Genomic DNA, 72,089 nt, shown 5'->3' on the forward strand with positions numbered 1-72,089 from the left:
ACATCAAGAGTGGCTGACTTGGTAACAACTGGACAACCCCTTGTTTAGTGCTCCCCTTTTACTCACCTCCCACCCCCTTTCCCTCATCTCTCTTTCTCTGTTATTGTCCTTAATAAAGAGCGCATATCAGCCTTTGTCTCAGGCTCTGCTTTCTTAGAACCAAGGGTAAAACTCTCCATATTTCTAAATAACTTGTTTAAACTGCTGTATCTTGATTTTTCAATTTAAGACATTATCAATTGGCTTTTTTTTCATGAAAGATGAGGATTTAGTGTTCTTACATTTCCATTTCCCACCACCCAATGCATCTTTCACTTCCATCCCTCTATATGTTCTGCAGCAATTTTGGTTAAATAAATATTTCATGACTATATTATTATAATTGCCTTAATAAAATTCACAGATGAGTCATATAGTATACTAGAATTTATTTCTTTTCTTTTTAATTAGCTAATTTTTATGTACCTATCACTAATTAAACCCCACACTCTTTGACAGAACATTAAAACTTCTTGCATTAGAGTCAAATACACCGAGGAATCTATTAGTTCAATTTGCCCATGTGTACATGTGTGTGTTTAGGCTCATTCTTTCTGGAAACCTTCATCTTCTTGCCCCAGTCAGAACTCGCTCTATAGGTTTGCTGCTCAGCCATCAGACTGGAGAATCTTTTCACCACTGTTATTGGAATTCAGGTCCTCTCACTCTTGTTTTTTGCATCCTCCTGCTTTTTGTCTTCCTCTTTCTTGGATTCCTCCCTTGCTTTTGCAGAGCACATTTCCAGTAACTTCCTGGGAAAGGATTTGGGAGGTAAACCTTTGGAGACTCTACAAGTCTGCAAAGTGTATCTACCTTTACACACTGATGGTTTGGCTGCGTATGGAATCCTAGGTTGACTGTCATTTTCCCTAAGAATTATGTAGACTTTTCTCCGTTATCTTTCTGTATTCCTCTTGAGAAATTTAATGGCATTCTGACTATGGGTCCATTGTGAGTCAATTGTTTCTCTCTCTCGAGAAGCTTTTAGAATCTGTTCTTGATTTTGGTGATTTGAAATACAGTGATATGCCTTTGTGTGTGGCAGTTATGGCTAGCCATCCACTGAAATCCTCTCTTCTCTTCCACAGTACAGCGTTGAACCTGGAAAGAGGCTGAGAGATGAGAAACCTCACTTTCCAGTTCTTTTTGAAAGTGCGTGTGGCCACATAAGTAGTTCTTATGAATGGAATGTTAGCAGAAGTGATGTGTGCTGTGGGGCGGGGGGCAAGTCTTTTATGAAACAGATTTGCTTCCTCTATGATTTTTCTTTCTCTTTCCATAGACTGGATGCAGATGACAGTGATGGACTAGAGGATGGCAGGGCCACCAAAGGGAGTCATCATGGGCACTGCACTCATGACATGGAAGAGCTCCGAGGTAAGTGAGATACAAACTTCTATTGTGTTTGAGCCATTATATGTTTCTGGGTCTTTTTGTTTGTTTGTTTGTTTGTTTGTTTACCATGGTGTACTTTACTTTAGCTAACATAGTATGGGTCTATTTTCATATATTTTGTTGGCACTTTGTGGGTCCTACTTATCATTATGGAAATACGTCCTCTATGGGGAATTTTCTTTTACTATTTCTGTGAGAATATATTCCACTTCACTTTCTCAGTTCCTTCTTTCTAGATCACCAATTAGGCAGATGTGGGGGTCTGAATCAATACTCTAATTTTCTCTTTTTTTTCTTTTCTGTCGTTCAGACTTTTCTTTTGGGGGGAATAGGTGCAGATTTGCGATGTCCTCAAGTTTGTCTTTGACATGTCTATTAAATCTTTAGTTATATCACAGTTGTTCTCTGAATGTCCTTTTTCCAGCATGTGGTTCTTGACTCATGCTGCAATATCTCTACTTATCTTTCTGTAGGTATTAATTATAAGTGTTTTCAGGTTTTCTTCTGCTTCTTACATTTTCTCTGTTTCTTCTAAATTTCTTCTACCTGCTTGTTTGTTTAGGTCTCTTTTTTTAATATTAGAGGCTTCTGTTTCAACGACTACTAATGTTTGAGTATCTCTCCATAGAAATGAGGGAGGCATTACAAAGCTGACCAGGGGGCCAGCCCGGTGGCCTAGTAGTTAGGTTTGCATGCTCTGCTTTGCCAGCCTGGGGTTTGTGGGTTCGGATCCCAGGTACAGATCTGTCCACCGCTTGTCAAGCCATGCTGTGGTGACATCTCATATACAAAATGGAGGAAGACTGGCACAGATGTTAGCTCAGGGACCATCTTCCTCACACAAAAGAGGAAGATTGGCAACAGATGTTAGCTCAGGGCCAATTTTCCTCACCAAAAAAAAAAATTAAAAAAAAATCTGATTGGAAAATCTTTGTGCTTAGGTGAGTGCCTTGTGTGGGCTTCACTGTAGTGTGATGAGGTGACAAAGTGGCTTTTTCATTAGGATATCCTATAATGTCATTATCTGCAGGTCTGTTTCCTTGGATTAAGTAGTTCTCCTCGGAAAGGCATCCTCCAGTCAATAGCTTTGGAGAGTAGGCCTGGCTGCTGGCCTTCTAGGTGAGGGGTAGGAATAGGGAAAGGAAACTGTCAGGGTAGAGGGGCTGTCACCATTCTCCATGGACACTCTCACTTAATCTCCTGTTTTCACTCTGTATCTCACGCTCATCCTCAGGGCTGCAATCTTCTTTACAGAGAAACCGCCCCATCTCCTGTGGGCTTCAGGAAAGACTGGTACTAGCCTGGCTTCTTAGCTTGTATGTGGCAGGATTCATGGTTTTAGTCGTCCCTATACAAATGTTTAACCAATCTTCCTGTTCCCCAACTTCGAGGGTACCAGGTGCCTCCAAGTGTCTGAGCCTGAGGCTCTGGGGCAGGAATCACTTGTCTCTTGTTGTCATCTCACATTAAAGGCTCAGATCTCAGCTTTTTCTGTTCTACTAAGTCTGCTAATCATTGTTCACTGGGGTCAGCCTGTGGCCGAGTGGTTAAGTTCGCACGCTCCGCTTCAGCGGCCCAGGGGATTTGCTGGTTTGGATCCTGAGTGTGGACATGGCACCGCTCATCAGGCCATGCTGAGGTCGTGTCCCACACAGCACAACCAGAAGGACCCACAACTAGAATACACAACTATGTACTGGGGAAGAAGAAGAAAGGGGAAAAAAAAGAAGATTGGCAACAGATGTTAGCTCAGGGGCCAATCTTTAAAAAGTAAAAAAGGTGGTGCAGCAGTTAAGTGTGCACATTCTGCTTTAGCAGCCCAGGGTTTGTAGGTTCAGATCCTGGGTGTGGACCTGGCATGCTTGGCAAGCCATGCTGTGGTAGGCGTCCCGCATATAAAGTAGGGGAAGATGGGCATGGATGTTAGCTCAGGGCCAGTCTTCTTCAGCAGAAAAAGAGGAGGATTGGCAGCAGATGTTAGCTCAGGGCTAATCTTCCTTAAAAAAAAAAAAATCTGAAAAAAGAAAAAGGATTGTCCATCAATTTTTCAGCTTCTAAAATTTTGTCAAAGTCTTTTATTTGGTGTCATCACATCTCCTGTTCTCTTTGTCCCTGTGGGATTATATATTTCTATTTCTTCTCTGTCACATTAGTGGCATTCCTGCAGAGAAAGAAGATAGAGACACATATGTTCAATCTGCCACGTTTAACGTAAAATATATGTGTTTGGATTTTTAAGGAGTTTGGAAAATATTTTATCTCGTGATCCCAAGAGCATAAGGAAAGAAGAGACCAGACAGGTGGGGGAAAAGGTGTTATTAAAACTTCAACTCATGCTTTATTCCTTGTCATTTTACTGAAAAGTTTCCTGGGATATCCAGTTCAAAGCTCTTCCTGGGCTGGTCATTCAATGAGAAATACAGAACTCTCCTTTCATCTTCTTGGAAAGTAACGTTAGACTTTAAGACATTAAATTCCTCACTTCATCCATAGAATATATTGCTCATATAAGTTGTAAACAAACTGTGGTAATCAGATCCACCACTGAGTGGATTGTTTAAGCTCTCCTGCAGGGTGGGAAACCTCAGACCCTTGGACCTAGGTATTCACCCAGCTGACAATTCAAATTAAAGGAGAAAAATGTTGGCTCCATGGATTAGAACCCAAAACACACTTTGAAGCCTAAATTCTATCTTTATATTGTTTCACACAAACATCTTTTCTGCTAATTCGAATTAAGTTATTTGAGGCAGAAGCTAGGTACATACTTCTTCTGTGTATTTTTGTTCACCCGTCCAGGAGTAGTTTTTTTTTAAACAAGCAGTGTTTTTTAAAAAAAATTTCTTTCTTTCTTTCTTTCTTTCTTTTTTTTTGGTGAGGAAGATTGGCCCTGAGCTAACATCTCTTGCCAATCTTCCTCTTTTATTTATTTTTTTGGTGAGGAAGATTGGCCCTGAGCTAATATCTCTTGCCAGTCTTCCTCTTTTATTTATTTTCTTGGTGAGGAAGATTGGCCCTGAGCTAACATCTCTTGCCAATCTTCCTCTTTTTTTTCTCCCCTAAATCCCAGTACATAGTTGTATAGCCTAGTTGCAGGTCATTCTAGTTCTTCTACATGGGATGACACCACAGCATGGCTTGATGAGTGGTGCTAGGTCTGCGCCCAGGATCTGAACCAGGGAACCCTGGGCTGCTGAATTGGAGTGTGCAAACTTAACCACTTGGCCACAGGGCTGGCCCCCCAGGAGTAGTTTTTAAAGTCTTCTTTTCTATCCTGCCAGTGTCAGCATCTCCTGTCAAAAATGCACATCTACTAAATCCTGATCTCTGTGGAAGGGTCTTGGAATCAGACTCATGACAGCACCCAAGGTGATTCTTATGACTCTAAAATTTGAGGCTCACTGCCTCACAGGGTGCTAAGTTGTGCAGACACTTTTAAATCTTTGTTTAATTAAGTAAATCTTAATCCTGTAACATACACAATTGAAATTTATTTACTTAAAAAGAGAATTACGACAGTTAAGAATGATTAGGCTTTGGTAAGCAGGTCCCGATGAAGTCTAAGCTTCAGGAAAACATCCTTACAAAATGGAGCCATGACTATTTCCTAAGATGGGAATAATTGCCTCTTGAGGTTTTAGGGTTATCTGTTCTTTAGTTCAAAGAATCAATGTGAACAGGCCCAGTGCTCTGTCTCCTTTTGGACTATTCTCATGCTTTGGTTGGTATTGCTGCTCCGGTTATGTGTTGCTGTGTCATAAATCACCCCAAACTTAGTAGCAGAGACAACGGCCATCATATTATGCTCATTGATTCTATGAGCAGGAATTTGGATAAGGCACAGAGGAGTGGCTCCGCGATGTCTGGGGCCTCAGCTGGAAAGACTCAGAAACGGCTGCGCCTGGAATCGTGAGGGGACTTCTTCACTCACGCGTTTGAGTGGGGAAGCCTGGAAGCCTGGGCTCAGCTGAGACTAATGACCGGGGCACTGGTCTCTCCATGTGCCTGGGCTCCTACAGCCTGGGGCTGGGTTCTGAGGGGGGCCGTTTCCCGGGAGGCCACTTCAGGAGAAGCAGGCAGAGGCCGCATGGCCTTTTATGACCCAGCCTCAGAAGTCACAGAGTGTCACTTCCGCCCTAACATAGAGTTCAACGCAGTTACAAGTCCATCCCAATCAAGCTGGTAGTGTGGCACAGAGACCCCACCTCTTCATGGGAAGAGCGTCAGAGAATTTTGAGACTATGGGTTAAAAGTACCACAATTACTAAATTAAGAAGGACTCCTCATCATTCAATTCCTAAAATCTTTTCTTAGCCCTTTGTTGGATCTTTACAATTTATAAAGAAGAGTATTTGGCTGCTTTTCTGGTGAAGACAAATATAGCCAAATACTAATCCTCTACATTCTCATTTTCATATGTAATTTTCACAACCACTGTCAAATGTTGATATGATCACTCCCGTTGAACAAATGAAGACGCTGAGACACTGAGAGGTTGAGTGGCTTGGCCAAGGTCACACAGCTGTGGCAGTTCTGATGCCAGAGCACAGGCCCTTGACAACATCATCTTGGCAGCACTTCCAGATTCGTGTGAGACCCTCTCAGAGCGAATCCAAGGAAGGTTGCATAATCTAAATGTCATTGGTGAGAGCCGAAGTAAATTTATAATCCCACTCTATCAAATACCCGAAGCCTCTGAAAAAGTTGCTTTTGGCTAAATGATAGCTGGATCATAAACCTTATAACATCTTATGAAAGCACTCAGGGGCTACAAATTTGTAAGGTTTTTATTTCCTATGGAAAAAAGAAAATGCTCTCAGTTGCACTCTGCTGCTGAATTTTGACCAGGGAGTAAAAGATGCCTTTCTCCGTGAAAAAGGGCAGAACTCTCCCATTTGTTTTTCCCTGAGGGGTTGACAATTTGGTCTAATTTTTGTGATAAGCTAACTAAGGGTCAGGGAATGTCAGGAGAGAAAAAGGCAGCAAAACCGTGGACAGAAAGAGGAAAGTCTGGTGTCAGCTGGGGACCATAAATAGAACGCCAGCCCAGGAAGTTCAGACCCAGGGGACGCGGAGTTAACAGTCTCAAATCAGCTAAAGCTGGACTCAGAATCTGCGCCAGCTCCCATCAAAATTTGGCTAATGAAGCTGAAGTCCACATTGGAGATAAAAAGCTTTAGCTGGAGAAGCTGCAAAAGTCACCTTTTAGTGAATAAAAACAGTGAGGATATCCCAGCTTGCACGTCCCCTTCTCTAAGGCCTGCATAATAGTTGATGGACGAAGAGGCAAGACTGGAGGTGGGTGTTCACTCCACTAAAGGTTTGCTTACGATTCACAGAAACAAGAACCGCAAAGTCCTAAGAAGGAGTTTGGAAGCAAGAAAGAACAAGGCAAACTCAAACTCATTTTTTAATTTCTTAGATTTCTCTGTTTCTATGGAGAGAAGATGTTGTACTAATTCTCTGCTTGAAGACGTGGGAGCATCTCTTCTTGACATTAGGATTTCCCCAAACCCATGAGTTCTATGTTTACTTGCTCTCTATTTGCCATATGTTGCTTAAATTTGTAGACGCAAATCATAGATAATTGTCACTTAAACTTCTTCCCATTCTGAGCAGCCTAGATAAATCTTACGAAGCTCCAGGTCAATCAATAATGTTTATTTAGCACTGTTTTTTGGGCCCACTATTGTACTAAGTTAAACGATAACAGATATGTGGCAAAAGTACTGTATACCCTGTTCTTTGTTGATGGAAGATGTCCTTAATTGGTTACTGCACACCAAACCTGACCTTGGCCCTTTTTCAACACGTTTCAGGTAGCCATTCACCTTTAATACAAGTTGATACTTAAAGTGAAAACTAAGGTATTATTAACTGCTGGCAGTGAATGGGGAAAAAAATGATCAATTTGGACTCACTGTGGGATAGGTCAGATTGACTTACGGAAATGAAATGTCTGGGGGTTTGCCTAGTGGTGCAGTGGTTAAGTTTGCACGTTCTGCTTCTGCAGCCTGGTGTTCACCAGTTCACATCCTGGGCGCGGACCTATACACCGCTCATCCAGCCATGCTGTGGCCGCATCCCACATAGAAGAACTAGAAGGGCTTACAACTAGGATATACTACTATGTATTGGCGCTTTGGGGGGAGGAAAAAAAAAAAGGAAGATTGACAAAAGATGTTAGCTCAGGGCCAATCTTCCAAAAAAAAGAAAAAAAAGAAATGAAATGTCTGATAATAAGATATCTCATAACAAATAGAGGTCAACTCTGAACTAGGTATAGCAGATGCTGTTGGTGGTCCACCAAGGGCTGCCTGAGATTTCTTGCACCTGTGGATACGCCCGTCCCCACCCCCAACAACTTCCCTTAAGCACCTGCATCTTCTTTCTCTTCCTGAGGGTTTTCTCCAGTGTTACTAGAGCTGGCTCAGCTGCGCAGGCTAAACCAGAAAATGTGAGGGAGCTAATGGCCTGGGAGGTGATCTTCATTCAGTAGAGATGGGAATGTGGACAATGCCCCAGCCTCCCTATTCTCTGGTTGGGAGGGTCCTGATGTTTGTCTCCACGAAGATTGAGCCCCTCTCACTTTTTATTGACTCTTCTCCCTTCTTCGTCTCACTTTCCTAACTTCCTAACATGTCTTCCTGGTTTACCTTCCAAATAATCTATCTGCCTCTGACTCCTTATCTTGCTGTCTGCTTTTCGAGGAGCTCAAAGTAAGGTTTTAGACTAACAAACTATTATAAGAACCATTTTAAAAAGCAGATAATTTTTATAATCAGAATCACTTTTAATGTCTATATGGGAATCATTGATCTTATTATACAATTTTTAGAGTTGGATGGGCCAGTGGGAGATTATACTATTTTTCACTATTATTCATTTCCTCTTCCTGAAGGAAGATTGTACAACCCTACTCTACTGACCTCAGAAGTGGCTGTGTGTCATGCTTTGGCCAATGAAATGTCGGTGGAAGTGACATGCATCACTTCCTAACAAAGGCTTGATGAGCGAGCCCATGGCTTTTCATATCTTTTTTCCCTCTGCCATAAGGCAGGCAAAGTTCCAGATGAAGCTACACTGTCAGCCTGAGCCCTGGAGTGAAGATGATTGACACGGAGCGGAGCCTCAGCTGAACCACGATAGACGTGTACAATGAACCAGAGGTAGACTTTTCTTGTAGATCACGGAGACTTCGGAGTAATTTGCTGGCACAGCATGACTTAGGCTAAATATAGGATCTTTAAAAATAATTTAGTCCAGTGGCCCCCGATCTTGGTTAATCATAAGCTTTAGTAGGGTGCATTTTACACTTAGAGATTTAAAATTCTTACTCTAATTCAGTAGGTTTGAGGCAGAAAGCAAGAATCTGTATTTTAAAAATCTCCCTGGATGGTTGTAATGATCTCGCTTGTTGAAACCAACCATATTGCTTATTTCAAAGGTGAAAGGAGACTGACAACTTGAAAAGTTGCCTATTCTTTTAACTAATTTATAAAAAAATATCATTGTGATGTAGGTCAGAGTTTGACTTATTTATAAAATCTTTTCTCCTGAAGAGAAAAAAAGCAAGCTTAATTGTACACCTGAATAAGGGCAAATTCTGAATTAGTATTGTCCAAATTAATAAAGTGTAATTGTATGTCATATGTAGGCCATCTGGGTTCAAACCTAATCAAAAATTATAAATGCAGCTTGTTACTAAGGCCATGAGTGGGCCAGAAAGGCAAAGAGTAGAGTTTTAATAACAGAGAATAAATCTGTTACATAGATGAGCCCGGAAAAATAGTCTTCGTCTTTGCTAGTAAAAGATTGTAGGTACACAGGAAGAACTCATCGTGGAGACCAGGAGATCAAGTTGAAGGTGGTTCAAGGGCATCTGATGAAATTTTCTAGCCTCACATCTGACGGCTATATGCCATTCACTTGTCTGAGTCACCCTATATGTTTACACTGTAGAAATTATGTGTTCAATTCAGCTTTACTTTTTACATTGTATCTACTCTGGGGAAGAACCTTTAATAGATGCTGCTGGTGTCATAAGTCCTCTCAACGGGGAGAGGGTGGAGGTAAAATATTGGTCCACATGTAATGTTAATAGTCAAGGGTATTGCTAGGTGACCCACAGGACTCACGCTGCCTGGGCAGCTCTGAAAGGCGAGTGATTTTCCCAGCCTGCACTTCTGCACTACCACTCATCCTGGTCTCTTGCCACCTGGCATTGGACACTACCGTGTTTCTCAACCTGATCTCTCCAAGGCTCCCCAAGGAACCCCACAATTCATCGTGCCTCCAGATTCGACGCTATCGATAAATCTCTTTGCTTGAAACTTCTTTTTCTCTTAGATTTTGCAATACTATACTATTCATTACGTATCTGCCGCAGACTCACCCTGTGCTTTAGGGATGTAACAATAAGAGCTTTCATTTATTGAGTACTTGTTACATGCCAGGGACTTGATACATTGATATAATTTTATTTAAAACTTACAGCAATTCATTGAAGTAGCTAATATTATCTCCACTTTCCGTAAGAGGAAATTGATGTTTAGAGAGTTTCGTCTTACCCACAGTCACGCAAGTACGTTTCAGAGGTGAAACCCAAACCTGTGTTGAACTCTAAACCTGGGTTCTTCACCACTCACTCCAACAGCGTGTCAGGACCCCTTTACTTTTAAAATTATTAATAATCCAAGGGGCCGGTCTGGTGGCGTAGGGGTAAGTTTGCACGCTCTGCTTCAGCGGCCTGGGGTTCACCAGTTTGGAACCTGGGCACAGACCTATGTACCACTTATCAAGCCATGCTGTGGCAGGCATCCTACATATAAAATACACGAAGATGGGCACAGATGTTAGCTCAGGGCCAATCTTCCTCAGCAAAAAAGAGGAGGATTGGCGACAGATGGATGTTAGCTCTGGGCTAAGCTTCCTCAAAAAAAGAAAAAAATTATTAACAATCCCAAGGAGTTTTTGTTTATGTTAGCTGTAAATATCTATTGATATTTATCCTAATAAAGATTTAAAAAGAACATTTAATAATATTTATTAATTCATTTAAAAATAATAAACCCATTATACATTGACATACAGAGCATTGTGAGACATAACTCTTGCTAAACAAAAACTGTAGTGAGAAAAGTAGCATTGCTTCACGTTTTCACGGCTCTTTAGTATGTGGTTTAACTGAAGAGAGCTGGATTCTCACATCTGGGTCTGCCTTCAATCTGTTGCTGTGAGATGTTTTGGTTGAAGTATAGGAAGAAAACCCAGCCTCACACAGATACGTAGTTGGAAAAAGGAGGATTGTGATGGTATTTTCAGATAATTGTAGGTTTCCTCCTTTGATAGTGCACAATATGCAACAAGTGTAGTTTTCTTAAAGGTTAGCTGCAATGTGGAATCTGAAACTGTATCGGTGAACTTGTGCTCTTTCATATTAAAATGCATTGGTCTGCTTTGCATTTTGAATGGATCTTTTGCTTGTGTGTGAAGCTGGCCCAAGGCTTCACTTACGCCACTGCCCTTAATAATATTCCAGGGAAATGAAACAAATTATGAAACATGAAACTAAGCATCAATTTACTTGAAAACAGCCAGCAAGTTTCTAAAGCAACTTGATGAGAGCTGATGATAAAACTACAAACCCTTTAGGGAAATTTCTGTTTTTTATGCCTATTGACTCAGACTGTGCACTTGGAGCTGTCTTGATAATTCTACGAGGCTGATAGATCTATTTCCTAGATGCCAATGTATCCACTTGATTTGGCATTAAATGTACCTAGCTATTCATCTTTTGCCCTTAACCACCTAATTAACTTCATTAGCACTGGTAGTTTTCAAATGCTCCAGGTCAAGACTTTGGAGTTCTAATTTATTTTGGCAGCATCTTAAAAATGTTACTTTGCCCTTCTATGGCTTCTTTCCACCAAACCATTCAGCATAGGTGGTATTTCCCTGCTATGGATTCTCTCTCTTTCACAGAATGGCGACTCCTCTATACTCGTTATGTTGTGCAAGGCTATTGAGAATGAACGTCCACAATGGGCCAGATCATTTTGATTTTGTTTTTTTTTATTTGAATGATAGCTATGTCATGACTATGCATAAGTAGATCAGGGCTGAAGCCCACTCTAGTTGATTCCCATGCCAGGCAGGAACATGTGACAAATTTTCATATTAGAGTCTTTTTCTTTCTCCAATTGCCAAAGAAGTGAAGGATATATATAGTTTTCAATAAGATATTTTCTATGGATTAAAATAGAATTATTGCTCATGAAAAGGTGAAAGCATACTACCATTTCTATAATTTGGTTGGTTCTTATATGTCTTATTTTTGCTCCAGAGGCAAGAGTCTGTCATCTTTATATATTCCGGAGGCTTGACAATGACAAAAGGAGACTGGGTTTATAACTAACTTGCAAAAGTGCATAAAACACAAGACATTTTTACATGGAGTGTAGTTTACCTTTAAAAAAACTACAAGTGTTTCGGTGTCCTCTCAAACATGTCTACACACCTGTGAGGCAAGCTCCTTCCTTAACTGTGGGTCAAGCAAATATATCAAAACTGGCTACTTTTCCTTTTTTTAGTAAGGCAAAATTCTGAATACGTTTGTAAGGTCTCTCATACTGGCCTTTGTTGGACTGGTAAGTAATGTTGACAGCTGGAGCTTCCCATTTTCAGGACCCTTTATAAACCTCTCAGGAGCCTTGTTTTTTCTGCAAGTGGCAAACCCAGGTAGAACCGAGTAGAGAGATTTATTTGAACAGAGGATAGCAATCCTAGCTGGCCCAGGGCTTCTTGTACATCCCTGCCCTTTGTAATGTTTCCTTGAGCTCTTTGGCTAATGGGATGGCATGTGAGTCCTTGCCTTTGTGACTTTCCCTCATCTTTCATCTAAGGTTCTCAAGGAGCCTTTTAAGATGAGAAGGGATGCAGCACATGCATGAGTCCTTCGGCCCTTCTACGCACAGCCAACTTCAGCTCCTTTTTCAAGACACGGCCCACATCTCACCTCCTCCGGGAGAACTTCCATCATCATCTTTCCCCTCTTCTGCTCTGGATCTTCCTTCACGGCATCTTCCTAGCACAGTCCTTACACTGTGCAAAACAGTCCTTAATTATCTATCTTTCTACATCTTGAGATAGAAGTCTCCTTTGTTTCTTTATCTCTCACTCTTGGTGCTGTGTCTGCTACAGTCAGTGATGTGATCCAGTGGTCCTAAACTGGTCCCACAGTACCTGGCGAGGAGTCTGTCAAGAGTCATGGCTTAGCTTTCGTGACTTCAGAGAATTCAGCAAATCAAAAGGAGAGCCTAGGCCTGAGCTGCTGAGGGAAAAAAAGAAAGGAAGAAGTTCAATAGTTTTTCAGGGAACCAGGGGCAAGAGTCACAGAACCTAAGAGAGCACTATCTCCACCAATATTGTGTAGCTAGGTCTGTAAAAAAAAAAAAGTGTTGGTTGCTAGGATAGATGAACCAAATTTCATACTTTAAGCTAAGAATATCCTAGGGGAGAAATGGAGTTATATTATCTGTACAGTTTTCTCTGATCAAATGTTCTATTTCAACCCCATTATATAAATTCTAATTATCAACTATATTGATGGAGAATGAAAAAAAGTCTTTCAATTGCTATGAGTTTTGGAGGGATTAGGGGTGGGGGAGTAGATTTTTTCAGTAAGACATGAAGGGGAAGAAAAGTAACCCATATACTGAAATCCACAGGCTCATTGGCAGCCGCTGCCTGAGCTCTCGCAGCACCCAACTGAAGAGCACAGTGGCCACATTGATAACACTGTGATGAAATCTGGGCTCTCCTTTTTCTGCTTTTAAAATAAATTATCAGCTTTTTGAGGATTACTAAATAAATATAATTTATTTAATATTGGCTTTTTGGGCACCGGTACAATACTTAGCACATAGAAAGTGCCCAGTAAATATTCTTCTGAGAGATTCACCCTGAGCGGCCATGTGGTGGTCCCTTCTCTCCAGTGAGTAATGGTAACTTTTGCTTCTTATTTTCCCATCTCAGCCCATCGTCTAAGTCCATCTTAAATCACTGGATTTGGATTTGTGGGTTCTTTATTCTTAGAGTCTGAGGAAATCTGTGGATGTAGCTAGATGAAGACAGAAAAATCTTCAAAGAATAATCCTGTCTACACGCTGGCAATGAGGAGGAACTCATTAAAACCAAACTTCATGTGATAAGTTCCAAAGAGGAGACTTTCTATTTCTTTTCACTTTGAGCAGGCATAAACCTAGGCTGGGTATCTGCTTCATCTCACTGCCTCAGGCATCTTCCTTGATTCAATTTTATCTTTCATAAAAATGGCAAGTCTGAGGAGAAAGGTGAGGGTTGAGGTCTTAAGCAAACACACCAAGATATTGGAATGTTCAAAATATGTACCTCAGACGGCGGTTTGACAGTTGAAGAGACTATGATGAAAAGCTTGACAAAGCGGTTGAAATCAATTTAGCTCCCCTTCATTTGTTCTGCGGTGAAGAAAATACAGTTCACATTATTTTGGTAAAAATATTTTGAAACAAGCGGTTTGTTAGGAGTGTGAATGAAATTTACCACTGAGTCATAAAAAAAAAAAAATCGAAAAAACCACAAAACAAAAAATCCCACCCCAATTTAGCCCTAAGCCGCATAGGAACCGAGGTGCCGCCATTTTAAGAATAGATACGCATACTGAGTTTCTCCCCACAAATCCTCTGGTGAATTAAGCTCTGAGTTCTCATTTTTGGGTCTCGTTGAAGCTGGTTTAACACTAGTGGGTAGAAGTGCTGAATTAGCTTTGTTGTAGTTTTCTCACTGTGTTTAACCTAGGGCAGTGCTTTCCAGATTTTTATACCAACAGAACTGTTTCCACTTGGGTGCCCACAGAAAAAGACTTTGAGACAGATTCCTAGTGCAAAAGAATCTATTTGAGAAATGTAGGAGACACCAGGAAGGAAGTGGGGAAGTGAGACAGAGAAGGGAAGGCAGCCAACATAATGTACCTTATCAAGCCAGTTACTACCAATGGCCACTGACACTTAATCCCAGAGGGAGATCTGGAGAATAGTACAGAAGACACACGCCAGAGATCTCCCACCTCAGGGGTGAGGAATAGCTATATCTGTCTTAGTCTGCTCAGGCTGCCATAACAAAATGCCATAGATTGGGTGGCTTAAACAACAGGAGTTTATGTCTTACGGTCTGGAGGCTGGGAAGTCCAAGATGGAGGTTCCGGCTGGTTCAGGCCGGTGAAGTTCCCTGCCAGGGGCTCGCTTCCCGGCTCGCAGACGGCTGCCTTCTCATTGTGTCCTCAGATGGCAGAAAGAAGGTTGGGGTAGCAAGCTCTTTGGTGTCTCTTCTTATAAGGGTGCTAATCTCATCATGGCACTATCTAGACCTAATGACCTCCCAAAGACCCATCTCCAAATACTGTCACGTTGGAGGTTAAAGCTTCAACATATGGATTTGGGTGGGTGGATGGGGCACAATTCAGTTTGTAGTAATATCTCTAATTCTGTATTTCTATCTTTATCATCTCTCTCTATCTACACTCTCTCTCTGTCTCTTTCTCTGGGGAGCTGGCTGTTCCCCACTCCTACCAGTCATTGGTTGAGGGCTACACCAGAGGGTTTATTCTAGGAAGGCCAGCCTACTATTTGCTCAGGCAGAGTGGGTTTCAGAGAAAAGCCCTCAGGCCACAAGATTCATCGAGGTAGGTCAAAGTTGGCCCATAGGTGCTGAGGGCACCAGCAAAAGTTGTCACCCCAGAGGGACCTACTCTGCATCTACTACGGTAACCATTTGATTTCTGAGACAGCATTCCTATGTCACCCACAGAAAGTGTGAAAATTTTTAGAAGTTTTATCTTTTAAGATACAAATAAATGCAAAATGTACATTTTCTGTACTATATTTGGAATTAATTATAAATATAAAATTATGTTTAAAATTGCTTATCAGTTGAGGAACTTGACCTTTTCTTCCAACGTAAAAATTCTTTAAATGAAAGAGAATGTCTTAGCCTGGCTTCCTTTGAAAGTGGAGGCTAGGACAAGTCCTGCATGCTGTGGTTTCTTTGGGACTAATTGCAGAGGCCAGAAGAGAAGACTATGGGGGCAGGAAATCAGCAAGCAAGGAAAGTCAAATAAGGATGAGTTATCAAGTTGGCCACTGCTGGAGGTTGATTGGTGCTTGATCTTGCTGGAATCTTCTGGGGAGCCTATGAAATACCTTTCAGAACTGTCCAATACAGGACTGAGAGATGGAAGCATTTATCCATTGTCTTCTGTTCCTCCGTGGTTGATGCTGGCCCCACAGGCAGTAACTGTGCTGCTCTCAAGATGGTGCGTGCCTGAGCCACGATCGGCTGCACAAAAGCCCTGGCGCAGGACTGAGGGGTAAGACGTAACGGGCCAAGGAGGGCTGCTGTCAGATTGCATTTTGGAAACTGGTGGAAGCCTGCAGAGGACCGGTTTCTGCCATAGTGGCTGAAGTCAGGGGTGGGCTAAGAAGATGTACGACGGTGCGTATCAAGGACAAATAGAGGGATGCTTTCAGGAACATGGGACGAGGAGTTGGGGATGCTAAGGGGCATGCCCTAGGGTGATGTGTGACGTTATTGAATAGCTACCTCTTTGTCAAGATCCGGCACTCCTTTGCTGAATCCAGATGCTTTTTTGTTTTTTGGCGAGAAAGATTAGCCCTGAGCTAACATCCATGCCCATCTTCCTCTACTTTATATGTGGGACGCCTGCCTCTGCATGGCTTGATAAGCAGTGCATATGTCTGCGCCCGAGATCTGAGCCGGCAAACCCCGGGCCGCCAAAGTGGAGCATGCAAACTTAACCGCTCCGCCACCAGGCTGGCCCCATTCCTCTTTTTGCTTGAGAAAGACTGTCCCTGAGCTAACAATATAGATGCTTTTTCTATTCAAAGAAAAGGTGGGGATTTAAAAAGCATTCTTCCTTTCCCCTCACAATCACCTATTAATTTTACATTGTTATATAAATATAATATGTTAGCCCTTCAAAGTTATTTATTAGAGTTGTAAAAATTAAGACCACTGGGATCTGTTAATAAAGATTCAAGCTATAAAACTCATTTTTCTTTTAAAATATAAAAACATTAATATTATGTATATGTTTCGCATAACAAACCAGAACCTGTAATTATTTGTGAGTAGTCTTCAATAGGACTCTATCTGCAGCCTAGTCCACATCCTTCATGGTATTGTTGATAGTAGAGTCTTGCTTTTTGAGATACACATAGGGGCGCAGTGATGGAGAGGTAGTCTAACTCCCACTCTGCTGGCAGCTAGGGCTCCCTCCAACCCCAGACCCAGAGGGACCAGGGAGAATCACTTATTGGAGGAGTATTTGATATGTAGTGTCATAGAGTAATCAATACCACATTAGCTGCTGCTGTCTATCTCAGTAGTATTGTCTGTGAAATGGGCTGGCCTGACATTGGACCCAGAGGGAAAGAAAGGAAAGCCTCTGATCAAAGGATGCTCTCTTTTATTATACAGAGAGAGAAAATGCATGTAAACCAACATTTAAATATTTGATTTAAGCATTTGGTTTTGTTGGCTTAAATACATTATGTGCTTTATTATGCCAAAGACAGAAATCTTTTCAAATCAAGATTCTGGAAGGCCTTTTCAACTTGTGTGATCTGGAGAAGAGATCCTAGTACTGTTTTTTCAGTCATTCCTGATAATTATTACTACTGAGTCCTAATGAAAAGAATTAGAAAACATCCCTTTATTTGAAACTGCTTCAAATCAGAAGGCATGAAGGACTTCCTCATCCATAAAATAGGTACGATAATTGTGTCTTCGGTTTGGTGTTCATAATGAGGTTCGAGCAGTGCTTGTCACCTAGGAAGCTCTCTGCAAACGTTAGTTATTAGCATTATGTTTATGTACTGCAACCCCCTTGGATATCAGATAGTTATCTAAATCTAGGTAGTAAAAATATTCAAACATTCCAAGCAAATAACAGTCTCCATAAAGATGCTATTAACAACGTTACAACTATCTTTAAACCCAAAACTTTAAAATCAGGTGTAATGCATACTTTTGAAAATTAAGCATATGGAAAATCTAAGTCATATCCTCAATTATTCGTCAGATAGCCTCAATGTATAGATTCCGGATGAAATGTATCAGGCAAGAATTCGTTCATTTCTTCAGCAGATTGTTAGTGAGTTCCTACAATGTGCCAATGTATTAGGTGCAGAAGATTCACAGGGACCATGACAGAGTCCCTCCGGGAAGCTTAAGCTGTGATGAGGAAGACAAGACAATGAAAAAGCAAGTAAACACATAAACAAGGTAGTTACAGGCTGTAATAAGGGTTGAGGAAAAATGAACAGAGTAATGAGACAAACAGGAGCTGTGGGAGGCCATTCCAGACGGAGGTGGTGAAGACTTCTCTGAGGAGGTGATGTTTGTGCTAAACTTTAAGAATGAGAATAAGCCAGTCAAGTGCAAGGATGGAGGACAGAGGTAGTAGAGAGGAAGTATTTCAAGTAGAAAGACCAGCAAATGCAAAGGCTTAGCAGTAAGAAAAGGTTTGGTGTGTGGAAGCAATGGGAAGGACCATAGCGACTAAAGGGGTAAATTGTGTGGAGAGAGGTGGAAGAGGAGGATGGTTAGGAATGTGGCTTTATTCTGAGAGAAATGGGATGCTGTTGGAGGGTTTTAAGCAAGGGGTAACACAATCTAACTTACGTTAAAAAATATCTGGCTATTTTGTGGAGCGTGGGTAGTCGGTGTTGTGGAAGTGAGATGAAACAAAAAACCAACTCAGAGATGCTGGAACAGTCCTAGGGGGAGATGGTGGTGTCCTGGAATATGGTGGAAATGCAAATGGAGAGCAGGGAATTGACTTGCAATGTGTTTTGGAGCCAGAACCAACAGGACTTGCACATGGATTAGAAGTTATGGGGAAAGGAATCACTGACTTCAGCTTGAACAACTCAGTGGTTCTGTTTCCTGGAGTGGGAAAGACTTGGGGAAAGAGCTATGTTTTTATCTTATGAGATGCCTGTTACACATTCAAGAGAAGTTTTCAAGTAGGAAACAGCGAGATCTGGACTCAGATCTAGGTGTAAATTTCGGTTCTTATTGTAGATGGTATTTAAAAGTGTGGGACTGAATGTGACCATCACAGGATGCTGCTGAAGAAATAAGTGTGAGAAGAAGAAAAAAATGAGCAAGGATTTGCCAACAAAAGGTGTTTGGTGACCTAATAGATCGGAAAGTTTGAACAGTGAATTGAAAATAAGGAAGCAGATCTAGACAACTCATTCAAGGAGTTTTGCTGTTGCTGTGGAAAGAAGGAGAAAAAGAAAGTGTTTGCTGGGTTGGTGTTATGAGGTCAAGGGAGTTTTCTTTTTTTAAAGATAGGAGATAGAAAAAATATTTGCAGACTGATGGAAATGATCTAGCAGAGATAGTGGATGGGTAGCAGCGCATGACGAGACTACTGCAGCTGTGAAATCCTTGAGAAGGTGAGAGAGAGCAAAAGTATTTGTGGAAACAACTGTTTTTGACAGGTGTATAGACGTTTTCAAAACTGAAGGCAGAGGAAACATTTGTAGAGTTGATGGTGGCACTATGAAGGAATTCTAATCTAGTACTTTCTATTTTTTTCAATGACTTTGAGGCAAAATCCTCATCTGAGAGCATAGAGAGGAGGTTTGCAGAGAAAGGAAGTTGTCTTGGCAAGTGGGAAAATGGACTTACTTGGGAAGAGTTGTAAGGTTGTTGGGAATTGGTGACTGATCCTGTTAGATTTTTTATCATGAAATTAAGGTGAAATGAATAAGCCAATGTGTGATATTTGCTAGCAATATCCAGCTGCTGTGTGGCAGGCAGACAAAAGGAAGAGCGCAGAAAAAAGACTTTTGTTTTGTTTTTCAGTTACATACAATAGAGCAAGATGTGATGGGGACATTGAGGGTGTTCTAAGAGCATGATTGTAGTCATGGACCACGGATTCTAGCTTGACTGAGAAGGAAAGGGAAGACAGGAAGGGGGTGGAAAAGTAATGAGGCCATGGATGGAGATCACAGTAGATAAATTAACGAGGTGGATGTTCTACAGTGAGTGAGCTGGAAGAAGAGAAGGATCTGAGTGAGATGTTTCACACGGAGATTTTGGTGGTGATGCATTTACTGACAAATGCGAGGTCTCAGTTGTAATGACAGGAGTGGGTGGCTAAGGTGGAAGAGAAGTATTTGAAAGTGAAATCAAAGATCTGGTAAACCCAAGTTTTTGATAAATCATGCATATGGCTGCTCAAGTTCCAAGGAATGATGAATGGTGTAGGGCTGGAATGCATGTAGGTAGTCTGGTAACAACGTCTTCAATAAATAGGAGGTCCGTATAAATAGGACCGTAGAGAGAGCCAGAAGAGAATGAGTGGCACAGCCGGAAGGCAGAACTTCAAGGGAAACGTGGGTTTTAAAAGCTTTTGAAGAAATCAATAGTTTAGAAGCAGCAATGTGGATCAAAAAGAACACCAGGCTCTTTTCTGGTCCGAGGCAGGTGCAGAGAACAATTTCAGATTAGCATAGGGACAAAGGGACATTCAAAGGAGAACTGAGAGCATGAGTGAGTTTGTTGGTCATAGATCTGAAGTTTCAGAAAGCACCGTGAGTGGGTGAGACAGGGAGAGGAAGCGGGTTAGTTAGGAGATGTAATGTCGGGTGTCATCCTGTGGATGCTGAATGTCTTGGGAAATTTGGGGTTTTAGGTAGTGATTGTTCTCTTCTGAGAGCTGGTGTGGCGATGGATCACACAAACGTGTCATGGCCCAGCTGTTCGACATCGACATAACCACAGAGAAAATTTATTTAAAAACCATGCTGTGATACAGAAGACTTGCATCCATGTTTGAAATGTTTGGACTAGCCCTTGCGTATCATGGAATGTTCGAATGGGAAAAATCTTACTTGGCAGCACTTAAGGGGTCTCATAGGATTCCTGCTTCTCTCCTATGGGGGGTCAGTTTTCAGGTTGGGCTTGACTTGGAAATTTCTCTGCCTACAGAGACGTGTTGGGTAGAAACTTCGAGAATGACATTTTCAAGTTAGAATAGAAAACACATTTCTAGTAGCTGGTTGTTGGCACTTTTTTCAGATTGCATTGCAGAGGGCAAAACATCTCCTTAGGAAACATCTCAGGGAAAGAGCTCTGTTATTTTGAATCTGAATTCTGAGCGATCGTAGACAGAGAGTCTGTGTTAGTGCTCCCATACCAGAAATTGACCTTAACTTATACTTGCAGGGGAAACCAACAGCGTGGGATCAGGAAAAAATGGACAGTAAGAGAAAGAAGTAAAGAGAGGTAAGAGGCTTCATTAATTCTTAGTGAGAAGATTTAATACTAGAATCTCATTGTTTATTTATAGTTTTTTTGTGTAATTATTCTAATGAATGTACAGTAACCTTTTAAATTTCAATTTCGTGATGTTGGGTTCAGTTATTATCAACCATTTTCTTTCCTCTAACGTTCCAAGACAAAGAATATCTCTCGATACTCTTAAATATAGATATCTGGACTAAATTGAACTTAGATGACAATTACAGTCAAGATTCTGGAACTCAGAATGGGCAAAGCAGGTAAGCCGTGCCATTTTTAGAATGTTGTTTTAATAAGGCTTGTTCCCGTCTGGGTTGGCTGCATTTTACATGTGCAATCACTAGGCTGTGAGTATGAAGAGTTATTGCCATGACAACCAGGATGGACTGACTTGCCTTTCAGAAATGGTAACCATCAGCACATTTGTGGATGATACCTGTGGTTCTCAGTGACTTTCTAGAAGGTCATACACTTTTGGCAAATGGTTCCCAGTGGTGTGGAAAGACCACTGGGTAAGGAAAAATGTGAGTTCAATTCTAGTCATGCCTCTTCATGAGCCAAACGTGGAACCTTGGGCAGGTCTAGTGGGGCCTCAGTTTCTTCATCCATTTAATAGGAAGCTATAGGCTAGATTATATGGTCTTTGAGGTTGTTTCCAGTTTTAAATTTCTCTAATTCCATAGATTTGTATATTACGGGCATGTGGTGCAGGATAATCGTGTCATCACTTTCAAACATCTTGTGAATTCTTTTATGTATTTATATTATATATGTATTGTATTTATTTGTGTGAATTCTCTTTTTGCCATCCCTTCAGAACTGACAGCTTACTCTCTAGATTTTGATTAAAAAAGAACAATGCAAAACTCTTGGGGGTTAAAAATAATCCATGAAGAAAGGCAATTCTAGAAATTTTTTGAGCAACTGTAGCTTTATTGGGCTGCAAGTATAATTTCTTTTGTTGCGATAACATTGGTTTATAACGTTACATAAATTTCAGGTGTACGTATTTATATTTCAATTCCTGTGTAGATTATATCATGCTCACCACCCTGCAAGTATAATTTTTCAAGGTAATGGACTTGGATGGCTCAACTCATTTGATACACATATGTACACTGGAATTTTTTTTAAACATCAAAGCATGTACTTCAACCAGTAGTTAATTATTTCGATTATTGTTCGCAATACAAACATGAACGAACGCTGTTTTGTGAGTTGGCTCTTTGTTCTCTGGCTGTGTGTAGTGGCTGGCGATCCATTTTAGCTATCGTTTATATAACAGCTATCCACCGCCTGAGTTCTGTGTAATATAGAGCAATGTTTCATAATGAAGAGTTTTGTCTGTTCTTGTTCAAGTGCCCTATTTCTTCCGTCATTTGAAAAGCTAGCCATGGTAGTATGGTTTCAATGTCAGATGTCCTCTTTATTCTAAAAAAACAGATTGACCCGCAAAACAGATTTCCTGCTCAAAGGACTTTGAGAGAACTTTTCCATAACATTTAGTCATTGTGCTTTTCACAATCCCTCCTCCTCCAGCTTCTAAGTAGGCTCCTTGGGCAACCGGAGACATCATTTCCTTGGATGAGGGCACACAGTACCAACCTGTTGGTTGCTTGATGTGGTGACCCAAATATGGATTTGCTGCTTTTGGTCCATATTTCTATTGTGCCATTGGCAATTTGAGATGACTCAGGTTTGTCTTCTCACTTTAGTCTTTCTTTCTTTGTTTTTTTGAGGAAGGTTAACCCTGAGTTAACATCTGCCACCAATCCTCCTCTTTTTGCTGAGGAAAAGTGGCCCTGAACTAACATCCGTGCTCATCTTCCTCTACTTTATATGTGAGACGCCTGCCACAGCATGGCTTATAAGCGGTGTGTAGGTCCACACCCAGGATCCAAACCTGTGAACCATGGGCCAACAAAGCAGAGAGTGTGAACTTAACCCCTGTGCCACCGGGCCAGCCTCTCGCTTTAGTCTTTCTTATCTGTTCGCGCCTTCATCTTTTTTTCCTACTCCTCTCTCTTTTCCTGCCATTTCTGTAATCTCATACCTTTTATCAGGTCTTCCCATATCTCCTTTTCCATCCCCTTAAATATTCCTAGACTTTCATCTGAATTCATCTGCTTATCTTTATTTATTTTCATTTTTCTTATAAGCTCATGCCTTCATAACTATGGCAGGCTTCATGAGCGTGACACCTGTTCAGTTACATGCACCCCACACTTGGACGGCCTCATGCTTGGGTTAATGCTCTGCGGTTGCCATCTTGAAATTTTTAATAAGGTTTGAACAAGGACCTCTGCCTGTTCTTTTTGCACTGGGCCCCACGAGTTATATAGCTGTTCCTGACTGTCGCTATTTTTTTTTCCTTTAAGTTGGGTACGTGGTTTTTGTTTGAGTTCGTCTCTGATTCTTTTTCATTCCTCATCATATTTTTTCATTTATTGCCTTCCTGTGGTACCTCATTTTGACTGCTATTTTGGTATCTCCATATTTAGCTCAGTTATTTTCTCATATCCTTCAGGAACATTTAGCATTATATAAAAATTGTGTATGGCCAACTTTTGATTGGCTGTCCTGACAAGGGAGGGGGGAATGAGAGAATCAATGAAGATTATAATTCATATAGGGAGGACTCATTTTGGAGAGCATTGTATGGTTTTTCACCTTCAGGAGACTTACCTTTTTATTCATATTTTCTCAGGTTAATTGCTTGGCATTCCCTGAATACACAGTAATTGTGGTTGGAGGAGCCTGCTGAGTGGCAAGGGTAGCTAACCTGAGGTTAAGTATCTCTATTAAGGAGGTTCACTGGTCTCGTATTTTCTGTTCTTAGACGTGAAAGATGAATTATTTTTTGGTTTTCACAGGTTTATTTGAGGAGGTTAGTAGGATGTAAAGACTTTTCTAATGATATTTAGACACCATTTTGGTTTTGACAAACCCAATGGCTTATTATTATCTTTTGACCTGGGGGCAGCCTGAGTCACCTTATTCCTGACACTGTCTGTCCGGAAGCACTTAAATAGTAATGAAGTCTGATGTGCCCCTAGGTTGACCCAGGAAACTATGTTGTTTTTTTTTTTTTGGAGGAAGATGAGCCCTGAACTAACATCCGCCACCAATCCTCCTCTTTTTGCTGAGGCAGATTGGCCCTGAGCTGATATCTGTGCCCATCTTCCTCTACTTTATATGTGGGATGCCTGTCACAGCATGGCTTGATAAGTGGTGTGTAGGTCCTTGCCTAGGATCCAAACCTGTGAAATCCAGGTCACCAAAGTGGAGCGCTCGAGCTTAACTGCTACACCACAGTGCTGGCCCCTTGGTGTTTTTTGTTTTTGTTTTTTTTAAAAGGTTTTCATATCATTTGTTAGGGGCCAGTCACTATTCTAAGCACTTTAAAAATACAAACTCATTTAATCCTATGGAGTAGCTACTATTAATTATCCCCATCCCATAGTTGAGGAAACTGAAGCATAAATAAGCTATAACTTTCCCAAAGGCACAGCCATTAAGCTCTAATATGAGAATTTGAACCCAGGCCATGTAACTCAAGTCACGGTGACATGCTGCTGTTCTAATGTATGATCTGTCTAATTTTATCCATTCAGACCCTTTTAGAGTTGGAGTCTTACATGACTGGTGGAAGAAACCCTCATTATACTACAGGACTTCCTAAAAGTCTCTATTTCTTTAACTTTTCTTCAGTTGGCAATACATAGTAACAAATAAATGAATAGTGAAAAAGCAAAACCAGGCAAACCTCTGTATTAAAACTGCATGCGACTCTAGAGTGGAAATATCTGAGATGGTCTCCCGGCTCTTACCAAGGTGAATAGTTGACTGTATATTCCTGGGAACCAACGTTCAAGAGATGCTTCACTGTCATAATCCCTTTTGGAAACTTGTGGTCACAGCAGGTGACATTGGGGACATCTTTTATGTGTTCCTGTATAGGTGCTATGCTTCTTCTCCTGGCTAGACATTACAGAGCGTGGCATCAGATGCCCAATCAATGTGCTGCGTCAGGATCAATAATCTCAGTAAGCACTCCATTAGGCCCGGGAGCCTTCCATTGCTCAGTCCTGTCTGAACTTCACACATTCTTTCATGAAAAAAGAGGGTTTGGGGATTATTTTCTCTACCTGTAGTTTCTTGTGGACAAATGAATCCCGTATTATTGTAGAAATCTAGTCCATAAAGCTGTCAGAATTCTTAAAATATTGACAGTAGAGCCGAGTTCAGCGTCCTTAACCTCTGTAGTAAGTTCTGGGTATGAAATATGAGAGAAGGAAATGATATTTATAAGCAAGTGCCTGAAAGATTAAAAATAAGTTAAAAATGTTAGATGGTAGAAAGAAATGTTAGATGGTAGAAGAGAGGTTGGGAGAGCTCAATTCTTCCCTTGGTTCTGCCACTAAGAATCCTGGGAAGTTAATGAAATCTCTGCAGAATGAGAGAGTTTGACCAGATAATTGTTAGTGTCTGTAACAGCCCGAAATGCTAAATCTTTTTACTTGAGTGAATTTTAGTCCCACAAGTCCATTTCAATCCTAAGTGGGTAAGTACCTATGGAATTCACATGATCCAAAATGGCATGGGAAATGGCATATAGCTGTCGTTACCATGTCCTCTACCCTTTCTTTTTCTAGCACCTAAAAGTCTCTTCTCATTTGCTCTCTCTCATGACTCACCCCCTCACTGCCGAGAGCAAGTCAGAAGCCACGTGACAGCTTTGCTCCTATTCTAGAACTTAAGAATTTTTTCTCTGATCTCTTTCTTCAGGAAACAAGCGAATAGGGCTGGTGTGGGTTGCTTTACCTTCTGCATATCTTATTTCTCTCTTAGAATCCTAGAAACTATGCCTACGCAAAATAACACTTTCATATATGAGTTAGGGTAAAGCTAGCAGCTATAACAGATGACTGTCATGCTTCAAGTGGCTTTACACAAATCAACTATTTGTGGAAGATTAGCCCTGAGCTAACATTCGCCACCAATCCTTCTCTTTTTTTTTGCTGAGGAAGATTGGCCCTGAGCTAACTTCCATGCCCATCTTCCTCTACTTTACATGTGGGATGCCTACCACAGCATGGCTTGATAAGCAGTGTGTAGGTCTGTGCCTGGGATGTGAACAGGTGAGCCCCGGGCCACCAAAGTGGAACATGCAGACTTAACTTTTGTGTCACCGAGCTGGACCCCAAATTGAGTATTCTTGATCAATTGCTGGCTCTCCTTTAAGCAGTGCTTCAGATATCCAGCGTCCTTTGATCCTGTGGCTCCAGCATCTTCTATACAAACCTTTCAGGGTCACCACACCTGCCTATAACAAGACGATGAAAGGGGAAAAAGCATGGAGTGTCGTTAGTGGAAACTTTTTATGGTCCAAACCTGGAAATTGTGGACATGACTTTTGTTCATATTCCATTGTCTGCATCCAAGGTGTCTGGGAAATGTAGTCTTGTTCTCTGCCTAGGAAGGAGAGGAACCTGGTTTGAGGAAGAGCTGGTCCAGTAGTTCTCAAATTTTAGTGTGCATCAGAATCACCTGGAAAGACTATTAAAATCCAGATCGCTGGACCCCAGTCCCTGAGTTTCTGACGCAGTAGGTCTGGAGTGAGCCCAAGGATGTGCGTTTCTATGAAGTTCCCAGGAGATGCTGATGCTGCTGATTCAGGGACAACACTTTGGAAACCACTGAGCTAAAGTGCCTTTGCTACCCTTCTTGATCACATAACATGTGAATTACGTCTCTTGAAGACTTCTGATCTTTATTGAGGGAGAGGAGAAAAGGGCAATTGATTGAGGAGAAAGAAACTTGGCTTAAGGGGAAGTGGGGCCTCCAGAGCACAGTGACCCAAGCTCTGGTCTTGAAGCCACCAAACCTGTGACCTGTGCAAGTGACTTCATCCCTCTGAAGCTTGGTTTCCTGTATGCAAAATGGAAATGAGAACAATATCAATTCTGCTAAAAACAAGAGACTGTCAAGATCAAATGAGATAAATACAGAGTGAAACAATTACCTTCAAAGTGGACATCTGAATTCCCCTCTGGGCAAGAACTGTCTTCCGTAAGGAAAATATCTTGACTATTTACTTGAGGGTGGAAAGTGAGACTTGTAGTGCAAGGTCTAAAAGAAGGGAAAAGGCAGTAAAACCGCTCTGAAAGAGAAATGGCTGGGAATTGGGAAGGAGAGCACACCCACCGAGGAGGAGGGAGTGACTAAGTAGAAAGGCTGCCATTTGCAAAAGCACTTTTTAGAACAGGGATGGTTACTGTTCAGTTTTCAGCTGTTAGTGTTTCTAGAGATAAAGCTTTCCTTTCTCCCTGAACGTTCAGGAAAATTGTGGTTTGTTTTGTTGGTGGAAATCAGGGAAAGGAAAATGAGTTATATGTCTGGTTTGGTTCAGAGCAGAGACAAGAGGATGCCTGGGGTGTATGAGCAAGAAGTGAATGTGAAGAACGCACAGAAGCAGCAGCTCAGAGCCAGAATTCATCCTGGAAACCCGAGCCCTGAAAATAGGGTCAAGGCTCAACCTGTAAAATTTCATGAAATTTCAGTCTCAGAAATTTGTGTAGGAAGGGTGTGATGCAAATGCTGCAAATATGTGATTAATTATTCTTAGACATACCAAAGGACGCCTAAAATGATGACATTTATAGTGGTATTGCTTAAATTACATTTTTGGATATCTTACTTATTCATTCATATATTATTTACATTATTATAATCTTCATCATACTTTGATTCAGCTTTTAAATTTTATTCTTTTATTTTAAGTTTAAGTGTGGTTGCATTTTCTGAAAACTGAAATTAGCCAAACAGAACACATTTGTTGATGCACATAATTCATAACCAATCTATAAATGAAAACTGGAGTGAGTTGATTCTGAGCCAAATGTGAGGACCATATAGCCTGGGGCATTCCTTCCCCAAGGAAGGCAGGGAACCAAAGAAGTGGGGTGCACAGAGTGGTTATATACCCCCAAACAGGATGTTTCACATAGGATTGAAATGTCCCTTTTACAATGGTCACGAGACTGCTCTGTCGGCGCAGCGATTGATGGACACAGCAGGTAGGTCTGCTGTCTCGGTGGACACAGCAGGGTGGCAGCTCTGTTGTCTGGAGCTGGGTGGTCACAGGTGAGCACAGCAAACAGTTCCTAGCCTAGGGAGAGATGCTTATCCTTAAGGAAATGCCAATATTGGGGGGAAGTTGCACCTTTATCTTAAGGCCATTTGTTCTTGTCTTTGGGACATAGGAAATGCTTAAAGCAGATATACAATGCATGCTCAATGGCCGTGTCAGCCCCTTTTGGAAAAACAAAGTGAGGCCTAACTAGGTTTACACGAAATGGCCTCATATACTGCAATATATCCTATTGCGTGCCATTTTTATTTGTCACATTGAATTTCAAGGTTAGGAAGTTTTTCTAATAATAATTTGTGTTCCAAGTATAATGTAATGAAGTAAGGGATTGTGCACTTAGGTACCAACCTGGGACTATATTTGTCAAGAGATGGATCAAAAATGGGAAAAATTATTTCTAGCCTTAGTTAGAAATGCACTTAGAATGCATTAATTATTATTTCCAAAGAATGTTGTATTGTATATGCTCAGATATTTTCCAGCAGAATAGTTTAATTTGTAGAGATTCCATCTCACCTAAGATCTGTTTCCTACGCATTTTCTTCTGAAATTATAAGAAAAGCCTCTCCCTTAATTTCTAAGAGTATTATAACACCTTTATCATCATGGTATAATTTATGAAAGCGTGTAAATTTTGCATCTTCACCTTTGAGAGTTATTTTTCCCCAAGCCTCTGCCTTTTGGAGTGTTTGCAAAACTCTGCAAGTGACAGCCTCATCCACAATGCAAAGGATCTTTCTACTTGGCTCTTTCTGGGGTAGCGATTAGCACATCTTCACTGAATATTTACCTTCCTCCAAGTTGCTTGTCTGTGCTGTGGATCAGTGAGGGATCTGCGCGAGCTGTCACTCCTTTACATAATTAAGTTTTCCTTGCCAAAAAAGGAAAGTAACAAAATAGAAAGTGAAAGATGCCTGGGGTTGGGCTTTTAAAATGTTTTCCCTTCTTGTTATTTCCCTATTTAAAATAACCCAAAACAAAAGCAAAATAGTTGAGATTGAGGAGTGATTTTATGCGGATCAGCGAGGCTGACAGCTCACATTTTTTCGCAAAACTCTTAAGAATTTTCCTCCGCAGACCGCTCCCCACTCAGTGATAAATGGTAAACGCCATAAGGAAAACAGTTTCTCTTTGTTCAAAACCGACTGGTTTGGTGAGTGGGAGAGGGGAAGGGGAGGGGAGAGAGAAGCTTATTGTAGAGAAGCCAGAGTTAGACAGAGATAACTCAAATGTACTGAAATGACAGACAATTCCAGCTTCTCATATCACTTTAAATTAGTACAAAACCACTGCCTAGGATTTGTGCTTGATCTCGTTTTTACTATGTAGGAAATAGGCCCCAGAATTAGAATGAAATATACTTTTAGGCTGTCCGGTCACTTTCTAAGAATGTGTAGATGAAAACATTGCTTGCTTAGCTGCATTTTGTCCCTGCTTCCCTCTCTTTGAGTGGGCTCGTGGACCCAATGGAATCCCCTCTCCTGTATTGACTGAGCCCCCTAATGTACGGGGGTGTCCTTCTCCGGTTAGTGTAATAGGGAAAATCGCATTGGCCTATCTATCACAAATGAAAATCACCTCGGGAATATAAGGAGCATTTTCAATTCTGCTGCCATTATTTCAGAGGCAATCAAATGCAGAGGAATGAAAGTCAAACACAGCGAAAAATGCTGATAGATTGGGCAATCTGCATGGCTCTCTGGGACCATCATTATTTCAGTGTTCAAGAGGAAAATGCACATTTGAAAGATGGTAAATTCCGTCGCCTGCAATCAATCATTCATCTCCTATGGCGACGATAATTGTGGGGGAGGTGGTAGTTCAGAGTTTAACTAGGTAGTCATCCCTACTTGTTTGTTTGTTTCAAGGGATAGTAAATCTTATATAACATTATGTCGACCTCCCTGCCCCATTAGGATATGGCTCCTAGATCATTTGCAGATATTGGTATTCAGTACCAATTATCTGTGAATGATGAGGTCAGAGTAAATAGAGCAGCCACAAAGAGCAAGATGCTTGGCATTATCTTTCTTCTAGAACATTTTGTCCTTTCTAGATTTTAAAAATAGGTTATCTGTCTGCATTCTGTGCATTTTTTTTCTACCTTTATAATCTGAAGGTGATTTCATTAATACAGTAAATCTTGGTTGACTGATACGTTAGGAAGATGCTTTTTCTGGGTAAACTAAAAGCCTGATATGGCTCTTCCTAATGTTCTTAAATATTTTATTAGCAATGTCTCTCCTCTACCCCCTTCCTATTCATAGTCTCCTTCAGTTTAATGATATAAAGCAGGTGGAAGGGTTGTCAAAACTGGCTTCCTGTTAGAAACAATCTCTGAGAATGTGGTGTGTTTTCTTCCTTATTTTTCTCATTATTGGGTGTCTCAGGCTCTAAAGACTCATATGGCAGTTTCGAGAAATATGTATCCTGCATGAGACCAGTGTTCTGAGAGTTTTCAAGCCATGAAAATCAGATATCAAGGTTTCTATACATTTTTTTAAGCTTTCAGAATGTGAATTCCAGGTTTTTCTTCTTCTTCCTAATTCTGAAAAGCCCAGTCTCCAACCCCATCTCCCCTCTCTTCCCCTTCCTGTCAGGGGTGGGGCAGCACTAATCACGGTAGACTGAGTCTTGCAGGGAGGTTGAGGCAAGTTTACTCATCAGTCTCCATGTCTGGGACAAAGCTGTTTAGTCACTGACAACTCCCTCAGCTATTGATGGTTCAGAAATTTCATCATTCTTAACTTTCATCTGTAACCCTTCCTCCCAAATAAATTGCGCCTGGATATTCAAATTACTATTTAGTGGAGGAAACTAGAAACAGCTTTCCCTCCTTTTAGTTTTTTGACAAGAGAGCATTAAAGAGCAAAAAGAGAAAGAAAGGTAGGAAAAGATATGATGAGGATATGACACTTTGGGATCCCTGCCTTAGAATGGGACAGGAGAGCGTTAATAAGAATGAGGAGAGGGCTGTGTCCTGCTTTCTTTGAAGTGACCCCAAAGTTCCTATGCCCCCCTCTTTCAAATCTTTAATTGAAATATATGTACAAAAAGGGGCACGTATCATAAGTGCACAGCTGGATGCATTTTCTTAAATTATCACACCATGTAATCGACACCCAGGACAAAACCCAGACTGAACCACAGCTAGAAACCCTCCTCCAATTTCCTTCCAGTTACTACCCCTTGCTCCCGAGGGTGCCCACCATCCGAACTGCCAACAGCACAGATTTGCTTTGCTTGCTTTTTGTTGTTTAACATAAATGGAGTAATCCAGAATGCACTCTTCTGTCTGGCTGCTTGTACTCGATGTTGTGTCTGTGAGGTTCATCCACGTTGGTGCATGTAGTTTTGGATCGCTCATTCGTCCACTGCCTTTTTCCACTACTTAATTTGATATTGTATGTGTGAAGAGCCAGCTTCTTTTCTTAGAGAGATGGGAGTGGTCAAGAGCACAGAATCTGGAACTAGGATGTCTGTGTTGAAAACCCAGTTCCTCTATTTGTTAGATATGTCATCCTGAGTTGTCACTCAAGCTCTGTGGCCTTCATGTCCTTATCTGTAACGTGGGGATAATAATAATATTTTCTTTATGGAGTGAATCCTTAATAAGGTAGACATTAACGTGCGTTAATACATGTAAAGCATTTAGGAGAGTGCCTGGCATATGGACTCAATAAGTGTAAGCTATTACTAGTTCTCTAACTCACACTTCATTTTCCTCCTTCCACATTACTTCAACCTCTGAGCACAGAATGGGGGAATAATTTATGCCAACTGATCAAAAGTAGGGAAGAAGCGCCTTTGACAAAAAAAAAGATTATTCCTCATACACTGCTGGTGGGAATGCAAACTGGTGCAGCCACTTTGGAAAACAGTATGGAGATTCCTCAAAAAATTAAAAATAAGAGTACCATATGATCTAGCTATTCCTCTACTGGCTATTTATCCAAATAACATGAAATCACTAATTCAAAAAGATACACATCCCTATGTTCATTGCAGCATTATCCACAATAGCCAAGACTTGGAAGCAACCCAAGTGCCCATCAACGGATGACTGGGTAATTTATTTATTTCTTTACTTATTTTTCTTCAGATGTACATCGTAATATATTTTGAATTCTGTGTAGATTACATCATGTTCACCACCCAAAGACTAATTACAACCCATCACCACACACATGTGCCTAATCATCCCTTTCCCCCTCCCCTCTGGTAACCACCAATCCAACCTCTATTGCTATGTGTTTGTTTGTTGTTGTTTTTATCTTGTACTTATGAGTGAGATCATATGGTATTTGACTTTCTCCCTCTGACTTATTTCACTCGGCATAATACCCTCGAGGTCCATCCATGTTGTCACAACTGGCCGGATTTCATCATTTCTTATGGCTGAGTAGTATTCCATTGTGTATAAATACCACATCTTCTTTATCCATTTGTCCCTTGATGGGCATGTACGTTGCTTCCAAGTCTTGGTTATTGTGAATAAGGCTGCAATGAACATAGGGGTGCATGTATCTTTATGCCTTTGTGTTTTCAAGTTCTTTGGATAATTACCCAGCAGTGGGATAGCTGGATCGTATGGTAGATCTATTCTTAATTCTCTGAGGAAACTCCGTACTGTTTTCCATAGTGGCTGCACCAGTGGATAAATGGATAAAGAAGATGTGGTATATATATAAAATGAATATATATACAATGGAATACTACTCAGCCACAAAAAAGACAAAATTGTGCCATTTGTGACAACATGGATGGACCTAGAGAGTATCATGCTACGTGAAATAAGTCTGACAGAGAAAGACAAATGCTGGATGATTTCACTCATATGTGGAAGATAAACAAACACATAGATAAGAACAGATTAGTGGTTAACAGAGGGGGAGTAAGGAGAGGGCAAAAAGGGTAAAGGTGCACATGTAGCTGGTGATGGATTAAAAATGAGACTATTGGTGGTGACCATGAGGCAGACTATACAGAAGCTGAAAAATAATAATGTACGCTTGAAATCTACAAAGTGTGATAAGCCAATATGATCTCAATAGAATAATCAAAAAGAGGTTCTTGATATCATTTGCCCTTTGCTCCCATTCTGTCAACTTCAAATGGAAAGTACATACATTTAATTTTTGATGCTTTATTGTTTAATTAAAAACCCTAATTACTCACTGAAAATCTAATAAATAACATTTAGTACATAGTGATGAAAATTTAATTTGCTACAAAAACTATATTTTCTCAAAAAAAGATATAGAGAGGGGCCAGCCTGGTGGTGTAATGAAGTTTGCACACTCTGCTTCGGCAGCCTGAGGTTTGTGAGTTCAGATCCTGGGTGTGGACCTACACATCACTCGTCAGGAAATGCTGTGGCAGTGTCCTGCATATAAAACAGAGGAAGATGGGCACAGATGTTAGCTGAGGGCTAATCTTCCTCACCAAAAAAAAAAGATATAGAGAGAAATATTAGTGAAAAGAAATTCCATACTATTATGCTTTAACCCACTTCCCCAGCTCATTATTTACTCTTAGTGTTGATGGCCTAGTCCCACCTTGGCAGTGTTTATGATTTGAAGTATTTTATTGGGGGGGGTGGTGGTGAGGAAGAGATGGAAACATATGATCAAATGACTGAAATGATCAAAAGTGACTGAAAAATTTTGCACCTTCCCTTCACTTCCTCACCCCCACTCACCTTCCCCCCATCATCCTAACCCGCACTTCCTCACGTCCTGGTCCAGGATGAACTGGGAACAATGGTGCAATATCATTTAGCTGCAAAAAAGAATATGTTAATAAATACTAAATTATTTATTTCTCCCGCTCCGTCCTCTCTATATTTGCCTAACTAGCATCAGACAGGAAAAAGTCTCACAGACTTGAAAAAGTGTAGAAATTGCAAATCTTTTTGTAGGAAAGACATTAGAATATGTATAGATATTTTATTATTTAAGTTGGACATTAAATTTCCTCAGTACGTTGCTTTCTTTTGTTATGCCTGCAACTTAGGTCTGTAAAAAACCATGTTTTAAATGCCATTAAATGCTATGTTTTCCTCAGAAAGCAGTTCAAGAAAGTTCAGACAAAAATTGCACTGTTTTTGTCTTTGTCTTTGAAAATTCATTGTATTTTTTTGAAATTCGTTTTATTTCCCATTTTCATTGGTATATAACGTGTGAAAGCAATTTCTAGGAGACAGAGAACACAGATATTATAACGCCTTAAGGGTAGCTATCTTGTGGAGAAGCCCTGGACCAGTTTCTCACATCTGAAATTACAAACAATGCTTCAGTATCATAGTTTATCTTGAAATACGATTCACCAAATATTTAGGTCAAAGTAAATAAATAACCGCTGTGGTCTCATTAGCTCCTTATGTTATAAGAAAGCAAGGATGCCTATGGACACATGTGATACTGGTAATTCAGTTTTAAGTAAGTTTATATATATGAAACAAATTTTAAATATTTGAATAAGTCAAATTCCATAGAAATCAACCCAAGGGGGAAGAAAAAGAAACTGTAAATCACTGTGTAATGTAATTATACAGAATTCCCATGATTATAGCCAGGGTCCCCTTGAGTACTTCAAGAAGAAATTTAATTAGTGATATTCAAAGCATGTTTCTGAGTTATATACTTTCGTTTCTGCTTCACACACTTATACCGTCTTCCACTGTTCTCGAAGTTTCTCCTCAGCTAATGTTTAGGTATATCTGTTTGGGTTGATAAAACGATGTACAACTTTTCCGCACTAGTGGATTAATGCTAAGGGAATAGTGCTGGGTTATTTCAGAGGAGTGAGGATAAGGTGACCCTGCCTTGGCTGGGGCAGTCCAGTTTTAGCACCGAGAGTCCCGTGTCCTGGGAAACCCGTCATTCCAGGCAAGCTGGGATGATAGGTTACCCTAAGAAGATCTTCTGACCCCCAGATCTCTCTACCATTGGCCTGTCGCAGAGTCTGAAATGAATCCTTTTACACTGAGTATTGTGTTTTCAGGAGTTCACGTTAAAATGCAAACGTACCAAGATCACACATTAATATCGGTTTTCATCATTCAATTTTTACAGGGAATGTTTTATCAGCCATGCAGCTTCCACTTTAGACAGCAGAGATCTGCACCGTGATGGAAGAGTAATTATTGGTAGTGGGGAGGAAAGGAAAAGAAGAACCGTTTGTTAAGCACCTACTGTGTGCTAGGGAATTTGAAGGGTCCTTAACAGAAACAGTTCAGAAATAAGGCACTGGGCCTCTGGAGAAGGTATGATCTTGAGTTAGAGGGTGGGAAAGATGAGGAGCGAACCCCTTAAAAGACGAAGGACGTCATGACCTTCCTGAGTGGAGATGATAGAGATGAGGTCACCCCCAGATCTGCTCTTGGGCCCCGCCTCTTTCTAACAGTGTGATTGTGACCAGATGTCTTAACCTCCAACACTGAGTTTCCTCATCGCTAAACTGGGATGTAATTCTTCCTCACAGGGATTTTGTGTTTCATAAAATTACATGAACTAACGTGTGTAAAATACTTAGGATAGTACCTAGTACCTAAAACGCAGTATATGAATTGAAGCTACTACTCCTTCTGCTGCTATTGTTATATTTGCTCGGGGACATCTGATCAGAAAGCCATGGCGTCTGAGTGGGTGATATTCGTCCCTGCTTTCAAGAGCCCATCATTTCCTTTGTCTCTTTGACAAGTATTTGCTGCCTTTGCTGGAAATCACTGGATTTATTGTTGCATATGTGCACATGGGTACCCAAATAGGATAAAAACAACAACAAAAAGCCATTGACTTTGGTGGGGGCGGCCCAGTGGTGCAGCCATTAAGTTTGCGCGTTCTGCTTCAGCAGCCCGGGCTTCACTGGTTTGGATCCCGGGTGTGGACCTATGCACTGCTTGGCAAGCCATGCTGTGGCAGGCGTCCCACGTAGAAAGTAGAAGAAGATGGGCATGGACGTTAGCTCAGGGCCAGTCTTCCTCAGCAAAAAAGAGGAGGATTGGTGGCAGATGTTAGCTCAGGGCTAATCTTCCTCCAAAAAAATAAAAAGAAAAAGAGGGGAGGAAAAGGAAAAAAAGAGCCATTGACTTTGTTTATAAAATCGTAATCACAGGAGCATTATTTTTCGTCCATGCCCCATTCTGAGCCCTGTTCTACAGGCTTCTCTCAGGCATCCATTCAATGCCTCTCATTTTTATGGGACTTAAGTTACATTTAAGGTGCTACATAAATGCAAAATAATAAAAAAGGAGAACAATTTTGGGTGTTTCCAGATCTGTGCTCTCAAAAGGACTGCACAAAATTCTTCATTATCCTTCACACCGCTCTGCCTGAGCGTTATTTATGGGAGTGACCCAATGGTCGACACGGAATGAGATTTCATCCAGCTAAGACATCGCAGTTATTCATAGGTGAACCGATGGGCTAAACTATCAACAAATTTCACTAGCAACATTCCAATGATATAGTCACATAAAATTGAAATTGTAATGAAATGTAACTTTCCATGTATTCATAGATTGAAAAGGAAAAAAGAATACCATTTCCTCCTCTGAGTGTAGATTTAAAGTACAGTTTCCTGTATTTTTATATAGGTGCCTCCTAAAGGTAGGTACAATATTTGTGGCCATAGAAATTTTTAAATCCACTTTTATTTCCCAAATGAGTATTACATGTAAACACTTGAAACTGATCTTAAAAGCCTTAGCATAAATGTAAAGAGCAGAAGATCACAGATTGTCAAATTTGGAAGGTATAGCAAAGAGTAGTTGAATAATCCCTTCGTGTTACAAGTGAGAATTTTGCTTTGAGATTGCACACATATATTAGATGAGTCACATTTAGGTCTTTTAATTTCAGTTCTCTTTCCATTACATTACGTCTTTCTTTTTTTCTTTTTAAAGATTTTATTTTTCCTTTTTGTCCCCAAAGCCCCCTAGTACATAGTTGTATATTTTTTAGTTGTGGCATGTGGGACGCTGCCTCAGCATTGCTTCATGAGCGGTGCTAGGTCTGTGCCCAGGATCTGAACCTGTGAACCCCAGGCCACTGAAGCAGAGCACGTGAACTTCACCACTCAGCCACGGGGCTGGCCCCCATTACATGTCTTTCTTAAGAAAAATCTCAGCAAATGGTACTGAATAGAGTTCTAGAGAAAGAGGGGGAAAATAGAGGCATCCCTTCTGGAATGCCAAGTAAGATACAATAGTTTTGATTATTTTAAAATGCTGGTAAAATAAAGATATAATCAGGATAGTCAGGAAGAACATAAGGGAGGTTGAGCAAAGTAATCTTTTGGAATAGAATGGAAAGTGCCCATCAATGGCTTTCTGTCAAATCCTAGGAAGAATTCTAAGGAGATGATATATTGCTAATTATTTACCTGGTAACGTATGGGGCTACTGCATTTTTTTTTTTCTAGAAAATAAAGGAGTAAAGCAATGGTTAGCTAAGCCCCATTTATTTCTTATTCCTCATCCTAATTAGTTCAGAGTTTTTCAAAGTGACGTGTCTAGACCGTCAGCATCAAAATCAATGCAGTGCTTGCTAACAATGCAGGTTTCTGGGCCATTCTTCAAATTTACTAAATCACAATCTCTGAGGGAGGGGACCTGAGAATCGGCCCTTTGGTAACTTCCCCGGATGACTCTGAAGTACGGTAGTGCTCAAAAGCCGTGTTGTGTTACCCTTCCATGCTGGATCAATGGTTTGATGCTACAGATAAAGTGAACGATAGTCTCATGCATCACTTTGGTTCAGGGGTATTTGAAGACGTGGCCGTGCTAAGTGTTCTTTGCAGGAGACTTTTGGTTCATTACAGGAAATAAATATTTCACTGTATGTGGCAGAATCTGAAAGACCTACCAAAGAAATTTCCTAGATTATCAAAGTTTGCATCTATAAGATGTGGCTCTGTTAAGGCAGCTTTTCGCATAAACCTATGGGATTTGAGTAATGGACATTATGTCTGTGAGAATTCTATAGAATCAATGGGCTTACTTCAGAGATGGAAAGATGACGCCATCAAGCAGCAATTGGCAATTTTTTAATGTAAAAGGCCAGATAATAAATGTTTTAGGCTTTGTGGGCCATACAATCTCTGTTGGAACTACGCAACTCTACTGTTGTATTGTGAACTCAGCCATAGACATACATAAATGAATGAACATGGCTGAGTTCCAATAAAACTTCATTTACAAAAATTTTATTTACAGTCTGTAATTGGCCTTTAGGCCAGAGTATGCTGACCCCTACCAGAAAACATTTAGTATGTGATTCAATCAATATTTAAAGTGAAAAACAATATCACAAATATTGAATAAGTATTCAAAATCTGTATTTATATAACGTCAATAAAATAGGTAAAAAATATGGATATGGTGTTTCTTTTGCCTTCTACCTCTATTTGTGATACATTGGCATTTTCACGAATAATGAAACAGATTGTAAATAGAGCCACAAACTGTCCTCTCATCAAGAAGTGAAGTCTATTTCCACAGCCCTTTAAGCTGGACCTGTGATTTGCTCTGTCCAATAGAAGGCCCCAGAAGTGATGTTGTAAAAGTTCCAACCCGAGGCCTCTCATGCTGGGAATCCTGATGGAGAAAGAAAATCCAGGTGGAGAGAGGCCCCAGCTGTCTCTGCCTTCCCAAACATCTCAATAGAGGCCCAGACCTGTGGGTGAACCCAGACGAGAGCAGGTAGGCCCAGCCCGAATTACCAAGTCATAGCATAGTGAGTTAAATAATGGTTTTTGTTTTAAGCGTCTACCTTTTAGTGGGTTTTATTTTCCAGCCATAGATAACAGACACAAATAGGAACAAGGTCACGAGCTGAGTGTGGAAAGGGGAGGATGTCTGGAGTTTGAAGAAAAGCATGAAATGGAGATGGTTTGAGATGGTATATGTGTGAGCGTCTTAGGGAAATACAGCAGGGCTGATGGAGACCGCTAGGAATTCATCTCAGCTGAATGAACTTAAAGTAGTTTAAAGTAAGGCCAGTCAGAATGGTTGTATTGTCTCCAGTAACCTTCCACCTGTGCAGGCAATGAGTAAGCGCAGTTGGATTTACCCAGGTTGGAGTGGCGTTTTGGCAGGTGAGCATGAGGAAAGGAGGGAGAGGAAAGTGAAGTATGGGTTTGTGCAAGGGAATTATTCAATAATACAATGGGTACAGAGGATCCTGAGGCTATGGCGACTGCGAGAGACCTTGTAGGGTCAATGATTTGTTGGACTCTTTTGGTCAATGAACTGTTGGAAAAGTAGTAGAGGGAATGAGCTGGAAAGACAAGAGCTGGTGGCCAGAGAGTGCTATACTTGAAATTAAAACTATGGAGGGGATGATAGTTCTGCCGTGAGCCAATCTGGCCCAGCTGAACCACCTCTCCCAGATTGCCTTCTGGTATGCTTCTATTTAGGGAAGGTGGAAGCGAAGCAGCCATTTTGTTTTTACACTCAAAAGGTTGGGGCGGGCGCTTTCATAACTCACACCCGTTGTTGCCTATTTTTTGACCTGTCTCATTGCTGTGAGGCAGCAGCCAGACCTGCCACTTCACCACCCCTGGATACTCCTTCAGCTTCTCCAATCCCTGGGCCAAGTATGTTTTTAGCTCCCTGAGGAAGGGCAGCAGCATCTCCTGTGGGATGCCCACTTCATCAAGGTTGGAGGCTGTGTGAGACTGACGTGGCTTCTAACTAGTCTTTGCTTTTCTCCACTTTATATCCAGCTTCCTTTTTCAACTGCCATGTGGACCTCAAGTTCTGGCATCGGACATGAAGATAACAGCCTTACAGACAGTGAGTCACGGGGTCCCGATTCTGTTCTGTCTGTCCATCTTTTCGTGGTTCTGCCCCTCTGGTTGATGTAGAGGGGGTACAGTTTGCTTTTGGTACTGGTAACCTCTAGGGTAGGAACATATGATGAGTGGATGGGGAAGAGTAAACAACAGGATCCTCGGAAGAGAGGAGGGTCAAGGAACTGAAATGATGGGGTATTGCAAGGATCATCTTTGTGGATGTTGAACTTGCCAAGAATTAGGACCAAAATAGTGTTGGAGAGAATAGTGTGGAGCCCAGAAGCTTAAATCCTCCGGGACTGGGGGGACCTCAATGAGACACTCCATATATAACCACTACAAGGAGGTGGAATAGGTGGCACCATCAGATGGCCCAAGCTCTCATGGGGAGGGCTGGGGCCGGGGGAGCAGTGCGTCAATGGTCTAGACTACACACAAAAGAGAATCAGAGGAAAACTAGGTGCAGTGGTGTGGGGCATATGGAAGAGTAATCGTGTGGCTAAGTCCTGCAGCCCTTATGGAGTAAAGACCCTTTCCTTTCTTTGGCTGGTCCAGCACTTTGCCGGCCAGGTTATGTTGCGACTTGACTATAATTATCGGGTTGATGACCAGGAGGAGAATTAGAGATCAATCCCATGGGTAAGGTGAATCTAGTTATTGAGGGGGTGAATGGGGATGAGAATCAGGTGCAGCCTCGAGACCAGCTGCATCTGATGACAGGTGGATGCAGGCCTTTTGCGTCCAGGCGGGTGGGGGAAATATCTGTATAGCTATCCCAGCCTCTGGGCCCCCTGGAAGGTGGTCAAGCCCTCTGCACTATCTTGTTCCCCAATTCCTTACAGGAGCTAATCCTGAGAGCACTCCCCAGTGAGCCTTCTGCATGCACACATCAGTCTTAATGTGGGAAACCGACCAATTATCCCTTCCTTTTTGAAATACTCCTTTCTCCTGCTTCTGGGATACCACATTCTTTTTAGCTCTTGCCCTGTCTCACTAGCTCATCCTTTTCAGAGTTGTTTTCTGTTTTTTTCCTATCTCCCTGGCTTGTAAATATTAGATTTGCATCTTTTCTTTTCCCTACACTCATTTTGAAGCGATGTCATCCTGACTCACGGTTTTAAATACTACATATATATAAAATGGACAGAAGGAACTTAGATTGCTGTGTCAAGGTGAGGAGCCCACTTTGGGTGTTAACCATCATGAATTGAAAATAAGACCAGTTGACAAGTTTGTGTATTTTTTTCCCTAGCCATATTCAGTTGTCTCATAAACAGGCATTCATTCACTTCTTTATTCAGTAAATACTTGTTTAGTTTCTTCTTTGTTTCAAGCATTTATCTAAGAGGAGACAGCAGAGACCAAAATAGACCAGAACCCTTGGCCTCATGGGGTTTACGTTCTTGTAGACATGATCCATTCCTCCAAGGTCCTCATTGGCCAGTAGATAATACACTGAAACTCTTTGAGTCTTAGTTTCTTAAACTGGATTGGAGAGAATAATACCCATCTTGCAGATGTGCTGTGAGGAGTAAATGAAATAACATATAAAGGGCTTACGATCTTGTCCTATACATAGTAGGAATTTAACAAGTCTTTTTACTGGGATATTTTAACTCAGATCTTTTTTTGATTACAGCTTCAGAAAGATTCAGTTGTTGCTTACAACTCTTGGGTTGGAATTTCGAATGTCCTTTAACCCATGATATTTATCTCACAACATTCATAAAAGGGATGAGTTCATTCTATCAGTAAATATTTAATGAGCCCCTACCTTGTGCTGGACACACGGGAACATAGACAATGCCATTTTTCATTCTCCCTCTCTTGCTGCAGGTGGAAGGGCTAGTAGATATGCTTTCAACTCTAGAGCATGTTAAAAGAACACTATGTTCAACATCTGGGATTCTTTTTCCTGTTATTGTCCTTGAATAGTGAGTTATGTCGAAAGAAGTCTCTTTTCCTGAACTCTCCAGAATTTTCATAACCTACACCTCAAATCTCAGCCATGCCTGGATCCTCTCCTTCCATCTACCACCTAGATCCTGAAAATTAGTATCTCTTCCCTCTTTTGAATTGAATAATTTTTTAAGCAGCATACCACTAGACAGTTTCACTGTGGTTTCAAATTTCTGGTGGGATCTTAACAACAGACCAGCATTTTGTAGCTCTCTGCTTTGAGGTTAATCCCTCTTTTCTTTCATCTTTGCTTCTACCGCCTCCTCCTGGCTTCCTTCTGGGGATTCATCCTCCACAGGATCTTCTCAGTTCCTCTGTTCTCATTTTCATTCGTTATGATCCTCGCTTTGTTTTCTGGTTCTCGTGCTTTCCCTGTCTCCCCTTACCTGTCTCATCAGCCTTGTCTCTCCCTCCCTCTACACTTTCGTTCTTTTCTACTAGGTTTCTGTTTCCCAAACCCATCTGTGTTTTCCAGCCAGCTTTCTGTCCTCTACTCAGAGTATCCACCTCCTTCTTGCGTCTATGCCTTCCCCCCACCCTATCTTCTTCCTCTTTCCCCCTGCCATCCTCCCTTTCTGACTCTCTTTTAATTAGGGCTCCTGTATTGCAGAGGGAGAGGAAAGTATAATCAGACGTGGACCCGAAGAAGCCTCGGGTTTTTATGCTTCAAAGTTTTCTTTTATTTATCTTTGTCCTTTGGATCTGAAGAGTCTGTTTCTACTTATATTTCTCTCGGGTGTGAATATCCAGCTTCTATTCCCTTTGCTCTGTGGAAAGGATCTTATCTAAGGTCCCCAAAGACATCTTTATTGCCAGACGTAAAGGTCATTTCTCCCAAAGATCATGCTACATTTTCAATAGTTCTTCTAGAATCCTCTTAATCTGCCAGCTGTACTCCCTTTTGCCTTGTTTCTTCCTGCCTTGACCCAAACTGTTATCTGAATACTGACAACACCCTTGAGCTATAGGTCAGGATTTCCATATTTATTAACATTCCTGTTTGAAAACAGTATGATTTCCTTTTGGTTTGGCCCTAATTGCTTCTACGCGTTAGTCTTTAGGCTCTGTATTAATTAGTGACACTACATAATGCATGTGGCTGAAGTCTCTAGGACATTTTGCTGCTTTTTGTGATATTTCATGTTGACTCTGTAATTTATCTCACAGCAAATATATGGCAGCGTCAGCCAGTAGGACAGGGCAGAGGCTGGGGTATGAGCAGAGAAGGAACTAGAGTAATTCTTTTTTTCTCTCTTTCTGCTGCTTGTCTGATATCTGGTTCTGCTCTTTTCTTCCGGGAGACAAGGAAAGAGAAAATAAGGAAAAGGGAAAGAGAGGAGAAGTAGGAAGATGGATGGGCAGGCAGCTGTAGGCGTTGATGAAGCGGTTAAATGCAAAGATTCTAACATCTATTCCACATTTTCCTTCCCAATGTGCTCCCTCAGTCTTTTAAGGTTTCTTTATCGCTCTCTCTCTCTTTTTGTAAGCACTGTTCACTTTGGCCATAAGGGCTTGTCTTCTAAGGGCTCGTTGGTCCAGAAACTTCCTCCTTTCATGGAACAAACATGGATTGGTTGCTACTCTTCGAGTGAGATTAGCGACTAAAATTTAGAGCTTTATTTACTAGCTCCATAGATGAAAAATAGACTTTAAAATTTCTGATTGCCTAATCATTTGCTCAGTTAGGTAATTGGAAACAGCTGGGATGGCTCCAAGGCAGTTGTATAGCTTCCTTATAAAAGTCAGTGAGACCTACATCATGGAAGTACCTGGAAGGTAGGTTTACAATGCAGACAAGGAGGGGCTGGGTATAAACATTTTTTCTCAGCAACGTTTGAATTGATGAGAGCTGACAGGAGAGTGTTAATTCTTAGTAGAAGTAGATGTGAGCTGCAGAATTTTAAATGCTGAGACGTTGACTATCCAGTGACAGAATAAGCCGACATTTAACCAAAGCAATGAAGCAGGCAAGATCTTAAAGAGTCTTTAGGTTTAGCTGGGGCCAGGGGTTGGCAAACTTTTTCCCCACCAGAGAAGGACAGATAGTAAATATACATGGTCTCCCTTGCAACTACTTACATAAGATGCACATTAGTAGAGTTCTTGGAACATAGTAAGTAAATTTCAGATATTTTTGTTTGATAAGGAAGATTGGGCCTGAGCTAACATCTCTGCCAATCTTCCTCTACTTTGTATGGGGATGCCACTATAGCATGGCTTAATGAGTGGTGTGTAGGTCTGTGCCTGGGATCCGAACCTGCAAACCCTGGGCTGCCGAAGTGGAGCAAACAAACTTAACCACTACGCCGCTGGGCCAGCCCCAAATTTCAGATTTTATCGTTAGTATACTGGTGGCTGCAAATAAAGGTAAAGGGAAAGTACTGGGTTTAAAAACTTTAAAAGCCTCCTTAGGGCATTTCTTTATACATCAACCTCTTAAATGTGTTAGAAGCCACCTAAATGAATGGGCTGCTCTTTTGAAATTTAGGAAGTCCTTGGCAAAGCCATATGGAATAGAAGAATGTGTTCAAATAACTTTTTGAATAAATCACTGGATTCCTTTTTCTCCTACCCATCAGAATGCTCCTCTGTAATATGCTATGTGACTTTAATGTTAATGGCCAAATCAGGAGAAGATTGTATTCTTAATTCACTTTTACATAGAACAATATTGGATAGTGGGGTTGATTATGGCTTTTCAGGGTGTCCAGCTGTTCACGAGGGGCATTTGCTGGTGATGTTTCAAAAGCACACTTCCATGTTTAACTCTCATTTCACACAGAGTTTTGGAAATAAGAATGTGATTCACAGGTATGACCCTTAGAATTCTAATCAAATGTGTTTAAATATCGTATGTAGAGTCATTGCTTGGAGACTGTAATATAATCAAGGGAAAAATAAGATTTTTAATCCAATTGCATTTGTCATCTGCTCAACTTACGGGCACAGAAGAATGCACAGGACTATAATTAGTGGCTCTATTTGGGAAGGGGAAGAAGAAAAACTCAAAAAGTTTCTTAGGACTTATGTAAAAGGTGTTGTTTTTGAAGACTATATCTATGTCTATCATATATATACATTCTTATTATTCTGTGTAATATATTACTGGAAAGGAAGTTAAAATGTGTGGTAAAGTTTAATATGATGGTACTTTCATTTTTCATGTGCTCTTTTAGTGATTTTTTTCCGCAGGAAATAACCACCACTTTATTGCAAATCTGCAAAAACATCCAAACATAAGTACAGTAACACCACCTCCTATCTCCCACCGCAAGCTGTCTGCAGCATTCCCTTCCACCCTGGGCTAAGATCTGGGGATTGGGGCTGGTCAGAGCTGGAGTGATGTTTCATTTTACTGACTCCTCATGACTCTCGTGCCTCAGCCCTTTGTGCTTGCTTTTCACGGATATAAACGAAGAAGCAGTCAGGGTGGACCTAAGGGAAGATGTGAAGAACTTGTGTGGCCTCAACTCCTCTGTTAGTTCCTTCTTTCTTCAGCTGGTCCCAGAGCATTCTCTTTTTTTCCCTCTTTACCCGAGGCCTTGAATTGAGGGACTAGGTCTCCAATGGTCTTGTTTCAAGCTGGTGTAGGAGCAAATTCTAGAAGGGTACTCTGTTTCAGGCTCTAAATCAAAGTGGTCCCTTGCGTCCACGTTCATATTGCTTATCAACACCCCAGGCAGGAGCGTGGTCTTATATCACACCAGTCCAACTGCTGTGAAAAGTCCAAGCTGTATTAAATTATAGATTCACAGCCTTTCTGATTTCTCTGTAATATGATTTTCTGATTATTGACAAAAAAGAATGTGTGATATATTTTATCTTTCAACATAGCCTCAACAACCCCAAGTGAATTGGAATAATTACACGCAGCCTCATTGATCTAAATTTAGTTGCCTGAATAGAGAGAGTTATGTCTCAATGGATAGATTCAAGTGAGAAAATGGTGACAATGAGTTTTAGAAAAATATAGTGAAGCATCTGCAAAACACTTAGGAGTACAAATAATTTGCTAAATAATAACACTGTGTCTTACGGTGCTAGGTTATATTGTAAAAAGTTCTGACCCAAAAATGAAGAAGAAGATGTTTTATAGTTGTTCTCCTCATGGAAACCACTTATAGCGAATAACTACAATTTGCATTTTGATCCTTATGTTCTCAAGTGACTTATCGACAAGAATGCGTAATTGCTCTTAAAAATTCAATTTTTGTGTTGTAAGCAGCCCCTAAACTTTCAAGTGACAAATGCGCAAGTTGAAGAGAAATCATTTTATTTTTCTGGAGAAAATCTAAATAATAAATTCTTAAAAAGGCAGATCTGCCTACACGTACCAACCTTGCTCCCTTCCCCGTGTAGTTTCTCTTATTTGTGGGGCCTAATGAAGAGAACCTGAAAAAGAGAACCCAATCTTTTTCTTAGAATATTAGATAGCAAAGCGGATCAAGAAATATTTGTGAAGTAATAAATGCCTAAAAGATATTGTACTGAGCAGCAGTCCATGAGGGGAAAATGACAAGTCAAGCCTAGTGCTCATCCTAAGATAGGAACAAAAATAAATAACAGGTCAAATAATAACTTATAGCTACAGGCACCAGAGAAGAAATGTCTTTTGGAAATTGCAATTTATAATTAGTAGATAATTGAATTCTATAGATAATTTTGTGGATGGGCCATTCATATTTGCATTTCTCGGTGTGAGGAACTTCCGAAATCCTTAGCAGAAGGTAAGGTCTGTGTTTTCCTGTGAAACAGGCTTCTCCATGCTGTGTTGCTGAATGAAGCTTCTGTTCTTATCTCTATAGATGTAGGATACTGGTTTCAATCCATTAGGACTTTTTATGTTATTTTTTGATATCCAGGAATTGTAAGAATTCCTGGAGTTTTTTTCCTACTCTGGACGACACTCTATTGACACCTTTGACCCCTTGGGGAGGATCAGCACAGATTCTCTGGGCACTGGCACCTCCTGTTGGGGCGGGCCTGTGCCAATCTGCCATCCCGGAGCGGGTTAGGAGGGAGCCCCATGGTAGCAGAGATGCCTCCAGGGGTTGGAGAGGAGGGCAATGAGCAGCAAGGGCCCCACCCCAGTGCACAGGTTGGGTGTGGGCTCGCACCTTGGACAGTGACAAGGGCAGGGCCCAGGGAGCAGCTCAGGGCCTTGTAGTTGAGCAGCATGTGGACAGACGTGAGCACGGACACTGGCTTCCCAATGATGAGCATTGGCCACATGGCCATGTTGCTGTAGCTCCCACTCCAGGCGGGGTCACGCCCTTGAAGGTTCCCAGAAAGAACATGCACAGGGGGATGCTCTCCAGGTACTCACGGAAGAAGGCTGAGGCCAGGAACATCCCTGTCCTGTCTACTGGCTCGCTGCTGCCTTGCCGGCAGCATTTCCCGAAAAACGTTTTCTCCCCAGCAAAATTTTATTATATTACTTAAATATCCTGTTGAAGGAAATCTGAAGTAGCTGTAGGCTTGTAAAAGGCACTGATGCACCATTTGTTCTCAAGGACATACCCCTTCTGCCAGGAGTAAGTGACTGAGACTCAGAGTCCAGGCTGGAGTGGAAGAGTAGAAGATGAGCAGATGAGGTGGTTGGGGAGAAGCATCTTCAGGAGGTGTGCAGTGACGCAAGAGTATACCATATCCTCGACGGGCTTCGTGTAGGGCAATCAGCTGTTTTCGCCTGTCTGGTAGTAGCAGGCCCTGATTTCTCTTTGGAAGATGATGCTTTGCTTGCTCTTGGTCCATGTGGCCTGGATGGGACGGTTCCACCTCCTGGCCTGGCTAAATCAGAGTTGTCTCTGCATCTTTGCTGGCAGTCAGAAAAAGTGCCCTCTTTTCGCTGGGCTTGCTGAACTGGTAATTCGTGAGCTTGAAGGTGTCATTAACATCTTTACATCTTTCTGGCCTTGCTGGGAAAGCCCACTTGACAGCAGAATCAACACAGAGGAAGGGAGAGAGACTGTCTCCCGCTTATGGACCCCTAGATCCATCTACTGCTGGGTTTGCTAAGCACAGAGTCAACAAATTCCTTTTTAAGTAATCTGGTCTTTAGGGATAGAGTTTCTGTCACTAGCAATTCATTTCTCCATTCTAGAGCTCTTTCTTTAAAAGTTTAAGGTGGAAATTAAGCTCTGTTATTCTATGAATGTTTATTTTGGTGCCTTGTAGGAGATAGACATGATCTTACATCCTACATATCGTGTCTGAGTTCAGTCTGAAATTTTAGGTAACATTTCTAATACAGTGTTCAGTTTTTCAAAAGCTTATAGAGTAGTTGTGAAGCTGTGTGTTTTGTACTTCTTGCTCAGAAGTGGCAATTTTGTCCAAAACTCAACACGTAATTCAAAGAGTGAGTTCTATTGGTGAAAGGTATATAAAGCTTATTCTAATAAGCTTGTGATTTCTAGTTACACATTTTAAAGCATTTCTCTCACCCACCTCACTATATACAAACTATTGTGAGAAAAAATATTACTTTTTCAATCTCTTAGTGTAGATGCCCTAGTATTCCTATATAGTAGTTTCCTCTAGTAACACAGGCATATTTAAGTAAGCTAATACAATTTTACTTGAAAGAAAACATTTTAAGAAAATGTTTTAACGAAAAATATGTCAAGTATCTTATTTAAACAATAGTTATCAGGAATTTAACATTTTCTTCAGTAGCACAAAGGAAAATAGAATGACTTTACAATATCTTCACCTTTTGAACATTTAGTGTAAATTTGATGACTACATGTTTTATGTCTGATTGTACTATGGATTTATTTTCGAATTTCCTGAAAATGAAAAACTCTCATTTCAGAAATGTGAGTCAAGGGATCCTGGTTAAGTAGTAAGATGGTTACAGTAGGTCATCCTGGTAAGGGGGAGGGGGCAGAGGTTTTTAGGGTCAGATGTTTGATTTATCTCTAAGTGTAATTACCTTGATCCAATCTATGGTGATAAATAGGGCCGGGGTGGGGGTTGGGGGGGTGGGCATGGGAGTGACAGAGGGTCAACATGAAGATGGAAGCAGCAATGCTTACAGGCAGTTGAGTACACCCTCCGAAGTGCTTATGAAGCCATTTTGGCTTGGAATCTTTCTTCAAGCACACAAGTTTACATGGAGGCCCCTGTTTGTAGAAGAGGTGGAAGCATCTGGAGCCTCTAGCTCCCTCTTCTCACAAGGTGACCTCTAAGAGATGCAGGGACCTGCAGCTGCTTTCTCCTACTCAGTCTTCTGATGGGTTACCTTCTAGGAAGAGATCCTGTCCGCGCACTCTCTTCATTTGCCATGGAAATGGATGCAGTGTGGTCTAAAGCCTTGTGCCCTATTTAGGTCATTAAATTACAGATAAGTTAAGAATGAACCAAATAGGTCAGAAAACATAATTGTAACCTTGAAGACATCCTCAGAGTGTACTGAGTAGCTATTACTTTTTCTAAGGCATGGCTATATTCACTTTACCAGAACTGAGAACTTTGTCTTCTTTTTTTGAGGAAGATTGGCCGTGAGCTAACATCTGGGCCAATCCTCCTCTTTTTGCTGAGGAAGATTGGCCCTGAGCTAACATCTGTGCCCATCTTGCTCTATTTTATATGTGGGACACCTGCCACAGCATGGCTTGATGAGTGTTGTGTAGGTCTGTGCCTGGGATCCAAACCAGTGAACCCTGGGCCGCCGAAGTGGAGCACGTGAACTTAACTTCTTGAACTGAACTGCTACGCTACGGGGCTGGCCCCAGAACTGACAACGTTTGATAATAAGTTATCCCATTGTTTATTTGTAGTGTTAATAGAACTGTAGAGACCATTAAGTTAATCTTCCTTCATCTATACTGCATATTTACCTGACACCAGTAAAATAACTTTCTAAATATTATAAACATAAGACTTTTAGCTCTCATTTTTTTTTTTTTTCAGCAACATCTATTAATGAAATAGTCTTTTCTTCTTGACTGGCGTAAACTGTTATTTTCAGGAAAAAAATGGCAATTTTCAGGGATGTTATGGGAATGTGGATCAATGTTTGTGAAAATCACTTAAACCTAATGATATTTGTAATGGCTCCCTTTATATGGACATTTGAATTATCTGCACACCCTCATGTCTACGCTGGGTTATGTCATGCGGCAAGCAAGAATCTTGATCAGATAAGAGCTGTATCTTGGATAGCTTATGATAGAGGGGCAATGCATTGCATGGCTTAAAAATCACATGGACGGCCGGCCCATGACCAAGTGATTAAGTTCACATGCTCTGCTTCGGTGCCCCAGGGTTTCGCCAATTTGGATCCTGAGCATGGACCTGGTACCGCTCATCAAGCCATGCTGAGGCGGCGTCCCACGTAGGAGAACTAGAAGGATCTACAACTAGAATATACAACTATGTACTGGGGGGTATTTGGGAGAAGAATAAGAAAAAAAAAAGATTGACAACAGATGTTAGTTCAGGTGCCAATCTTTAAAAAAAAATCACATGGAGACAACCCATATATTCAAAAATTTCCCTGGAATTTCAGTTTAGGACCTGCTTGTGCACATGTAAAGGATCTTTATCACCAACTCAAATTCTGACAGGCGTAGTAGAATCTGCATTTTTTTTCTACTTAGAGCCTAAGAAACGGTAGTTCATAGCAAAATTGCAAAACTAACATTCTCTACTAAATTGGCAACACTAATTCGTTAGAGAGCTGTGGGATGCAGTGCTCAATATTTATGCTGTGTGGTACAATTAAGGTGATATTGCCAATTTGTTTATTTTAATGTCTGCCTTATTTATGGTGACACGTATATAACTTACTGTTTGGGAAGTGAAATATCACGCGCCCGATGCATAACACATTTTAAGTACTTGGCTCCAGTTGATAGCTCCATAATGAGATTGGAATGTGCTTATCTGTAGGTATTGTAAAATGTCTAGGCATAGCTATCAGGGGACTGGCACGCGCCTTGGAAAACAGACTTCTAGGCCATTTTAGTCCATGCTGAATCATTTCTGCCTCCTCCCTGACTGATCGGGGGAGCTCGGTAGGGCAGCCAAGTGACCTGCTTTCCAAGGGACGGAGCTGTATCTGCACTGCAGGAAAACATTTTTAGTGTTGCATTAATGAAACTATGCCATGAGGCCCATACATGTCCTTACAGGCAAGATTTCCTGATGTGATTATGCGAATTCAAACACCCCCAAGCATGTCCTGAGTTAGGAACCATATACGGAGAAGAAGTATGGGTCCGGAGCATCTCAGAAGAATGGTTTGGAAACTGGGAAGACCATTTCTGTAGTATCTCAAGGGGTCTCTTTCTGAGAAGACACGACAAGCTTTTCTGTATTTCAAGAAGCAGTGGACAAGCTGTAATTCTCATAAAGTTTTCCCAGAACTTGGACATGTTTTCATTTTAAAAAAAGTAAACACCCTGTGTGTGCATGTGTGCGTGCATGTCAGTGAGTTGGGGAAGATTTCTTTCTTTCTGTGTAAATATAGCCTGAGAGTCCTGAGGGCCTGGGTCTTTTTTGGGTATTAGAGATGTGTTCTAAGGCACAGCCAGTGGTCAGGGGAAATTTGCTTCTGATACAACCTTAAGAGCTCAGGAAATTGTGGCTTCTACCTGATGTATTGGGTCTTAGGTGGTGTCCTTTGGGAGCTCTTAATTATTGCTCACAAATCCTGCTGAATTCAGAGCTGGGATCTAAGTTGAGTCATCTCTTTTGACCTCCAAATTTGTCATAACTTCTGATTCTACATTGTTTCATAGCGTAGACTGGTGGATAGTAAATTCAGAATTCTTAGGGTTGAAAAGAAAAGGAAATTGGGGACATAAAATGATAGGGTCAAGAACTTTAGGTGTAGGTTAGAGTGGTTTTGGGGGAGGGGAGGTCTTGAAATTAACATGGAGAGAATGGGGCTCCAGAGAAAGGTGACAGGCAGTCAGGTGGCGCCTAAGCAAGGAGGGTGGCTCTAGGAGATGGAGCAGTGGGGATAGTAAGTGTCAGAGCAAGAAGGGACCTGAGCACAGGCTGCGGGTCGAGATTCAGGCAGACATTCGGCATCACAGAGGCTGGTTGTGGCCCAGCAGGTTTATGACCGTGGTTGACAGCTCCAAAAATCAGACTGCAATTGTTGGAATGACAAGATCAAGGTAGGGGTTGGGAAAGCCCGTTTTTACCCATTTGCTGTCTAGGCTGAGACATGACTTGATCTGAAGCGTTTCTGAAGCTTATCTTTAAGTGAAGTTTGGAATTCTGTGTTTTTTTTTTCTTCCGTGTGGAAGATGGTCCCTGAGCTAACATCTGTTGGCAATTTTTCTCTTTTTCCTTGAGGAAGATGGCCCCTGAGCTAACACCCCTGCCGGTCGTCCTGTATTTTATGTCAGATGCCACCACAGCATGGCTTGATGACCAGTGCTAAGTCTGCACCTGGGATCCGAACCTGCAAACCCTGGGCTGCCAAAGCGGAGTGTGCAAATTTAATCACTCTACCACTGGGTGGCCCTAAGTTTGCAGTTTTGACTATTACATGAGACTGAAAAATGTGAATACTGACCTGAGAATGTCCTTGAGACTACATGTAACTTTTTGTTATTCAAGAGTAACCCCGATAGTTTTGAGATTTCATTCAGCGTCACGGAGAAAGGAGCAGTTGTGGAAAGGATATAGTTGCTGTATCATGGCACCCTTCCATGTTCCACCTGTTCACCATCATGGGTACGTGCCCCTAGTTTTAAAGAAGGAATCAGGTGTCACTGCTATTTTTATTGTTATTGCTGATACTTGCAGTGAATCTTAAACACGAATTTATATGAGTTGCTTAAGTGGCATATAATTAAAAGATCTAACTGTCCTAATCATCATCAATTGATACCACTAGTTTGGTTGGTTACAAGAGGCAATAAGAGGAAGAAACCTTTCTGGGCCTGTGATGTTTTTCTGAGTGGCTGACCTAATTCTTCTGGGCTCTCTTTAAGCATTTCTGTACCATTTTCGCTCCTTTCCGAGCCAGCCCCTGTATTATAGGGAAACTCAATTTCCCAGCTTCCCTTGGCATCAGGTTGTTGCTCTGGTTCTGCCAATGAGAAGCATTCACAAGAGATCTGGAAGACAGAAGAGAGGAAGAATCCATCATGCTGGCAGTGGTAGCTGGCATAGGCTTCAGCAGATGTTGAAATGTGGGCTTTATCATGGTAGCTGGGCTTGCTGGGGTCACATCCAGGTTTTTGGGAAGCTTACATGATTTTGGGCATCTTCTTTCAGAAGAACACAAAGGTATTTATTCAAAATTACCTATAAAATGGAATATTTATTTAGAATAGGCAAAGAAGTCACAATAAATTTATATGGCTAGGTATAAAATTCTTGATTAACGCTTCAGGACTTTGTATGAATTGTCCCACCATCTTTTAACGTTGAGTGTATCTCTGGAAGCCAGCCTGATTTTACTAACCTCATAGGTAACTTGATCTTTTTTTTGTTTTGAGAGGAAGATTGGCTTTGAGCTAATATCTGTTGTTAATCTTCCCCTTTTCGCTTGAGGAAGATTGTCGCTGAGCTATCATCTGTGCCAAACTTTCTCTATTTTGTATGTGGGATGCCGCCAGTGTGGCTTGATGAGCAGAGCCAGGTCTGCACCTGGGATCCCAACCTAGGAACCCCCAGCCGCCAAAGCAGAGCACACAAACTTAACCACTACACCACTGGGCTGGCCCCACTTGATCATTTTTTTTTTTTTGCTTGGCTGCTCAAATGATTCTTAATGTCATTATCTTTGAAGTGCACACACTTTGCTGGACTATTCCTCATGTTTGCTATTCTGGCTTAGTTTTCCTGGACCCCTGATATACCTTTCAATATACCTTCAAGTAGTTTCCGTTTCGGGAATTTTTTTCTCAAGTTAGGTCTCTAAATAAGTGTTCTGCTCTATCATTTATTTTCCTCCCTTTGGGTAGCAAGTTATGTATATGCCATCCATTAATAACTGTCATTTTATTTCTAATTCTTCTAAATCATTTACTTGTATTTTATTTTACTCTCATTCTTATTTTTGACTCTTTGTATCCCTTTTTGTGTTTTCAGCTGTGTCCGTTCTCCTTGTGATTCCTTTCGTTCTGCTTTGACTTCTCTATGGTTGTGTTACCACCCCCACACCCCTCCCCCCATTCTCTGACTCTGCTAGTCACATATCACCTCTGCCTAATTTTTTCTGTCTCCACCCTGAGCTCTTTCATCTCAGCCCTGTGTTCTTGTTTCATAGTGGCAATTGCTTTTCTAAATTTAAAAAATTTATGGTAAAAGTCTTCTTTTTATTGAAGTATAGTTGACAAATGATATTAAATTAGTTTCAGGTGCACAACGTGATTTGAAATTTATATATATTATGAAGTGATCACATAAATCTAGTTACCACCTGTCATCATACAGAGCTATAACAATATTATCGACTGTATTCCCTATGTTATATGTTACATCTCTGTGACTTATTTATTTTACATTTGGATGTTTGTACCTCTTAATCCCCTCATCATGGTAAAAGGTTTGGTGACAATTTTTATCTGCTTCATGGCCAAAGGTTTCTGGTGAGGGTTATTTCTTGTTGCTTTTTTCTTATGATACCTGCCAATAGATCCTGTTTTGCTTTCTTTTTGATTTCTCATCTTTGAAAGAGGTGAGTATTTCCGGGACAAGATGTTGCAGCGTGATGAAATTGAGAAGGAGTCAAGACCCTGTTCTGGATTAGATGGAATTTTTCTCATCCAGCGTTTTTTGTGTGAATTTGTTTAAACTTTACTGTTCTCAAGGCAGAGGACGTAGGCAGGTAGTGAACTTTGCCCCATTTTTGAAAGGTTCTCTTTTCCCCCCTGGCAGCCACCACTGCTTGCAGGTCTAGCTCATCTAAGGGGCTCCATCCTCCTCCTTTTCAGAGCCATATGTAGTGCTATAAAGCTCCTGGTGCTTAGCCATACACTCTGCCCTTCTTTTCTAAAAGAAAAAGGACTTAAATTCTGCACCTCAATGCGTGTCCCTTGGCTTTAAGAAGTAGACAGTGATGGCTAGCTCTGAGCTCTGCCTCTGCTGCCCGTTTCACTTCCTCAAACTTACGGCTTTACTTGATCTCCACTGCTTGTGGCAGCCCTTCCACAGATGTTTGAAATTTTGGGTTTTATCTGTTTTCTGGTTTCACTGAGAGTCAAGTTTGCGTGTGTGTTTTTTCTGCTTTATTGAAGTTTCTTGAAATACGGCTCAGAGATCACGTGCATTGTAGTTACTTGGAATGGTTGTTAAAAAATCAGATTCCCAGAGTCCTTTCCGAGGCCTGCGAAATCAGAGCCTCTGAGGCTGGTTTCCTAGATTCAAAATCTTTAATAATCACCCATTGTGATTTTTACATACTTAGAAGTTGACAAGCACTATTTCAGTGTTGAATGAATGAATGACTGTAGTTTTAAAGAGTTCCCTTTCTCCATCTCATATGGTTTGCAAAAATTTAACCCCTACTGGGGCTGGCCCTGTGGCCAAGTGTTCGCACGCTCCACTTCGGCAGCCCCGGGTTTTGCCAGTTCGAATCCTGGGCACAGACCTAGCACCGTTCATCAAGCCATGCTGAGGTGGCATCCCACATAGCTCAACTAGAAGGACCTACAACTACAATATACAACTGTGTACTCAGGGGGCTTTGGGGAGAAGAAAAAAAAGAGAAAGATTAGCAACAGGTGTTAGCTCAGGGCCAATCTTTAAAAAGAAATTTACCCCCTACTACATTTCATAATGTGATTTCTATACCATTGTCTTGTCTTTACATTGCACTCTACTGTATATAACTAAGGTCCATGTGGTTATTTCCTTATTTATTTTCCAAGTCTGTAAAAATCCACAGCACCTTCAATTCACTTTGTGGGTATCAGTCTATATCACATGCAAGCTTTTTATCCGACCATTGTCTGCAGTTCAGAAGGTTTTCCTGTCTTGTTGATTTGTCTCAACCCCGGTGAGTGGTGACTTCAAATATAAATATTGGCAGCTGTTAGAGCTACATATCATATCCAGGCCTCTTGAGCATCCCCATAAAGAACTAGTAAGATTTTCTCGGTGAAGATAGCAGGTCTTGATTCTCCTGAGCGAAACCTCTGGTGACCAGCTTACTGGAGCTGAGAAAATGGAGAAGCCTTTATTGAGAGAGGAAGGGGAGCTGGTGATTATCTTTCATCTCCTTCTCCCCACCATTCTGAATTTGACAGCAAGAACTGGGAATTTCAAAAGTAAACAAGGGGGCATTTTATGTTCTGATGTCTTGATTTTTGTCACACTCAGTTTCCTGTGAGCTGATCCCTTTCATGCTGTCTAGAGGTTGACATCAAAATGGCAACTAATTAAAAGTAGAAAACTTGGTATCTTTTGAACCTGAGCACTTCTTCAGAGATGAGAGAGGTAGATGCCCTAGATTTACTTTAAAGTAATTTACTTTTAACTCTTTGGCCAAATTGAGCATCATAGTGGGTTACTAGTAAATAAACCTCACAGATATTTTTTCTATAAAGATGTATTTTAATTTTCTTTCTGGATCTGACAGAGTGTGTCTTTATCCTTCGGGTGTTTTTCCCATGGATTAATATTGGTCTGAATTTTAACTCACAAACAATCTAGAGGTCTTTGGGAAGGGAATGTATAGGTTAAAATCTTAGATACTAGAACTCAATGCTATGTCGGTTATGGAATAATAAAAAATGCTTAATTAAAAAAAAAAGTCTTCCTCCAAATGGTTGTCAGGTTTTTATTATTTTTCCTGTGGAGGCTCGCTGTCTTGACTCTCGGTGAATATAGCTGTGTGCCGCAGAGTTTTTGTGACTTAGCCCAAGTCTTTGCTAACAGGACGGGTACAAGGCAGGATCTGAACATGCAGAGGGATCAATTTCCCCTAAAGCAGCTTTATAAGCAACACTGTGTTGAAGGCAAATGCTTCTGCCCAGTGCCAGCCACTCTTGAGAATAGCAGTCCAGCCCTGACTTATACGTGATGTTTAAGTTAAAACATACAAGTTTATATGGTCAAATTCAGGGCACCCACGCCTGGGGCTAAGAAAAGCAATATATTGGGCAATAGATGGTTCCTTTTGCTACTGGCAGTGAAGGTTAGTCTTCAAAGAATAGCTATGATTGGAATTGTTCTCTTCTGCACAAATCATGAAAGGTGGGTAAGAGAGAGGTGCTCACATTTAGGATTCAGCTACATCTCAATCACTAAATTGGGAGTCTTCCATGTTTCATCATTTGCCATCATTGTGGCGCCAATCGTTTGGTATTACTATTCACATTTCAGGGATGTCAAGACTGGGACTCAGAGGAGTTAAGTTGCCAAAGGTCACTTAGGTTGTAAGTGACAGTGCTGGAGCTTGAATCCAGGCAGGACCGGCAACGAGCACACCTCACACAATACTATCCTGTCTATTTTGAATAAATTTGAGAATGTATTGAAATGCGCAGAACTTTTTGCAACCTTCTGCATATTGGTCATCTTTATTCCTTTGGCAAGAATCATATTAGAATCTGCATAATCAGTACATGTACATTTGTAAGAAATAGGATGGCAGAATTCTTATCTGTGGATAGTGGAAAGGCTGGTCTTTGTATTCAGAAAGACTTGTGACCTGTGTCCTCGGGCAAATTACTTTCTGAAAGTCAGTTTTCTCTTCTGTGAAATGGTGATAATTATAGCAACGTTTTTAAAGATTTTATTTTTTCCTTTTTCTCCCCAAAGGCCCCCGGTACATAGTTGTGTATTCTCAGTTGTGGGTCCTTCTAGTTGTGGCATGTGGGATGCTGCCTCAGCATGGCTTGATGAACAGTGCCATGTCCGCGCCCAGGATTCGAACCGGTGAAACCCTGGGCCTCCAAAGCAGAGTGCGTGAACTTACTCACTCGGCCACTGGGCCGGCCCCAATAATAGCGACCTTTTTAGATGGCAGGATGAGTTAGAAATAATGTGTGTAAAGTGCCTAGTGCAGTGCCTGACAGGCAGTAGGAGTTAAAAAAAATAAATGGGAGCAGGTGTTGCTATTGACATGCATGAGAATACATTTGTGGAACAACGACCTGCTATGCTCATTATGGACAATGATTGTTAAGCTTCTGAAAGTCTGTATCTACTGTGATCACACTGTAAATATTCTCAGGTAAGCACATCAATTTGATATGGTAATTACAATTCAAGTATTATTTACTTACTTGTGTAGTAAGTCAAATTTCAATATAACCATTTAGGTGGCTATATATATTTTTCTGTAAGAATTCAGATAATTTCATAATATTGGTTAATTCTGCTCAGTTTCCTGAAGAAATTAATTTCATGAAAAAATTTTTGACCATTTCAAACATGAACAGAAGTAACTTTAGTATAAAGAACAACACATCCCCGGCAGCCAGATTTGATGGATCATCAAGATTTTGCCACATTTATTTTATCTACCTTTTTGGTTTTCTTTTTAATCTTTGAAGTTTGTTAAGGGAAATCCCGGACACCATGTTATTCAGTCCTATGTCTTTAGAAAGAAATTTAATTAAGGTTGTTTTCTTACATCCCGTGATGATATTGCGAGCTTTGTTAGGTGTACTCGAATAACTCCTTGGTATTATATACCACTCGGTCCATAATCAAATTTTTCTGGTGGTCCCAAAGACTGGGGAAATATTGCCTTAACATAATTTCCTCCAATTGCATTTAGTTAAATCCCTTAAGCCTCTCTGTTTTTTCATGTGGAGCAGACCCTTTTCCCCCGAGGCCCCTTATTTTCATGCCATTGATCTGTGCAGAGAGCGGTGCAGTAGTCTTGCAGAATGCTCCACAGTCTGCGTTTGTCTCTTTGCTTCCTTGTTTCTTTTAACTCGTTCTTCCATTTCTCTATTTCTTACAAGTGGAAGTTAGCTCTAGACTAGAGGTTTGATGATATTTAGGTTCAGTTTTGGGGCCAAGAATATTCAAAGGTGTTACTTGATGTTTCACAAGGAGGCCACAATGTCTGCTGGTCTTCCCTTGAGTGATGCTGAAATGAGTCATCTGTTGATGACCGTTGTGCCCCTCTATAATCCTTCTCACGGCCCCTCTGTTGCGCCCCCATTCCCAGGCCTCCACTGATCTACTTTCTCTCACTATAGACTAATTTGTATCTTTCTTGCTTTCCTCTAACACTCATCCTCCTGAAGTGAAGGAAGAGATGTTTACAAATAACAAAAATCTTAGAAAAGTTGTTTGTCAGTCAGCATAATAATTCTAAAAGTTAAAATCTTCTACTTTGTCACATGTGAAAAACATGTTAAGCTTTCTGTTGACCGGGTAATGTGTGATCGACACAGCAAATAGCGGAGGAGTGAAATGGTTCTAGAGCTTTCCAACACTTCTTGAGCATGAACGTTTCCTCTTAAAGTTATTTGACTAAGGTTCCTCTTCCCCCATTCAACTTTTACGGATCCACAGGATCTGAAAGATAACAACTGGCCAGGGATTTATTCATTTCCCTTTATTGCCTTAACTACCCAGGCTTGGCTGCTTGCATTACAACAAAATATACAGGCTAATTGCTGGCATCTACACAAAGCATTTTTCCTCTTTATTGAAACTGTAAGCAGAGTAAATTGTTCTTTCCCTTACAGTTCTCGGGTTTCAATTCATTTTTGGCTAACGACCACAGGAAGAGCAGAGCATAATGTGTCTTTCTTGTTTATTTGGTAAGTATGTGAAGTGTGGAGTGAAGATATGTGATTCAGTAGGACCAATGGCTTGCAGACCGTCCACCTCGATTCTTAGCACAGGCAGTACATTCCAATTAAAGGACAGCTCATGTGGATTGGTGTGCTACCCTGGAGAGACTGAGACTCGGTGCAGGGCAAATAAAATGCTCCCGCTACTGAGGAAGATGATCCCAAAGTGAAGTAGAAACAAGTTATTTCGAAATGAGTGCAGCATGAGTATGATGGCAGCTTAATTATCTTTTTTATTGCAGTAACATTGGCTTATAACATGACATAGCTTTCAGATGTACATCGTAATATATTTCAAATTCTGTGTAGATTACATCATGTTCACCACCCAAAGACTAATTATAGTCCATCACCACACGTGTGAGCCTAATCACCCCTTTTCCCCTCCCCTCTCCCCCTTCCCTTATAGTAACCACCAATCCAATCTCTGTTGCTATGTTTGTTTGTCGTTGTTTTTATCTTGTACTTATGAGTGAGATCATACGGTATTTGACCTTCTCCCTCTGACTTATTTCACTCAGCATAATACCCTCAAGGTCCCTCCATATTGTCACAAATGGCCGGATTTCATCATTTCTTATGGCTGAGTAGTATTCCATTGCGCATATATACCACATCTTCTTTATCCATTTGTCCCTTGATGGGCGCCTAGGTTGCTTCCAAATCTTGGCTATTGTGAATAAGGCTGCGATGAACATAGGGGTGCATGTATCTTTATGCCTTTGTGTTTTCAGTTTCTTTGGATAAATACTCAGCAGTGGGATAGCTGGATCATAAGGTAGATCTATTCTTAGCTTTCTGAGGCTACTCCATACTGCTTTCCATAGTGGCTGCACCAATTTGCACTCCCACCAGCACTGTATGAGGGTTCCCTTCTCTCCACACCCTCTCCAACATTTGTTGTTTCCTGTCCTGTTAATTATGGCCATTCTGACCGGACTGAGGTGATACCTCATTGCAGTTTTGATTTGCGTTTCCCTGATAGCTAACGATGTTGAACATCTTTTCATGTAGATGGCAGCTTAATTTTAAAACTGTCCCCAAACCCCTCTTAAAAAATGAAGAGATTAATAAGGATAATAAATGAAAAACTCATGAATAGATCAACAAATTGGTAAGGAATTCTTCCCAAACCCCAGGACGTGTGTGTGGCTAAACGACCAACAGCAGTGGGACCTGCACAGGAGGAATAGTTCTGCTGTATGAAGAGCAGAAACGAAAGGAAGAAGCGCCAGCACACTCTTGTTGTTATAATTATTTAGTGACAGACTAGCTCTCGTGGTGCTTTTTGTGTCTTAAAGTATACTTTATCGGATACTAATATCACTTAGCAACTCTCTTTTGTTTAGTGTTTCTCTGGTACATCTTCCACTTTATTTTCAACATTTGTGTGTCCATGTGTTTCAGACGTGACTTATGACGGGAGCATATGGCTGGATTCGGGGCCGATCCTTGGTGAGTATCATCCCATATGGGCATACTGCTTATGACCAGTGAAGTCCTGATTGGCTGGCAGATCCATTCCGATGGGTCAGTTCCTGTACTGTACCAGTGATCAAATATTTGGAATATCATCCCTAGCTGGATTTCATGTATTAATGCAATATGACAACTTTTGTCATTTAACTAGAGAGCTGGCGTCCACATGTCAGTCCATTTATGTTTGTTCTGATTAATGACTTGATTTCTTTCCACCGTTTTGTTGTGTGGTTTCTGTTGATCTCAATCTTCTTTTTTCTTCCTTTATTTTTGCCCAGTTGATTTTTTCCCCCTTAATCTCATTCCACGTTTTTGCTGCTGCTTGTTAGGAACTTATATATTTTATGTCTATTTTAAGTTTGTTTTCCATAATTATTTTAACGTGCGTCTTTAACAAAACCTAATTTAATCAATGTTTACCTTCCTCCTAAATCAAGGGCCCTAAAAGGCTCTGTCTCCCCTTCCCTACACTGCACTATTTCCCCCAATATTTTAGTTCTATCCTGACCCACTCCCCTAGAATTGGATATTATTATTATTGCTTTATACGGCCAATAGTAGTTTAGCTTACTGTATATTTACCAATTTTTTTTTGCTTATCATTCCTCTCTACACTTGAAATGTTCCCTCTGGGATCATTTTCCTTCTTCATGAAGAAATTCTTTCAGTTAGAATCTGTTGGTGATAAACTCTCAGTTTTTATTTATCTGAAAATGTCTTTGTTTTCATGCTTAAGGATTAATTTCATTGGTTATGGAATTCTAGGTTGACGCTTTTTATATTAGCACATTAAGATAAAATTTTCATGCTTTACGTCTTTTATTATTTTAGATAAGTCAGCCATCAGTCTATGGTATTATTTGGAAGATGGCCTTTTTTTTCCTATCTGACCACTTTTAAGATCTTTTCTTTTTTCTTTATTGCTCTTCAGTTTCACTATTGTGTATCCAGGTATAGATTCCATTTTAATTTACTGTTTTTGGCATTTATTCTTAACATGAGGATTTGTATTTATCAAGAGTCCTATAAAATTATCAGCCAACATCTTTATATATTGACTTTTTTTCAATATCTATTTACTTTTTTTGAAACTCCAGTTAAATGAAGTTTAGAACGTTCTAGTTTATTCATCCTGTCTCTTAATATCTTTTGTGTTTTCTCTATCCTGTCTTTGAGCTAATTTCTGTGTTATAGCTTCAGATTTCTTTTCTAGTTCACTGTGGTCTTCTTAATGTGTCTAATTTGTTTAATCCATTCATTGAGCTTTAAATTTTAATATCTTTTATTTCTAGGGTTCTTTTTTGTTTCTCTAAAAATCTGCTTGGGTATTCTTTATGGTCTCTTATTCCTTTTGCATGTCAACAGGATTTTTTGTGTTTTTTTTTTTAACATATTAAATATGGTTTTATTTACTTTTAAAAACTTTAATTTTATTTTTTTTGGTGAGGAAGATTGGCCCTGAACTAACATCTGTGCAAATCTTCCTCTATTTTGTATGTGGGGTGCCACCACAACACAGCTTGATGAACAGTATGTAGGTCCGTGCCCAGGATCTAAAGCTGTGAACCCTGGGCCGCCAAAGCAGAGTGGGCGAACTTAACCACTACGCCACTGGGCCAGGCCCTAAATATGGTTTTATGTTCTGAGATTTTTGCTGGTCTGATTTTTGCTGATTGTTTCAGTAGACTGTTCTGGTGCTTCATTTCCTTATTTATGTTGTGACTTTTGTCTGTGAGCTGCTTATTTTTCTCGGATGTTTCTGGAATAATGCTTTGAGGCATGGGGCTGAGATTCAGTGCTCCAGAGAGAATTTGCATTTACTCCTGTCAGTCAATTGGAGCCATTACCTACCTGTGATCACTTTCAGCTAAACTCTCTGAAATATTTTGGACTACACAAATAGAATGAATTTAAGCCGCCAACCATTGTGAAGACCAATACACCTCAAAGGAGATTTATTCTCCTTTTACTCAATGAAATAGCATATTTCCTCTCATACCTTGTGGTAGCCTGAATAATTCCCCTCTTCCCCCAAATGTCCATGTTGTGATTCCTGGGACCTTTGAATGTCAGCTTGTGTGGCAGAAGGGGCTTCGTGGATGTGATCTTGTTAAGGATATTTAGATGAGGAGATTATGCTGGATTATCCGGGTGACTCCAGTGTCATCACAAAGGTCTTTACAAGAGGGACACAAGGAGGAGTCAGAGCTAGAAAGTAGGAGCTGGGGGGGTGGAAGTGGGAGGCTGGAGTGATATGAGGAAGGGATCATGAGCCGGGAAGTACAGGAGGTCTCCAGAGTTTGGAAAGGCAAGGGAACAGGTTCTCTCTTCAAGCCTTCCGAAGGAACTCAGCCCCGGCAAGATCTTGATTTTTAGATTTCTGAGCTCCTGGCTTGTAAGAGAATAAATCTGTGTTATGAGCAGCTAAGTTTGTATTATTTAGTTTTATCAGCAGTAGGAAACTGGTATGCTACTTTTCCATTTTTTTTGTGATTTTTTACAATGAGTGACCTTTGGGATTCTAGCTTTTCCAGGAAAACTAGATAGTCTTCTGTGAAGTTACCCACTTGGGTGAGCCCCAAGCCTGAATATCCCTTAGGTGCCCTGTGCAGCCATCGGGGGAAGCTCTAGGGTCCAGGGGTCGGCAGAGCCTTTGTGGTGGAAAGTTACTTGGGTACTTTCTCACCTCTGTGCTACACCTGGAGATTTTCTCCCTTCCTGCCAGCTCAGCAGTGCTATTTACAAAGCATGTTTTAAATATTTTACATAGATTTTTTTTCTGCTGAGGAAGATTAGTCCTGAGCTAACATCTTTTGCCAATCCTCCTCTTTTTGCTGAGAAAGATTGGCCCTGAGCTAACATCTGTGCCCATCTTCCTCTACTTTATTTGTGGGATGCTACCACAGCATGGCTTGATAAGTGATGCATAGGTCTGCACCCAGGATCTGAACCTGTGAACCCCAGGTCACCAAACCAGAGTGTGCAAACTTAACCACTACGCCACCAGGCCAGCCCCTTATGTAGCATTTTAGCTGTTGCAATCAGGTGGGTTTTTCAGGGTGTGTGGTCTGTCATAATGCTGGAAATAGAAGTCTAGGAGCCTTTCACAACTTTTAAAAAGTATTCCTCCCTCATATAAGGCAGGGTACCCCATTTCATCACTGCAGCTCTTCCTCCTTGCCTCACTGGAGCCTGGAAGTTCTAAAGGCAGAATTTCTCAGTCAGCTTCTTATCTAGAAAGAGTAAAGACTTAAATACTAATGACTTCTATCGTGGGCTCATTAGAGACTGTTTTTCTAAACAATTCATTGTCTGCTATTCATAAAGTATTTCCTGGGAGGGGAGAATTTGGCAGCCACATTGCACTTGAGTAAATGGCTGTTGAAACTGACCGTGTTTATACATTTGTATGATAATTGTCTGGTGGGTAGTTCTTAAGGCTTCTAGTAGTTTTCTCCTTTTTTATCTTCTCAATGCAAAAGAATTTGGAGTAGGGACATGAGTTGCACCTCCTGTTGTCCTTCTCTCAGAAGCTTTTGCTTTTCTCTTTTTCGGTGTGTGGGTGCTTAGCTAATTTATTTAGGACTTCTCTGTGTCTAAATCTGTCAGAAAAAAGCCTAGAAATCATTGAAGGAAATGATGAGGCAGGGCTGGGAGGAGAGACAACAAAGAGACCAGCTGGATGATTGGTTTTCTTACTCTGCCTTGAATCATCTCCAGGTTAACAAAGAGAACTTAGTTTCTTGTCATATTAAGCATACTTTAAAGCCAAGCATAGTATCGCTAAAAGTTGCATTTTAAACTTTTCTTTTTGCCCATGACAGTCTTGGTTTGGTAATGGCTTCAGTAAAGAAGTTATTGCGGTTGAGTCACAGATAATGTTTTTTCAAAGTTCATTTTCTATAAGAATGCCAAGACATTAAAAAGCTTGAGAAATAGGAAGAGGATAAAACCGATCAATACTTGAGTGGAGCCAGAATTTTCCCGTTTTTAATACAAGTGGCAAAAGCCAAATAAATATGGGTGGTGTTAATAGATTACAGAAAGAGTTTAGTGACGTGAACTGGGAACGTGGAGACAGTGTAAATGAGTATACTCGTATTATTTTGGTGAACTCTAAGGAAATTTCTCTGAGAGTCAAGGTGATTAGAACATGCGCTGTAGTTAAAATGTGTATATGTCAATAAAATTTGAGGGGAAACCCAAATTTGGGGTTATAGCTTATGTTTCACCATGATCATCAGAACAGTGGCTACATTCTCAATTTACTGTGTATTGATGAAGGGTTTTGAAAAAGAATTGTTGCTGTAGCAACAATGTATAGCTCTTAAAAACCACTATATGGTTGAATTATTCACTTTTAATTTTGTTCTACAATGAGTATAACAGATTATTTCTATACAAATTTTGGCTTTCAAAGACATTATTTTATGATTTAAGTTCACTAAGAGAAAACCTTTAGAAATTGGAAGAAATTAGTCTTCTGCATCTTTTTCTTATATCATTCACTATTTTCTGTGAATCTACCTTGTATTGTTAGATGGCTTTTTATTTCTCAACTAAGTAGCTCTATTTCTATTATTTTATAACGCTGAATGTGACAATACTCAACTAGGTTTTGCTGCCAGTTTGGAAAAAGGTTTTATTTGTCTTGTTCTTTACGATTTGAGATCATCAAAACTGAAGGCAAGGGTTAGGAAAGGCTTTAGATAATTTCAGTATAATCTTTTCACTATTTTTTATATTCCATTCTTAATACAGCTTAAATTTTATTTATCCTTGAACTGCTTTCGTGCACTGAACAAATGTCTTTGCCTGGAGCTGGTGTGGCTAATTCAGAACCATAAATTGAATTACAGTTAAATTGTACCTTCCCGTGTGCATTACGATGTACTTCTATTTGGTGAATTCCAGATAATGCTAAGAACTTTCTGAAGATATTGCTGATTCCCACTCTCAGTGAATCTGAATAATTGGGTTATAATGGGAGCCCCTTAACCAAACTCGGCTCCCCCAGGGTCTCCATCCTTCAGTAATGTTGTCTGATACCCTCAGGTGCTAAACCCCCATGGCTAGTGCAGTGTCCACCAGTATATCCATTTCTACTCTCACCAGGGCTTGTTATATTTAGCAAAAAAGTCCATTTGTTCTAAGTGAAATTCCTGAATTCCAAGGCTAAAGAGAAAAAGGTTACAATCTTTTAAAGAGAAAAACATACTACTTGCAAAGGAAATACAATTATTCTAGCATTGCGTTTTGCTTTCTCATCTACAACACGGAAAGTTAGAAAGCAGTGAAAAAACATTTATAGACTATTGAGAGGAGAGACCTGCCATCCAAGAGTCTCATATGTGGCTAAGCTATCATTCATCCATGACAGAAAATGAGGGACGTATTTGGACATGCAAGGATTTAGAATGTATCTGGAATCCTATCTAAAGAAAATACTTGGGGATGTAATTTTATCAAATGACGATTAATTCAGAAGAGAGATTTCAAGATGGGAAAGTAAGGAAGAGAAGAAAACATTGTGAGCAATGCCTCTCAAATCATAAATATATATGATTAAATCTAAACTGGACACTTGAAATATAAATGTTTCACAAGAATTATTGAAATATCTGAGATTATACTCTAAGGGAAAACTTAATGATGTAAGCCTTTAGTTAACAGCATTTCACTAATGTAGGTTTTTAGGACCAAGAGGGTGGGAAGTAGGAGGGAGGAAACCTCATTAATCTTTTCAGTAAATGTTTTTAAAGCATACACTATGTGGCTTGTTTTAGGCCTTGAGGAAGACAAGTTCACTATGTTATGGTATATACATTCTAGTAGGAAATGGACAATAGACAAATTCACGGTGAAAAAGCTCATTTAAAAGAGTGTTAAGTGCTCTGAAGGAGACAAATAGTTAATTATATACCAGTTGAGAAGTGGGGGTGGGTACGTTACGATGGATTGTCAGGGAGTGCTTCTTTCAAGGCAGTGACTTTTGATCTGAGACTTGAATGACAAGGAGCAAAGTTGAGGACACTGGCAAAAGAATGATCTTCATTTGGTTCTGATCCACTTATCTTCTAGCTATAAACTTCTGGACTCTCAGAATACTTGTGCAGAGTTTTCTTTCCAGTGGACTAGCCATATTCCTGGAGTTGTAAAGCCTTTGGGTGTGGGGAACTCTGGAATTCTGTGGTTTCCTTGACCTTTAAGCAGATTATGGATGGGTTGAGTCTTTCCTGCCTCTGAGACTTAAGAGTTTAGGAGACCAGAGAGCATTAAAAATTCTTCCAGGTTCTTCTTCAGGGGACTGAGCCTGCTTTTATACGAATATTTCACCTTCTTCTGCTTGCAGGTTTCCTGTCTTTTAGGACACTTAAAAAAAAAAAAAAGGTTGTCAGTGAGCCATTGAAGAAACACAATAAAGTATCTAAGAGAGGCTCAGAAGTCAGAGAGAAATAAAACAGAATAATCACAAGGCCAGTGAGGTAGTTACTGGAGATGATTAAAACTTAAATTAAAAATAACACTTCAGGAGATTCAAATACAGGGTGGCCAAAAACTTGTTGGTTCTAAAGCCATAACTTTTCCATCTGCATAATTAGTAGAAGATTGTTGCTATTGAGACTGTAATCAATGACCTGGAAGATAAATTTTAAGAAACATGTCAAAGCACAGTGCAAAAATATAGAGTGATGAGGGCCATGAAGGAAAAGATAAGATGTGGAAAAGAGGAATGGGAGTTGTAGCCTGGATTAGGAATTCCAGAAGATAAAAATAGGACAAATAGAGAAGAGGCCATAATTAAGACAAATATGAGAAGAAAACTTTCCAGGACAGATAGAATGGATATCTTATAAAGAACAGATTGGGATCAAACTTCTCATGTGCAACAAGAGAAGTCAAAAAAGTGGAATAACAGTTATAAATGACAGAGTAAAGCACTGTTTCAATAGGCTTATACTCAGTCAAGAAATCATTCAGCTGTTAGGGAAAAAGAAAGCTCTCAGAGGCTTTCAAAGATTTCAGAGTGTATGTGTCAGTCAGGGCAGTCTAGGCTATGCTGTGCTAACTAACAATCTCCAAGTCTTCCTGGCTTAACACAAGAAAAACTTGCTTCAAATTCTTCCTATAGATTCTGTGTGGTTTGGCAAGAGTGTCTGCTCAGGGCCTCAGGCTAATGGAAGATTATTTTAATACATGAGTTCATGATCACTGTAGTATTGGAAAGGTAATGGGCCTAGAAGTAACATATCACCTCCATTTTCATTTCATTGGCCAAAGCAAATCTTGTGGCCATGCCTCATTTCACAAGGGGCAAGGAAGTGCCATTCTATGATGTGTCTGGAGGAAAAGAATCTGAATATTTATGAAAAAGCCTTAATGGCTACTGTAATATATCACCCATGTATTGTGTCTAAGGAAAATAATTGAGTTAACATTTTTATCCAACAGTAAATGTACCTGTAGACCTCAAATTGAGGAAAGATGTTGAGGAAAGAAGAGCGAGCAACAAATCCTATACTGTATGTGTGTGTACGTTCCTGAGTGTGTAGCTGTGTTTGTAAATTAAATATAAATGGATGAGGAAAAGTGTAATTGCTAATACTCTTGAAATAGACACTCTAGACAATTTTAATAAGTATAAACTCTCTGCAAAATCTAGTGTGTGGGAATGAGGACAGGAAAGAAAATAATTTCAAAGTACTTAGGAGAAGGGAAAGATTAGGGAGGAAGAGGCTTTATTAAAGTGTAGAAGGAAGGAAAGGAAAAGTAGACACCTTGTGGGGCACAGTTTAGAATACGTTGCATCATGGTGGAAAAAATTGTTGGTGTGTTGTTTCAAGTAGTTGTGGAGTTCTATGTATTTGATTATGCATGCAGGCAGTCAATAATTAGTAAAATAAAGTTTGTCAGGATTCCCAGAGAAAGGGAAAAGGATAGAATGATGACCAACTTGTTCAAACCAGAAAAAATTGAAGAGAAGGAAAAAGAGGAAATCATAACATTAAAAATAAATATAAAAATAGATGGCATAACATAAGTATTTCACATATGACACTACACGTGAATGGATTAAATTTTTCTGTTTGAGAGTTTCAATTGTAAGACATACCTCAAATCTATGCCGTTTACAAAAAACACAAATAAGGTGATGAAAGTTGAACAATAAAGTGTAATAATAAAGAAAAGAATGCCAGGCATATTCAAACCAGAAGAAATCAGGATTGGTAGTGCTAATAGTAGTAAATGTGAAATTTATGGTTAACAGTGTTAAACAGAGTGACATAGAATAGTAAAAGGCACAATATCCACACAAACACATGAAACACTGGAAGAAAAGTAAGGAAAATTCTTAAAGCCCATAATTAGTGAGGAAACAGGAACCAAAGAAGGGAGGAAGCTGCAGAAGATGACTGTCCCAAGGGTATCTGTTAATTCTTGGTCACTTAGAAATCACAGGTAATGAGCCTCACACAGGGCATGGGATGCAAATTTGGAATTCATTCAAGATAGAAGTGCTAAGATAAAGATGGAATCCACAGAAGGTGAAATTCTCAGTTAACTAGGAACAAAAAATCTGACCCACAGCAGAAAACAGTAAAGAAAAGTTTTTGGGTTTTTTTTTTCTTATCTTCAGTTCTGGGTGGGGAAAACATAATCTCTTCTGCAGATTCCTGACCACAAGCTAGCCCTCACAAGAGTGTGGAGTCAAAATTCACCCTGTCTGTGTTGCTCAAAAAATCCCGAACCTGTACATTTAGCTTAAAGTGGTCCTGGGGTACATTAAATCTGAAACTGTGAACAGTCTGAGATTTTAACCTACTTGCAGGCCACTAAGACTGCCACAGGTTTTTATACATGGATATTCTGATAGGAAATTTGAAGATTCTGATTCAGAGAACAGATGGTTTATTACTTACAGAGCATCTTAGCACTGGTTCCTTAAGCCAGGATCCCCACGGTGCCATTATGGTAACCTGAAACGGCTCTGCATGTGAAGCGTGGTTGTGCCACTGGAGAGGATCCCCAACATTATGAGACTTGGAGCTTATGTAGGGTGGCTGGCATATTGGCCCATCTTTTCCTAGTGGGGAGAGAGAGACTTCTACTTTGAAGAGTAAGCAAATGGCTCTGGAGGACATAGTCTCTAGATCTCTCTGGAGTAATACACTGTCTGTAGCTTCCAAGGCATGTTTGCTATTCTGTTATCCTTTAATCATATTTACCAGTGCTATTATCTCAAAAACCCCAGACTGTGCAGAAATGTGAGGCTGTTCATGGAGAATTTTCTCCCAACAGACTGGTTAGGCTCCTACATACCTAGGGAAAACTACAATAAAATATTTCTTGAGGAATGCACTTTAAACCCAGACCTCAAGAATGTTCAATGGTAACTTCCCAAATAACATGAACTTATAATTAATTATAAAACAAAGGCAGATACAAATTGTCATGAATTAGCCCAAACAGAAAACTATGACTGAGAGTCACAAAGTTTGCAGATAATACAATTCATATATATACAAAGTAAATTGTGGATGTCTAATATGTTTAAAGAAACAAAAAAGGTAAGATCAAAGAATAAGGAGCTATCAAAACATAACCAATTAGATGGTAAAATAGCTATATAGAGTTCATAGAGAAAAACTTCAATAATTGAAATGGAAATTATACTGGAGAGTTTAAACAGAAGTTTAGACACAGCCGAAGAAAGAACTAACTACAAACAGAATTAACAGTAGAGAGACAAAGCAATGGGAAGTATAATTTTTAAAAAATGTTAAGAGAAGTTTGTTTTTTAGAATTCCAGAGGGAAAGAATGAGGAGACTAGGAGAAACAAAATATTCGAAGAGATAATGGCTGGGAATTTTCTAGAATTGCTGAAAGATACCATTTTTCAGATTCATAATATCCACCGTGAGAAGGTTAAATAAGTAGACATGTAAACTAAGACATTATATAGAAAAAGCTACAGAACAGCCAACAGGAAAAATAAGAGATAATAGACAGGTTGCGGATTTTGCAACAGCAATGCCAATCAGAGTACAGAAGTATCTTCAAAGGGCTAAGAGAAGGGGAAAGAAGATACACCAGTAAGTAAAGCTACTTTTCAAGAACAAGGGCAATATGCAGTTTTTTAGAGAAATAAAATTGGATGTCTACACAAATTTTTAGCATATCTAAAAGTTGTACTTCAGGAAGAAATATAATTATTCCAGAAGCAAGCATCAGAAATGTAAAAAGGAATGGATAAGAAAGAAATGTGTAAACACATGGTAAGTATAAACACTGACTATATAAAATAAAAATAATGCCTGATTTATGAGTATTGAAAGCAAGATAGAACTAGAATATGGACAGAAATATCATATCGGGAAAGAGGCAGACCGCAGCTAAAGGTTAAAAAATTTAGAGGTTGTCATACCATGTAGCAGAAGGTATAAAAATTCCAAATTTATGAAAATTATGTATGCTTATTGAATTAGAGCAGTTCTGAGAGAATAGAAACAATAATAATTAATAGAAAAATGAAGTGAAGGGCAGAACTCAAACTAAAAGATGGCAAGACATGAAAAATATACAGTATAGGAGAAGCAGAGCAAAGAAAAGTATAATGTGTTAGAAATGAATTCGTATATTAGGACTAACCATAAATATAAATAACTCCCCATTTAAAGAACAAAAATTAGACTGGATTAAGAAAAACACCCCAGAGTAGCTCTTATTTACAGAAGAGCTTAAAACATTGGGATACAGAAAGGTTTCAAGTCAAGGGATGGAAAAAACGATAGTAATTTAAAGAAAGCTGGTGTAGCAGTTCAAATATCACAAAATGCAGTCTTTAAAATCAGAAAATTCTTGGAGGATCTCACTCTGTGTTGATGAAGGATTCAAATCCCCAGAAGATATAACAACTTTAAACTTATATGCACCTAATAATAGCTTCAGAATGTGAAAAGCAAAAATTGACAGGAGCACAAAGAAAACAATGACTTCCTCCATGCTAGTGGGAGACTAATTAATACAACTGTCTCTGTAATTGTTAAATCAAGCAGACAGTATATCGGGATATTAAAATATCTGAACAATGCAATTAGCAATATTGATCTAGTAGACATTTATAGAACACTGAGCGAAACAATTGAAGAATACG

At 40.3% G+C, this 72,089-nt stretch overlaps 1 long non-coding RNA gene across 2 annotated transcripts; it reads left to right on the forward strand.

The window, feature by feature from the left end:
* The first annotated feature begins 1,070 nt into the window (after positions 1-1,070).
* LOC103563747 (uncharacterized) lies at positions 1,071-38,640 on the forward strand. 2 transcript variants are annotated; one of them, XR_547936.2, is made up of 5 exons: positions 1,071-1,191; positions 1,322-1,416; positions 8,491-8,603; positions 20,737-20,796; positions 38,507-38,640. It is a non-coding gene; the product is annotated as an uncharacterized lncRNA (long non-coding RNA). The 2 variants fall into 2 exon arrangements; XR_011535273.1 differs by lacking the exon at positions 8,491-8,603.
* The last annotated feature ends 33,449 nt before the right edge of the window (positions 38,641-72,089 follow it).

Source organism: Equus przewalskii, chromosome 31 (genome assembly GCF_037783145.1).
Source record: "Equus przewalskii isolate Varuska chromosome 31, EquPr2, whole genome shotgun sequence".
NCBI classification, from domain to species: Eukaryota; Metazoa; Chordata; class Mammalia; order Perissodactyla; family Equidae; genus Equus; species Equus przewalskii.